Here is a 65,573-nt window from a genome sequence, read left to right as displayed (position 1 = left end):
GTCCAACTCTCACATCCATACATGACCACAGGAAAAACCATAGCCTTGACTAGACGGAACTTTGTTGGCAAAGTAATGTCTCTGCTTTTCAATAAGTTATCTAGGTTGGTCATAACTTTCCTTCCAAGGAGTAAGCGTCTTTTAATTTCATGGCTGCAGTCACCATCTGCAGTGATTTTGGAGCCCCCAAAAATAAAGTCTGACACTGTTTCCCCATCTATTTCCCATGAAGTGATGGGACCAGATGCCATGATCTTCGTTTTCTGAATGTTGAGCTTTAAACCCACTTTTTCACTCTCCTCTTTCACTTTCATCAAGAGGCTTTTGAGTTCCTCTTCACTTTCTGCCATAAGGGTGGTGTCATCTGCATACCTGAGGTGATTGATATTTCTCCCGGCAGTCTTGATTCCAGCTTGTGTTTCTTCCAGCCCAGCGTTTCTCATGATGTACTCTGCATAGAAGTTAAATAAGCAGGGTGACAATATACAGCCTTGACATACTCCTTTTCCTATTTGGAACCAGTCCGTTGTTTCATGTCCAGTTCTAACTGTTGCTTTCTGACCTGCATACAGATTTCTGAAGAGGCAGATCAGGTGGTCTGGTATTCCCATCTCTTTCAGAATTTCCCACAGTTTATTGTGATCCACACAGTCAAAGGCTTTGGCATAGTCAATAAAGCAGAAATAGATGTTTTTCTGGAACTCTCTTACTTTTTCTATGATCCAGCGGATGTTGGCAATTTGATCTCTGGTTTCTCTGCCTTTTCTAAAACCAGCTTGAACATCAGGAAGTTCATGGTTCACATATTGCTGAAGCCTGGCTTGGAGAATTTTGAGCATTACTTTACTAGAGTGTGAGATGAGTGCAATTATGCAGTAGTTTGAGCATTCTTTGGCATTGCCTTGCTTTGGGATTGGAATGAAAACTGACCTTTTCCAGTCCTGTGGCCACTGCTGAGTTTTCCAAATTTGCTGGCATTTTGAGTGCAGCATTTTCACAGCATCATCTTTCAGGATTTGAAATAGCTCAACTGGAATTCTATCACCTCCACTAGCTTTGTTCGTAGTGATGCTTTCTAAGGCCCAGTTGACTTCACATTCCAAGATGTCTGGCTCTAGGCCAGTGATCACACCATCGTGATTATCTGGGTCGTGAAGATCTTTTTTGTACTGTTCTTCTGTGTATTCTTGCCATCTCTTCTTAATATCTTCTGCTTCTGTTAGGTCCATACCATTTCTGTCCTTTATTGAGCCCATCTTTGCCTGAAATGTTCCTTTGGTATCTCTGATTTTCTTGAAGCGATCTCTAGTCTTTCCCATTCTGATGTTTTCCTCTATTTCTTTGCATTGATCGCTGAAGAAGGCTTTCTTATCTCTTCTTGCTATTCTTTGGAACTCTGCATTCAGATGTTTATATCTTTCCTTTTCTCCTTTGCTTTTTGCTTCTCTTCTTTTCACAGCTATTTGTAAGGCCTCCCAAGACAGCCATTTTGCTTTTTTGCATTTCTTTTCCAAGAGGATGGTCTTGATCTCTATCTCCTGTACAATGTCACGAACCTTATTCCATAGTTCATCAGGCACTCTATCTATCAGATCTAGTCCCTTAAATCTATTTCTCACTTCCACTGTATAATCATAAGGGATTTGATTTAGGGTCATACCTGAATGGTCTAGTGGTTTTCCCTACTTTATTCAATTTAAGTCTGAATTTGGCAATAAGGAGTTCATGGTCCTAGCCACAGTCAGCTCCTGGTCTTTGTTTTTGCTGACTGTATAGAGCTTCTCCATCTTTGGCTGCAAAGAATATAATCAGTCTGATTTCGGTGTTGACCATCTGGTGATGTCCATGTAGAGAGTCTTCTCTTGTGTTGTTGGAAGAGGGTGTTTGTTATGACCAGTGCATTTTCTTGGCAAAACTCTATTAGTCTTTGCCCTGCTTCATTGCGTATTCCAAGGCCAAATTTGCCTGTTACTCCAGGTGTCTCTTGACTTCCTACTTTTGCATTCCAGTCCCCTATAATGAAAAGGACATCTTTTTTGGGTGTTAGTTCTAAAAGGTCTTATAGGTCTTCATAGAACCATTCAACTTCAGCTTCTCAGCGTTACTGGTTGGGGCATAGACTTGGATTACTGTGATATTGAATGGTTTGCCTAGGAAACGAACAGAGATCATTCTGTCGTTTTTGAGATTGCATCCAAGTACTGCATTTCAGACTCTTTTGTTGACCATGATGGCTACTCCATTTCTTCTGAGGGATTCCTGCCCACATAGTAGATATAATGGTCATCTGAATTAAATTCACCCATTCCAGTCCATTTCAGTTCGCTGATTCCTAGAATGTCGACATTCACTCTTGCCGTCTCTTGTTTGACCACTTCCAATTTGCCTTGATTCAAGACCACATATAAAATTAGACATTACTTTGTGGACAAAAGTCCATATAGTCAAAGCTATGGTTTTTCCAGTAGTCATGTATGAATGTGAGAGCTGACCATAAAGAAGGCTGAGTGCCAAAGAATTGACACTTTCAAACTGAAGTTTGGAGAAGACTGTTAAGAATCCCTTGGTCAATCCTAAAGGAAATCAACCCTGAATATTCATTGAAAGGACTGATGCTGAAGCTGAAGCTCCAATACTTTGGGCACCTGATGATAAGAGCCAACTCACTGGAAAAGATCCTGAATCTGGGACAGATAGAAAGCAGGAGAAGGGGACGACAGAGGATGAGGTTGTTGTATGGCATCACCGACTCAATGGAGGTGAGTTTGAGCAAGATCTGGGAGATGGTGAAGGACAGGGAAGCCTGGCATGCTGCAGTTCATGGGGTCACAAAGAGTCGGACATGACTGAGTGACTGAACAACAGCAACAATGAACATATAACTCCCCTGAGTGCCAGCCATCGTGCAAGGTACTGAGCAAATGAAGGTGACTAATACACACTAACCCACTCTTTCTTTTTGAGTCCAGAGTCAGGCCAAGACACATTGATGAGTAGAGGAGGGGACTGCAGGCTCAGGAACCAGGATGCCTAGACTAATCCCCTCTCACTGCGAGAGGGCTTCCGAACTTCGAGACCTTGGGCTTCAGCTCTCTGTGCTGAATTTTCTCATCTGGAAAGTTGACCTAATGTTAATACCCACCTAATGGAGTTGTTGCCAGGATTAAAAGAGTTGATGTCAGCAAAGCAGTCAGACATACATAGCAAACATTCATAAACCTTGGCAATTATTAAATGCCTTTGAGAAGAGGAGTCACAGGTACCCCACCATCACTCCCACCACCACCAACACCACATATACACATACACACACAAACAATCTGAGGAAAAAATTATGCACCAACCCACAATCCACAGTCCATGGTTCAGAACTTCTGGTTTTAGGAGCCTGAAATTGTTTGCTAAGCAGTGTGTGTGCTGAGAACCGGCTTGCTTCCCTGTTTCTCATCCCTGTCTCCAACAAACACACATAATGAGATAAGTTTGAATTGTAGACAGGTCGCATAAAAATTAGCTCCATTTCAGAAGACACTGACTTGTGTCCAAAAATCCAGCATCCCTGATGCCTGCTCTTCAGACACTGCCTAAATATCCGATCTTTCTAATTGTTTCTTGCCTGCTACCGACTCATTTGGACTTGGGATTCCATCAGCCTGCCAGATGGGTCCAGCTAACTGTAGCCAGTCAGCTGCTGGATGGCACTGGCTTCTGCTTTTTCTACCCTAAAAGGCAGATCTTGCAGGACTCAGTCTGCATTCTCAGCTAGAATTCTTTAAGAAGATTTTTAATGAAGGAGCAAGGGTTAAGGGAACCAAGAAGGGGTGCTGAGGCACCCAAGGACTAGCAACAGCAGAAAGCCCTTTGTACCCTAAGGCCTAAAAGGGAGTAGAGCCTGATTAAAGGCCAGAGCCATTAAGTCGTACTGTTGTGACGGGATCTGCATTTGCAGCCACTGCCAGGACCATGGTCTAGTAGTGCATGCGTGCATGCTAAGTCGCTTCCGTCACGTCCAACTCTGTGCAACCCTATGGACTGTAGCCTGCCAGGATTCTCTGTCCCTGGGATTCTTTAGGCAAAAATACTGGAGTGGATTGCCATGCCCTTCTCCAGGGTATCTTTCCAACCCAGGGATGGAACCTGAGCCTCTTACATCTCTTGCATTGGCAGGTGGGTTTTTTGTTTTGTTTTGTTTTGTTTTACCACCAGTGCCACCTGGGAAGCTATATGGTCCAACAAGAAGAAAAAATACTCTGATTTTCTCCCCAACTGCCAGGAGCCTGCCTGTAACTCCCACTGGAAACTGGTGATGGAGGATGGGGGTCAGCCTCCCAGGCTCAGAGCAGAGAATGAATCAGAAGTACAAAGAGAGAGGAACCCGCTCGTATACCTTTCCCTGCAATAACCAACTTCCAGTTTATCTTCTCAGACATTCAGTAGTTAGTAGATTCCTCTAGCCTAACCACATTCCTCTTCCTGGTTGGCTCTCACCCTCCCCCATTCTGTTGCTTCCCCTACTTCTTTGTGAATGGTGTTCCCTCTGCTTGAAATGTTTTTTCTTCCACTCCAGCCCATTTCTGTATGGAGAACTTCCATATGTCTTTAAATCTTAGCTGAAACACACTTTTTCCCACTAAACTTTCTCTGATTCCCCTCCTCACCAAGTTATCCACACTGTTCTCTGCTACCAATACGTGTAGTTCCTGGGCTAACTATGTCACATATCCAGTCTAATTTAATTCAACCGGTAGTACCAAGTGATTGCTATGTTTCAGGCATTCTTCTGGGTGCTTGAGATGTGTCTGAAGAGATAGCTGAATAAAACAAACTCATTGCCATTGTGAGGCTAATTTTTATTGATGGGAAGCATATATAAACAATATTTCTAGAATATTCGAAGGTGATGTGTGCTGTGGAAAAGACAAGCAGAGTAAGGGAGGCTGGAGAGCTGAGTGGTGGAGGTTGGGAGCTATGATTATAAATTGGGTGGCCAACTAAGGCTTCATTAAGAAAATGAAATTTGAGCAAAGAGTTAAAGATGATAAGGGAATTAGCTGTACAGATTTCTGAAAAAAAGAAGGAACTCCAGGACAAAGGACCTGAGGCTGGAGGCTGTTTGACATTTACTGAGAGCCACTAATGATGCCAGAATGGCTGAAATGGAGTATGAGCAGCAATATTCTTTTCCTTGTCTGTCTCCTCCATTTGTTTAAACTCCTGGAATCTATCCAGCACAGGGCCCTCTATAAGTGTTGATTAACTGGACTAGTCTCCGAAATGATAATTTGCTAGACCCCCAACTAGAACCATTGTTGTATTGTTGTTTAGTTGCTAAGTCATGTCCAACACTTTTGTTACCCCAGGGATTCCCTGATGGCTCAGTAGTAAAGAATCTACCTGCAATGCAAGAGATGCAGGAGATGGAGTTTCAGTCCCTGGGTCAGGAAGATACCCTGGAGAAGAAAATGGCAACCCTCTCCAATATTCTTGCCTATTGGAGAAGGAACTAGGCAACCCACTCCAGTATTCTTGCCTGGAGAATCCCAGGGACGGTGGAGCCTAGTGGGCTGCTGTCTATGGGGTCACACAGAGTCGGACACGACTGAAGTGACTTAGCAGCAGTAGCAGCAGTAAATTACATGGACAGAGGAGCCTAGTGGGCTACAGTCCATAAGGTCTCAAAAAGTAAGGCACAACTGAGCTCACACAAACACTGAACTATTGCCCACCAGCTCCTCGGTCCGTGGGATTTTTCAGGCAAGAATACTGGAGTGGGTATGTCCTTCTCCAAAGGATCTTACTGACCCAAGGATCAAACGCTCATCTCCTGCATTGGCAGGTGGATTCTTTCGACTGAGCCACCAAGGAAGCCCTGATTAGAACCATTAAAACCTTTCAAACCCCAACTCCTATTCTTACCCAGCCCCAGGGAACTTTTCCCATAAAAGCTCAGTCTCAGTGAGAGATTCCCTCTGCCGTGTCAAATGGATTGTAGCTATCTTCCAAGCCTGGTTTCTCCATGAGCAGATGTCTAAAAATCTCCTTCACTCTTCCAGAGAATCAAAAAGCTACTGTTTCCTGTCACATGCACAGTCTACACCAGATTTCCCAATGTCTTCTGAGTACAATGAAGTGAGGTTTGTATATTTTCTTACCTAGACTCTAATGCATTTCCAGAATTTCATAAACCTAGCCCTTGTACACGGCTGACATCCCTATGGCAGTATAGGTTTTGAAGAAGAGTTAGGATCAAATTTAAACCCTCGCTATCTGTGTGTTCTTGGACTACTTGTTTAAAGTCTATGAGCTTCTCTCCTCCTTATAAAATGCTTCCTATCCAGTAGAATTAGGAGGATTAAATGAGGCAATTAAAGAATGCATTTATCCCTGTGCCTGACAAAAGCAGAATCTCAGTAAATATTCCCAATGTTCCTTCCTTTTCCATGACTATGAGTATCTCTGTAACTAAAACCTGCCCACCCCAAATTTGTTGCCCCCAGAAATAACCTTTGTATACTGAATATATTTTCTTTTGATATTGACTTGTGTTCCTGTCCCATCATATTTTCTGGATTACTGACACTTGCTGACACGTCACAGTATACTCACAATGAACTACTTAAATTCTTATTTGTAACTTGTTCTGATTTCTGATAACTGCAAATTTCTTCATCTCCAGCCAGCTGACCTAGAATGTATATGGATGTTGCCATTTCTATTTGAGGACTTTTTTCACTCTGCCAGTCTGACTCTAAACTAAGGATTCGGAAGGAGTTAGAAAGAAGTGCTTCTCCCTGGAGGTAGAACCAAATTTAGATTAAATAATTCTTGAAGGTTTAGGATTTGTGAATGAGGAACCGAATTCTATCTAGATTTGTTTTTGCATTTTTTTCAAAACTTCTATAGGGGTGGCTTTTTAAAGGATATTGTCCTTTCATAAACACCTCTTTAAATGTGCTTTCAAAAAGTGCAGTGTTCTTGCACAAATAGTTCTTTTTAATATAATCTAAAAATTATTATTGACTCAATTACTTTAGTTCGTTCAAGTTGTCAAATGTAAATAACATTAAAAAATTAAAACATGCTCCTTGCCAAGACTTGCTGACCTGTATAAAATGTTCAATTTTGCTTTTCTTGTCATAATACTTGTTCTTCTTTCCTCATCTCTGGTAAGAGCAATTTCCCAAACGGTTATCATATAAAACAAAAAGTAACACCGTTAAAGTGACATCAGTAAAGCATCTCATTAGCTTCAAATAGATTTACGCCTTTTCAAAACACCACAATTCGTACCCCTATGTTGTCAGATGGCAAGCAGTACTATGCTGAACATCAGCAGTTGGCTCAGCCATGCAGAATAATCAAGCAGAACACAACTGAGAAATAGTCGGTTGGCTTGTAGTGTTTCATTTTGCAGTTATCGAGGCATTGTGAAGGAGGCCAGGAGTCCCTACAAATTCTCCTCAGTAGTCTGACACATGAAAATGCTCCAGTCTTTATTTTTGGAGCCCATTCCCCACTGCTAAATAAACCAATCTTGGAATTTGCCTCTACTCACACTTTTGCAAGAATGAAGTAAATATTTCCACACTGTTCGGGTTATAAAGGCATCTTGGCATGAAATAGCCAAGTAAGTTAGGCTAGGGTTTCTCAACCTTTCCTCCATCTCTGCACTGATGAGGAACATTATCACCAGCTAGTGCTTAGAATGGTACCAAGTATGTGTGGTTTGAAAACTCTCTCTGATGAATCTGAAAGATCATGCCAGCCATCCTTCATTTCCTAACTGAGATCATAAACTTTATATAAAGTTGTGAAATATTCTGTTGAATAACAAATTTCCTTAGAAATGGTCATAAATAAAAAGTACAATTCACCATGTACCTAGCTCACAGCATTATGAGGCAAAACAAACCTTGGTTTTAAGAACTGTCAGCCTAATTTGCTCTTCTCTGCAGTGGATTCAGTAGCTTAGTTCCCATTTGTGGATTAAGTGGTGACTTGGCCCTCTGAATTGTACTATGCCACTTTCATGCATTGGAGAAGGAAATGGCAACCCACTCCAGTGTTCTTGCCTGGAGAATCTCAGGGACGGGGGAGCCTGGTGGGCTGCCGTCTTTGGGGTCGCACAGAGTCGGACACGACTGAAGTGACTTAGCATAGCATAGCATACAGCCAGATAATGAATCCAGAAAGATCTATTCAGAGGGTATCATTAAAATCGATATTTTAAAATGGATATCAGAATGGATATTTCTGAAGGAAATAGTCTTTTAGTAAATCAAAATATGTTTTGCAAACTGGAAACTATTCACTATCTCAGGGAAATCATATTCAGAGTTCAGTCTTACTATCTGATCCTGGTTATGACACCTTTTGCTCTCTCTTCTTCTGCTGTTACATTAAGATTTTCTGAAGTCCTATGAAAACCAGTTCCACTATTTTGAGCCCTACCAAAAAAATAGCATTGCTATTACTTTTTTGACTTAGTCCCAGGGAAAAAAATAATATCATTCTTCTTTCTGCTTTTTTTATCTATTTGGTGATATTGTTAAGTCTGGCCTCTTTTAATGAAAAGTTTATTCTGAGATAAAGTGTGAAACACACTAAATCAGGACAAAATAAATCAATAACTGTGATGTACTGAGCATGTACTATAGATTTACAACTATGCTAGATATTATAAGGCTCTGAAAATAAAAGAAAATCTTGGCCATTTGAGTTTTATAAAAGGATCAGAAGTTAGATGATTTCTGAAAATTTTCCCTTTCAAAACAATCATCCAAAAACTCTTTTGTCTTTCAATTGTTGGCCAGCCTTGCCACAATTTTTTAAAATCCCATGTAAATATTTTCAATCCTCCTACCACAATGCTTCATTCTATCATTTTAATGAAAAGTACTAATTGTTAGTTTTGTTAGCTGTTTGATGGTTTCTCTGCACACAATACTACCGTGTTATTGCTGAAAAAATGTCCCCATGATATGGTTAGACCAAATATTGGAAAATGACAATATAGGTATTTCCTCTGCCAGTAACAGAGTTTGCCTTTGTTTGCATTTGTGAAGGAGTCATTTTTATACATTCCATTAGAACACCAAAGATCAGGTGTGGCTTTTTTTATGGAACTTATTTCAATAAATCATTTTTACCTAGACCTTTATAAATATCTGCCCTTGAATAGGAATATAAATTAAGGTGTGGATTCCTGAACATCTCACCGACTTATCATTTTAGAGGCTTGGTTCATGACATTACTTTGGTTTTCTTCCATTCCTGAATCAAGGGCCCTTTGATCCTTAAGAATGAATACAGCTGTATCTTAGATGCAATTTTTCTTGAAATAAAATACATCTTAATCTTTCTATCTTTCAATCAATACCAAATGTATGCAATCTGAAATTTCCAGAAGAAAAAAATTATCTCATTTTATTGACAATTACTGCATTCCTTTTAAAAGAATCTATCACATAAAACACAGTCAAAAATCAAACTTGCACAATTACAAAAGGGAAGGGACATATTTATGAATCCAGGGAACAAAGTTTGACACCCTTGTGTAAACACCAGGAAAGTTTGGTCTTCCACATCCATGACCCCAGCTAACAATGCCAGTCAAAATCCATTTTCCATCACTCTTTCTTCGACAGGATAAAGGTCCACCTGAATCTCCCTATAGAAGAAGATAACGTTAAGTAAAAAGCATTTTTGTTCCATGGTTGTCAATTTTGTTATTAAAGTGCCTAATGAATTGTGTTCAAACTCCCAGTCTGACAGGGTTCTTAGCTAATTCCTATGCAGTTTGGGGAAGTATCAAGAAATAATGTGAAACTTCTAATGTCATTTTAGAATTATTTTTCCTGTAATCAAAAAGGTGCATTCATCATAAGAAACTTGATTCTTTAGGCCAGGAGTAACACTTGAAGATTCTTGCAAAGGAATCAACTTTCACATACCTCCAAACAAATAGAAAATCTCAATAATAAAAATAGTAGTAGTAGTAATAGTAATAATAATAGCTAACATTTATTTAGTGCTAGGATGTGCTAAGCACTATTTTGGGTCATTGAATCCTCATAATAACCTTTTGCCTCTTCCTGGTTCACAGCCTTGTCATGGTGAAAGGGCTTGCATAACTCAATGAAGCTATGAGCCATGCTGTGCAGGGCCACCCAAGATGGCCAGGTCATAGTGGAGAGTTCTGACAAAACATGGTCCACTGCAAGAGGGGATGGCAGATCACTCCAATATTCCTGCCATGAAAACCCCATGAACAGTCTGAAAACATTAAAAGATATGACACCAGATGAGCCCCCCAGCTTGGAAGGTGTTCAGTATACTACAAGGGAGGGGTCAAGAAGACTTGTACACGATTGAGTGAGTTTCACTTTCATTTAGTGGTAGTATGTGCTAAGCACTGTTTTGGGTCATTTAATCTTCATAATAACCTTTTGAGGCATGGTTATCCTAGAGGATTGGTTGACTTCTACCTCTATGCCATGCAACTTCAGTGTTGGCTCATGGCTGTGAGGAAAAAAGGAAAGGAGACCCTCTTTAGTTGGCAAAGTCCAATGACACAGCCCTAAGGATCACTGGCTGATAGCTGTTACAGAGAAATCACTCTCACTTGAGAGCCCTTTCTAGTATCTTAATTCCAAAAACAAAGGCTGAAATAATTCAATGTTTAAATAGAATTTCTACAGTGTTCATTATTTAAAGTATAATACCTGAAATTTTATTTTCAGCTAAAGGTGTTTGTGAGTGCTTAGTCATGTTTGACTCTTTGCAACCTCATGGACTGTAGTCCACTGACTCTTCTGTCCCTGGGATTCTCCAGGCAAGAACACTGGAAGTGGGTAGCCATTCCCTTCTCCAGGCGATCTTCCTGACCCAGGGATTGAACTTGGGTCTACCTGCATCGCAAGCTGATTGTTTACCATCTGAGCCACCAGATCAGATCAGTCACTCAGTCGTGTCCGACTCTTTGCAACCCCATGAATCGCAGCACGCCAGGCCTCCCTGTCCATCACCAACTCCCAGAGTTCACTGAGACTCACGTCCATCGAGTCAGTGATGCCATCCAGCCATCTCATCCTCTGTCGTCCCCTTCTCCTCCTGCCCACAATCCCTCCCAGCATCAGAGTCTTTTCCAATGAGTCAATTCTTCGCATGAGGTGGCCAAAGTACTGGAGTTTCAGCTTCAGCATCATTCCTTCCAAAGAAATCCCAGGGCTGATCTCCTTCAGAATGGACTGGTTGGATCTCCTTGCAGTCCAAGGGACTCTCAAGAGTCTTCTCCAACACCACAGTTCAAAAGCATCAATTCTTCAGCGCTCAGCCTTCTTCACAGTCCAACTCTCACATCCATACATGACCACAGGAAAAACCATAGCCTTGACTAGATGGACCTTTGTTGGCAAAGTAATGTCTCTGCTTTTGAATATGCTATCTAGGTTGGTCATAACTTTCCTTCTAAGGAGTAAGCGTCTTTTAATTTCATGGCCGCAGTCACCATCTGCAGTGATTTTGGAGCCCTGAAAAATAAAGTCTGACACTGTTTCCACTGTTTCCCCATCTATTTCCCATGAAGTGATGGGACCAGATGCCATGATCTTCATTTTCTGAATGTTGAGCTTCAAGCCAACTTTTTCACTCTCCACTTTCACTTTCATCAAGAGGCTTTTTAGTTCCTCTTCACTTTATGCCATAAGTGCTGCTCAATATGCCAGCAAATTTGGAAAACTCAGCAGTGGCCACAGGACTGGAAAAGGTCAGTTTTCATTCCAATCCCAAAGAAAGGCAATGACAAAGAATGCCCAAACTACTGCACAATTGCACTCATCTCACACACTAGTAAAGTAATGCTCAAAATTCTCCAAGCCAGGCTTCAGCAATATGTGAACCATGAACTTCCTGATGTTCAAGCTGGTTTTAGAAAAGGCAGAGGAACCAGAGATCAAATTGCCAACATCTGCTGGATCATGGAAAAAGCAAGAGTTCCAGAAAAACATCTATTTCTGCTTTATTGACTATGCCAAAGCTTTTGACTATGTGGATCACAATCAACTGTGGAAAATTCTGAAAGAGATGGGAATACCAGACCACCTGATCTGCCTCTTCAGAAATCTGTATGCAGGTCAGGAAGCGACAGTTAGAACTGGACATGGAACAACAGACTGGTTCCAAATAGGAAAAGGAGTATGTCAAGGCTGTATATTGTCACCCTGTTTATTTAACTTCTATGCAGAGTACATCATGAGAAACGCTGGACTGGAAGAAACACAAGCTGGAATCAAGATTGCCGGGAGAAATATCTGAGCCACCAGGGAAGCCCTAAAGCTGCCTACTCAAAGGCAAAGTTAAAAAAAGCATTCCAGATTTGTCCTTGGATGCCACCCTCACAATTCTAAACCTGATTAGGTAAATTCTAAGTAGTAGAGAGACTGGAATCTTTTTATTTTAACTGTTCACACACCAACTCTCTGAAGCCTCATTTAACCTCTAAACCTTGGTAGCTATGGAGAACAGGACTATATAACCAACTACCTGCAGGTAGCACCCAAAATACAGTAGCTTTCAGAGATAAGAGTTCAAATCTCAGCTCAACTAGCTGACTTAGGCTCTCTGTGCCCCAGTTTCCTCTTGTATAAGATATGGATGAAAGAATAATTTGAATGAATTTGTGTAAAGATCCTAGCACAGTCCTTGCCACAAAATAGGAATTCAGAAGATAGAAGTCATTTTTATAATTGAGGTTTTGTAGCACAGTGTCTAAGCTTATGGAAAGATGTGGGAACAACTCCTCTGCCTGCACGTGTGCTCAGTTATGTCTGACTCTTCACAACCCCAGGGATTGTAGCCCACCAGGCTCCTCTGTCCATGGGATTCTCCAGGCAACAATACTGGAGTAGGTTGCCATGCTGCCCTCAAAGGGATGTTCCTGACCCAGGGATGGAACCTGAGTCTCCTGCACTGGCTCATCCTCTAAAACATCTGCTCACTTTTTGGGAATCATATAGGTATCTGCATAGATTGGAATCTGAGACTCAGAGAAATATCCCCCCAAAGGTGACCTTCAACTTCACCCCTGTCAGGAGGTCTCCAGTCACCTTTCCCACTCCTCTTTTCTTTCCCCCAGCCTGTGTGTCAAAGGAGTAAGTGAATAAAATACTTGTTATTTTAGAAGGTACACAGCCTCTGCTAGGGAAATGGGTAGCAATCCTAAAACACTGTGTGTGCACGTTTTGCTATGTTTTTTAGTTTCTGGTATAAGACAATCATGCTGCTACTGCTGCTAAGTCGCTTCAGTCGTGTCCAACTCTGTGCAACCTCATAGACGGCAGCCCACCAGGCTCCGTCATCCTTGGGATTCTCCAGGCAAGAACACTGGAGTGGGTTGCCATTTCCTTCTCCATGGCAGAATGATAAATGCTGACCCCATTCTAATTGTTGGAGAAAAATACATGGGACTAGAAAATGAGTTTTACAGATCCAATCAGTATTTAATCACCTTTCCCTCATCTCAGACAAGTGGATTATAATTAGTATCTGAATTAAGGCAATCACCTGCCCGAGTTATTGCCATTATTATTATTACCATTATTATTATTACCCAGTATGGTGTAGATTAAACATGAAAGCATTTATGGAAAGTACAACATGTTAGGCAAAGAAAATATAAGATGACTTACTCTGCAAGCATCTTTCTTGCCTGACATGACACCTGCACAGAGCATCCTCGAAGTGATGATGCCATAGGTGGAAACACAGAGGGTTTGGTCAATGAGTTCTACCTCTGCTTGCTGCAAAACGGGGGAGCCTTTATTGTCTGGAAAATACACAGAAGTGGAAATCAAGGCAACGGTTACATTTACTTTATTAGACAATTTATTCATTTTCTACTTTTACTCTATAACAATTATTTTTAGGTAAATTCTATTATGATCCTCATTTTTTCAAATGAAGACATGGAGGCTTAGGAGGATAAAGGACTTATCTAGTGGCACACAAATAGCAAAAAATAGAGCAGGATTCAGACCCAAGGTCTAACTCGACCATCTGAGCCATCTGATGGTGCCAAGGTCAGACTCGACCATCTGAGCCATGGGGCCATGGTCCTTCTCCACATACCTCCTGCCTTCAAGACTGTGAGTCAGCAACAGCCGTTACCAACACTCCCTGGTCAAGAGGGCCCCTTAAGTGGAACATGATAACTGACATTTGGGAGTATCCTAGGAACCATAAAAACATAACAGTTCGGATACAGCCCTTTCACTTCCTTTTTAACCTAGATGGCTAAGATAATTCATTGACGCACTCATGCTTGTAAAGAAAATACCCATCCGCAGTGCCAGGCTGCCCAGGCTCCCGGAAAGGTGTGGGAGTGACCTGCACCTGCTCACAGCTGCGCGGCAGCTGCAGTGGTGGTCACGTCCACCTCTGGGGTTGGGGAACACAGCAGCGTCGTGCAGTTTTGTACTTTGCACGAATGTTAAAAATGTTCTTTGTGTGTAGTAAATATTCAATAATACTATCAGAAACATTAAAGTCAGCAGAATGATTTTTTAAAAAAAGAAAAGAAAACGCCCCATGATAAAGTGGTTGAAGAAACTCTTTCCTCTAAAGATATACAATGATGTAATGAAAGCCCTGAGCACAGTCCTAATGGTTTATAGATGTTTGAGCAGTGATCTGCCTTCTTCCAGAAGGCCCAGACAGGTGGTGAATTTCGTGAGTTCAATAGCTAAATGTAGGTAGTTAGCACTGGAGAAGCTGCCCATAGTGAATCTTTAGAGAGTGTCAAAGCAAGGCCAAGATACGGTTCATAATTTAAAGATAATGTACCTGTTCTAAACAGTTAGAAATGACTATAAGGGAATCCAAGATAAAGACTAGGAGATCAAGGGAAAGCATCAGCTCTCACCTCTGGGGAGATGTTCACAAAGTTTTGGATTATTCTCTTTACTGTGTATTTAGAATACTAAGCCATAAAACCTTGGCAGGGCAGATGTAAAGACTTCCCTGCCATATAATCTGACCTTTGTGCATATGATAAAGATGCCCCCTCTGGGTGGGGTAATTGTAAAATGGCATTCTTTCTTGGTGGACCATTCCTAGACTGATGTGACCACCCCCCATGCCTGAATCTGCAGTCTGGGGAACTGAGGACAATCTGGGTTTCAGCCTTCACTCTCATCCACTTGCCCAGTTGCCCTCATGAAGGACATACTTGCATAATCCTCCAGACAATTGTCTATGAGTTGACATAGTAAATTGTGTATGGGCAACCTTCTCTTTTTTATGAAAATGAGTCTTTTTTTTTTTTTTTTTTTGCATGAAAGGGAACCTAAAAATACGAAGGAAATGTTCTTCTATAGCAGAAAACATAGCAAACTCCTCCGAGATTGAAAAGGGCCTGTACTATACTATCCTGCCTTGCTCATAGGCCTTCCCTTAAGAAGAGGTTCTCATTTCTTTGGGGGACAAGGGGAGAATATCATAAAACCGGAATTCTAATACTCTCCTCCAGCCTATCTATCAGAGTTGTCAGAAGGCTCAGATGAGATCATATATGAAAACCCTCTCCATGAACTCCAAAGCACCACATCAACATGAGTAACTGTGATCTGGAGGGGAGGGGAGGGCATTCACTGACACACACCTGCTTCGTTCCTGCGCCCCCAGCCGGTCACCCAGCACTTCTCTCCACTGCGCACTTTCTGGCCGGCAGGAGGAATGCATATTGGCTGGATGAGCTGCTTCAGGGTCTCAGGCCAGGCGACACTGAGCTGTAGCAAGGCAATATCATAATCAAAGGTCTGGCTGTTATAGTATTCATGGACCACAATTCTTCTCACTGGGGAGATGAACTTGGCATTCCCCTGCACATTCATGCCAAGGTGCGCAGTCCACGGTGTGGGATCAGACAGCCTGGTACAAAAGGAATGAAGCAAGAAGTCAGAGGCTTGTAGAACCATATATGGCTTGGAAAGAGCACTCCACAGAGAGAGAGGGGCTGCAGGAAGGGAGGTCTGACTTTCACTCCCTATTGTAGTAACTGACTCTGCCTCTGAGCCTCCCTTGTCTCCTTAGTAAAACCAAAGATGAAGTAAGGTACAGCAGGGCTGGCAAATGAGAGCTGGGTTCCAGAACATTTCCTCAGTGAATTCTAAGGACATGCTGGAAATTTTCTTGCCATCGGTATTTCAGGAACCACCCACAAGTCAAGATTGTTAGTGACTGGAATTTATTTGGTACCTTCTCCCTCTTCATGCTGGCAGTGGTATTTGACGGAGACAGACAGGGCCAGTAAGACAGTGATCTGGGGATCCTTTTACCAAATTCAAATGATACCAAGACACATTAGAAATCAAAGTGTTCCAAGCAGGAATTTAAGGAGATTTCTCTTTGCAAACTACCAGAAGCCTTAAAGATTGCTGCTCTAACTTCTCAAGCTTGACTATTCACAGGGCCCCACTCCCTATGAGCCCCACAGTGGACTGGCATGAAGTCATGAGGGCTTTGTAATCTCCATCTGGGGTTTCTTATCTCCAGCAAAGAGATAGCAGCCTTGCTCTGATGGGGTGAAGAGATTGTGGACGCTTTGGAAGAAAAGTAAGGACAGATCCCAAAGTGCTTGGCCCCTAATCCCACCTGCAGTACAGGGACCCAGGGGAGTATTAAGGGTCATATATTACATAAAAGACTAGTGATGGAACAGAAGCATAGCCATTTCAGTCATTAACATGAATCCTGTAATTTCCAGGAGAAACAAATACTCTAATTGTATAAATTCATTGAAATAGTTTTAAAAATTCTAAGTGAGAAATAATTTATACATTTTTGTACCTAGGATTCAACTGGTTCCAATTAAGGTTACATTTTAAGTGAAGTTGTTTTCTGAGCTTTCCTTTCACCCTTAGCGGGGAGAACGTCTGGCCCACGATAATCCCATCGGTAAGGGCAGACACAGCCCTCCCGACAATTACCCTAAAGGACTTGTTTGTGATCCTCCTCTGTGATATTGTGATTTATAATAAAAAACATACATTTGGTCATCCTTCTATTCCTGGCACAGAGCTCCTAAAACTCGTAGAATTTCCTAAGTGATGAGAGGGACCAAGATGTCTTTTGTTATATTACTGAGGTTACTTTGGGACTGCAACGAGGGCTGAAGGGGCTAGAGGTTGAATCTGCATCCAGTGACCAATGATTCAGTGAATCGTGCCTGTGTCAGGAAGCCTCCATAAAAGCCCAGAAGGTGTGGAGAGCTTCCAGGTTGGTAGACACGTGAAGATTGGGAGTGAAACTGTCCGTGCATGGAAAGCTGCACTCTTTCTCATACCTCACCCTATGTATGTCTTCCATCAGGCTGTTCCCAAATTGCATCTTGTTATAATAAACTGGCAAGCCAGCAAGTAAAGTGTTTCTCTGAGTGCTGTGAGCTGCTGTAGCAAATTAGTAAAATCCAAGGAGGGGGTCACTGGAACCTACACTCTATAGCCGGTCAGTCAAAAGTGCAGGTGACAACCTGGACTTTCTACTGGTGTCTGAATTCGGGGGAGGGGAGTAGATTTGTTAGACTGAGCCCCTAAAGTGCTTAATCTGTCTATCTGGGTAGACAAAGTCAGAACTGAGTTGAATTACAGGACACCTAGCTGGTGTCAGACAATTGCTCGGGGGTGTGGGAACACTCCCCACCACCACACTGGAAACTGGATACAGAATCGTTGCCTTCACACCCTGAATAGGGATCTCCATACTCGGTCACCAACTGAATTGATTGATTGAATGGATCCAAATGCGAGCTTCTTCCCACAATGTCAGAGCAGCTATGTGGTCTGTGGTCACTTAAGAATTGAGATGCTCTACCTGCTTCCATGGAAACAGTGGGCAGCAGAGAGGAGCCACTCCCTGGAGATGACTGAGGCGCCACAGTAGGCAGATCCAACGAAGTGGAGGCTGACTTGCCACGGCCAACCCCCCTCCTGGGTGTCGGTGCCCCCGATGATGCGCTGGAGGGTGGGGGAACTGCTGCTGCAGCCTTTAGGAGAGGAGGGGTCCCATGAGTTAAAGGCAGACTCGGAAGAAAAACCAAGCATTCAGTCAAATTTTGAGCTGGGTTGGGAAGTAACTAACCAGGTAAGCAACTAGAAATGCCCTGCTTATCTAGAGAGGCAATACGTGGGTCTGTCTGAAACCAGCACCAACAAACCACTACCTCCCTCCTGAAAACAGGCCTTGATGCAGAGTCTCTGTACAGTAACACACATGTAGGGAGGAAGGGATCTATTAGTAACAGCTGTACCTATAAAAACAGCAGCTGTGGAGTTCAGGTTGTTAGGTAGAGAAAAAAGATTAATGGCAAAAGCAACCGAATTGAGAGTGTCCTTGAAATTGTGTTGATTCGGGAGAGAATTTGTACATCCAAAACAAATGAAAACCTAGTTAAGAAAAACTAGGTATCAAAGCAATTATTTTCCAGTGTAAATAGTATTGAGAAGGATATATAATTAATATGTCAGCACATGGCCAATTAGAGATCCTGTGGTTAATAATAACACATGGCAGACTACAGTTCTCAGGTCATAGCTAAAGAAAAACCAGTTCTTGACATTGATCACAACATAAGGCATAATTAATAAAATCATCCACAGTATTCCAGTACCTATTTCTTTTCTCATAGGTTTTTTTTTTAAGAGCTAGTGCCTTGATTAGGGTTATTAGAAAGTGGGAGCTCTCTATGTAAACACCTAGTGTGTGAATACTTATTATCAAGAAAGAAGGCAGAAAATAAAGAATAAGTAATTTTTAATTATTTCTTATTCTTAAGAATTAAGAAAGAATTAAAAGAATTCACTCTAGGATTTTTAATTCTGAGAAACCATTTCAGATTCAGTTCACCAGTATCTACTCTTCTTCCCTGGCCTGTGGCAACTTCTGCCAGGGGAATTATACCAAGAAGGAAATGAAAATGAAAAACAGGCCGAGGGAGAAATACAAAAGATCCGAAGGAACGTGTTTCTACTCACGACAGCCTTCTTCATCGGTTCCATCTGGACAGTCCACGTTGCCATCACATTTTGCATTCTGTTTCCTAATGCAAACATCATTGCCACACTTAAAAGTTCTGTCATTGCATGGAATAGCTAAAAACGAACAAAAGAAGAGACTGATTTGAGTGAATGACACTGAGCTCTGTCCACCAAGGATGGCTTAGCCACAGGGTCAGTATTTGCTGCACACGGCAGAGGGAACTGAAGCAAGCCCACAGTGTCCTGTCCCTGCGTCTCAGCAGAGCCACAGAAAGGCAGGCAAGCACTAGCTGAGAATCAGTCCAACAGCCTCTCCTTTCTTCCACGGTAGGGGAGATGCCAAGCAGTCGGCTGGATCAGTGGCTTAAGCTATGCCCTCTTCACCATTACTTTGTCTTGTTCTCCAAGAAAATTTTAAAGCAAAAACCATACTCAGTCCTTTTGTACCATTGTGGGTGGTGGGGGGAAATGGACAGATTTTGTGAATATACAGCACATTTGTTCACAACTCTGGCTGTGTGTGTTTTTGTAGGGGCTAAATAGACTATACCCGATCACGGTATCTGGCACATCCATCTATATCAGATCCACAGTATACTTTAGTCAAGAGCAACATTAAAATTATGTCAGCAAGGAAAATCTTCCAGTATTCTCTCTCGCTCTTTCCCTCTCTCTCTCTCCACACACGTACGTGCACAGACTCCACCCCAGTTAGTGAACAATTCATCCATTTTATCTGGGCCCAGGAGGATTCCTGGGACCTGAGACTTTCAGTGGGGAAACTAGGACAAGTCGATTGATCGCCCTAGCTCAACAGAGATATTTTGATTTTGGCTTAGAAGAGTGTGCTAGGCGTATGCTCCCATGCCTGATTCATGTGAATGTATGGCAGAAACCACCACGATGTTGTAAAATAATTAGCCTCCAATTAAAGTAAATAAATTAATTTTAAATAAATAAATAAATAATAGAATAGGAAAGTTGAAAAAAAAAAAAAAAAGAAGAGTGTGCTAGGGAGACCAGCAGAGTGCAGAGCACTCCTGCTCACTGTGAGTGCAGTTGTGCTCGTCCTGGCCGTCCTCACAGTCCTGGAAGCCGTCACAGATCAGAGGGCTGTGCTGCCCGGAGGAGCTGGCATTGCAGGCAGGCTTTAGAGTCACTGGAAGGAGAACAGGCAGAAGCTGGTGAGCCTGAGACATCAGCGGGACCCCTGACGACCAGCAGTGCCCCTGGAAACACGCAAGTGGTTAAGATGACTTAAACAAAACAAAATGTGTGTTTGCTCAAAACTGACGGCTCCAAGAGGAAAAGTAGATGTTTAAGCTTTGGTGTAATTCTTTGTACTTTGAGTTTGTCAGATCTGACTTTTGCTGTGTGTAAATATATTACATTTTGGTGGTTTATTTCATTATAATTAAATGTATCATAAGATTTTAAGGAAAATAAAAATCGTAAGCTGTTAGCTAAATTGAACTTGTTTACCTTCCTAAACAAGATGGAGGGTCCTGAGATTGGGGATTTTGTCTTACTCATCTCTGTACTTCAAGTGCTTGATCGAGTAGTTGTTATTGTTTAGTTGCTAAGTCATGTCTGACTTTTTTGTGACCCCAAGGACTGTAGCCCACCAGGTTTCTCTGTCCATGGGGTTTCCCAGGCAAGAATACTGGAGTGGGTTGCCATTTCTTTCTCCAGGGCATCTTCCTGACACAGGGATCAATCTCCTGCATTGGCAGGCGCGTTCTTTACCACTGAGCCACCAGGGAAGCCCGATCAAACAGTAGGTGCTCACTAAAATTTATTGAATAGATTAACGAATGTGAGATCTTAGAAAACAACAGACTTGTAGTCTATTGGTAAGGAAAACTCTCTTTAAAATTATTTTACCCTGGAGACATTCACTTCCTGAATTAGGAAATACCAGTATAAATCTATTACAATTTTTCTTCTTTGAAATATTTTCAGGAATTTCCTTTAAACCAGTGACAGATACAACATATTGGCAAGTACTCTTAGAAGGTATAATTTCTTAGACATTTCTGGTTTTTTGAGGAGTCATTATTTGTGTTATCTGCTCTTGTTTTTCCAGAGGTATATCTTGAGGGGAGCAGAAAGGAGGACATTGCTGCTCTGGAATAGTTCATTTATCTACTCTGAGAGTACCTAGTAACCTAGTCAACTCCTAGAGAACAGCTGACAACATGGCATGATGAGAAATGATAATTACTAAAACACTGTTCTCGTTACAAAGTAATAACAATCACTTTCACTTGGAGCATCAAGTGATGCATTAATAGGAAATAATAACAAAAAACAAAAGCAACCTCAATCCCTATATAATAGTATATATTTTCTTAAGAAATAGAAGATCCTATAGATTTAAATTCTTAATGAAGCCTAAGTTAAGAGAGTTTTATTTTGTTTTGCCAATAAAAAAAGGTGTAGAGTCACAGGTTATAAGTTTTCAATTATTTATGTTTCTCTAAAATATGAAATAGATTAAATAGCTTCACCATAGCAATTGTACTGGAGTTCATCTCTGGGTCTTTATTTATTTTTAATATTTATTTATTTGGGCTGCACCAAGTCCTATTTGCAGCACACAGGATCTTTAGTTGCAGCATTCGAACTCTTAGTTGCAACATGTGGGATCTAGTTCCCTGACCAGGGATCGAACCAAGGTCCCCTGCATTGGGAGCATGGAGTCTTAGCCACTGGACCCCCAGGGAAGTCCCAAACTCTGGATCTTTAGGAGAAAGCATTGCCAGTGGCGTCATATGGTCTGGTGAACTATTCTCCCCATATTGCTCCATGAAACTGGAGATAGATTCAGAAATGATGTGCAAATAGTAATGAAAAGCCAAATCAGAGATTCTCTGCCCCAAAATAATAATATCCAATACCCTACCATTTAATTATCACCATTGTAATATTGATGCAAACTATACAGGTTAAAAAAAAAAAACTCTTTTTATTTTCAACACCTGTACTCTATAAACGAGCATTCTGAAATTGTTTACTTCTCCACAGATTCTGAACTTCTTTCTAGAAGAAAAATCTGTGCTTTAAAATGAGATCATGTTTAACAGTATGGTAGATTGAATTATTAGCCACAGGTCTTCACTCCCTATAATAGTATTATGCACCTCCACTTTTGCCATGGTCCCAAAGTGTAAAGAATAAACTCTCCTGCCCTTAACTATGGCCTCACTATTTAACTGATGGAATATGATACAAGTAATACCGTTCCAGCTCCAAGCCCAGGACTTGAGAGGAAACTTGTATTTTTGGTCACCTCTCCTTTGTTTCTACCACTGCTGTGGCCAGTCCACTAGTTCAATGAGGAAAAGAACCATGAGAAGTAGACCGGACTCCAGCCTGAGAAGAACCAAGCTCAGGAGGACCCACAGCTTAGGTAATGACACCCAGCTGAGTCCAGCCTAGATCAATCATACCTCAGACAACCCACAGAGGGATAATCTAGAGCAAATGATTGTCATAAGTCACTGAGTTTGGGTGTGTGTGTGTGGGGTGTGGGGGTAGTTTGTTATGTGGCAATAGATAACAGTTACAAAGACCAGGATATGTATCAGCACCAACAATGGTCCTGGCAAGCTACTTATTTCTAAGAAAAGTCATAATAAAAGCTTGAATACCTACCACAGAAGAGTTCATCGCTTTCATCAAAGCAGTCATTTACTCCATCACATCGCTGGGCCTGAGGGACACACACACCGGAGGAGCATCTAAAAGATCCAACAGGACAGGCTAGAGACAATAAAAAATAGGAAATCTTGTGTGGGTCCCTAAAGTGCACCAGACCACATTAACAAAGAAATGTGAGTTGCTAAGTGACGGGGGTAGCAATGTGGCAATAGTAATAATATAATTTCTCCATCAAAGCAAAGCTATAGCTGATATTTGAAAGAGCAAAAGGGAGAATTTAAGAGAGCAAAGAAAGCAAACGAATCCGCGAGAAGCTGAGTCAACACTGCACCCAGGTCACCATGTACAGTCAAACTCCTACACCTCCATCCTTGACTCAGCAAGGATGTGAGTCTTGGCTTTATCCCAGACTCGAAGAAAGAGAAAACTGGAGCATGACTTCGAATCTAGTGGGCTCAGAGTTCAGTCTTTAGAGTTTCTGGGGAATTTAAATGGCTTTCTGATGTCTCTGAATCCTCTATGATCAGATATATTATTCTGAGTCTGTGCATTTAATTACATTTTCAAGTGGTCTCTACCATAAAATGTATTAGTAACCACTGATCTTAAAGGTTGGACCTAGAGAGATTAACAACTGTTCTCAAAACTCAGGACTCCTAAGGCACTTCAACCAGCCTATTCATCAAAGATTCATTGCCTGCCTGGCCCAGAATCTTCACTCCTGGGCTTGTAGCTAAACACGATAGTAATAATGAATGTTTTCTCTCTGCCATGGTCTAAAGGACTATGTTCTTCACCGCCCCCAAATTTTTATGTTGAAATCCTAATGCCCAAGGTGATGGTAGGAGGAAATGGGGGCTTTAGGAGGTGATAAATGATGAACACAGAGCCCTCATGAATGAGATGAGTGCCTTTATGTCAATAATAGGCCCACAAAGCATCCTCAGTCCTTCCATCACTCTAGGACATAATGAGAAATCTGAGGCCAGAAGATGGCCATCCTTCAACCAAGCTGGAACATGATCTTGGACGCCCAGCCTCTAGAACCGTGAGAAGTAAATTTCTGTTCTTTATAAGCTACCTAGTCTATGCTTTGTGCAGATGAATAGGAATAGTGTGTGGTCAGGTCAACCACTGTCTCAATAGCACACAATGGAGCAGATGAGTTCCTAGAAAATATTCACTGTTTGAAAAAATAGTTAAAAATAAGATAGCTTACTATTTACCTCTATCCTCACTGGTGACTGTAGTATTCTGATATTCAGAAGTGTAACATTCTGAATCCAGAAGGAGATATATTAGTATTGGCAGAGACAGAAGGGTCTAACTGAGCTTTCTCTCAAGTCTTAACCTCATGGATTCCTACGTGGCTAACCCTTACTTTCCCTGCTTTTAAAACAGGTCGTGAATTTCCTGAGTCAGTGTCTACTCTCTCCAGCACTAATGACTTCCCTCAGACATTGCCTTTTCTGCTGACTGCTTTCTGGCCGTGTTTCCAGTAGCTCTCAGTGTGAAGTTCAACATTCTGAAGATGGACATTTGGACTGTCCTTGGACTCACAGCTCTCCCTGTGTATCAGAGGCCACAGTGAGTTGCGCCTATTGCCCTTCAATCCACCAAATGATGGTGTAAGCCTCATATTTACAAAAAATTATGGATAGCAAGGAGAACAATGAGTCAGGAAACTGATATTTCAGGAATAATGTAAGACACTATTTTTCAATTATAACAAGCAATTATATTATTTCTTCTGTAATTTAAACTTCAGCAGAATAAATACATAATTGTATGTATTATTTATCATATATTTTGTTTCTACTATATATTTAAATATTTAATTAGAGGTCCAAATATTATTATAAAAGTATGCTAGTCAATAGCAAAAGTAAAGAGGCAGTTTTCATTCCTTAACTTCTCAAAGTTTAGAGTCATAAAATGTTGGCCTCTGTTTAACCTTTTGTTACGGTTTCTTAAGGGACTGATCTCCATCTTACGTTGACTGATGTTGTAACTGCCATATTCCACCAAAAGCGGCTTGTCCGAAAGCCTTGAACTGCACTGCAGCTGAATGTGAACCAGAGGACTGGGCACTCGGAAAATCGTCTGGTGATCCATGTAGGAGCCGCAGTACCTGCCAGCAAGGGTTGGGGGCACACAGCATGAGACTGTGTTAACTGCTTGTTGACCAAACTCACTGATACTTTGGTCATTTGAGCTTCATAAACAGAGATGCTTATAGTAACGCTGATGGTAGTCATCCATCCTATGCTAAGTGATTGTGACTGAGTCACTTCTGTCCCCTCAATTTTCTCCCCTGCTAAATAAAACAATAACAGTGCTCTAAACATTATTACCTGTTACTTTCCTCACCAATACTTAAAATTGGAAGAAATATGGGTTTATATCTCTTAGTCTTCTCTCTTCTTTCAGCATATATATAACTGCCTAACAAAAAAAGAATTACCTACTTTTTTTGGCTACAGACCTTTCTACAGAACAGAGTGTAATCCATCAACTACAATTAAAAGCATGCAAAAAATTCCAGCAACACTTTAAACAAAAGACAACAATATTTCAGTCTAAATTGAATTCTGGTGAACTTCAGGGCTTGTCCTTGGCAAAATTTCAAAATAGTGATATCTATCTGCAATATTTCCCTACTTCAATTTCTTACTTCTCATCAGCTAGGAGAAAATGTCCCTCCTATTAGTAATTTTTATTATATGAGCATTATGGTTAGTGGAACATGAAGTATAATCATTAATACACTGGGTACCCATGGTACGTTAGGCTCTGCCCTGTGTGGTCAAGACTTTTCCAGATGAACTATGTAAGTTTCCAAAGGGAACCAATAAACACTAGGCTTGAGGGGGGGAGGGGGTCATTCTCCTTTGGAATCTGTGAATGGCAATCACTCCAGGTCCCCAAAGCATTTGGGAACCACACATGTTCCATGGATCAGATGCTGCTGTTCAGTGGGAAGAGCCTATCATTTCACAATTCAAAGTGAAGTGAAAGTCTCTCAGTCGTCTCCAACTCTTTGCAACCCCAAGAACTATACAGTCCATGGAATTCTCCAGGCCAGAATACTGGAGTGGGTAACCCTTCCCTTCTCCAGGGGATCTTCACAACCCAGGGATCGAACCCAGGTCTCCTGCATTGCAGGTGGATTCTTTACCAACTGAGCTATCAGGGAAGCCGCACAGTTCAAAGCATTCATGTATATTTCAGGAAGAATCTTTTGCATTTGGCTGAAGTTCAGGAGCTGATGGGTGAATATACCAGCTCTGGAGATATGAGGAGCTGCAAGGGCCCAACTGGCTAAGTGGGAGCCAGCATTCAAGAGGCACCTAAAAGCTGAGTCAAGCTCTTGGGTCCAGAGTCTACTCTAGGTGTTCATCTTGGAATCAGAATCCTGCTTTCTAATATCATGATGATTGTATCAGTATCTCATAGTGATTTTAACATTTACTAGAGTTTTCTTGCAAAGATGAGCCTCACTATGATGTTAAGGAGAAGTCAAGGGGAAAGGGACCTTTGAAACCTTGCTTGGGCTAGACTTTACAGGGGACAGTATGGAAGGAGGCATACTGGTAGTTCTGATGCAAAGAACTGACTCTTTTGAAAAGACTCTGATACTGGGAAAAATTGAAGGCAGGAGGAGAAGGGGATGACAGAGGATGAGATGGTTGGATGGCATCCCTGATTCAAGGGACATGAGTTTGAGTGAACTCCGGGAGTTGGTGATGGACAGGGAGGCCTGGCGTGCTGCAGTCCATGGGGTCCCAAAGAGTTGGACACGACTGAGCGACTGAACTGATAGCGGTAGTTTATGAAACGAACGTAAAATAAAGTGAGAGACTGAGAAGCTCAGCAAGTGTTAGTTTACACGGACAGACGGTAAGAAAACTGAGATGTAAGAGGTGAAGTAATTTGTTAAAAGTTCAAATAACAAATAAGAAGAGACAGGATTAGGATAGAGTTCAACAGATACTAAACGTTTACACTTTCTAACAAACCAACTGCCTTCCTCTCAGGAACTTGGTTGTACAAAAGCTGTGAGGGAGGGCTGTTTCTTTTTCAGGTTTGTATACTGCATTCTACTTGCCCTGAGCACTCGTACCCTACCCCGTGTTCTCTAAATTTAGGATCACCAGGCTTCCTGGTATCAGCGTTACTTTTTCTTCCTTCCCTACTATAGATCCAAAGCCTTTAGGCTACATAGCAGCAAAGTGTGAGAAATTAATTCAATTAGAGCCTTTCTGATGAAAAGAACTGATAATGAAAAGGGCTGGCATTTAAAATCCTTTGGGTACCGCCAGTATCAAAAGAATCTGATAGGATTTCGGCCAACCCACAAGATGAGGGGAAGAACTGGCCCTTCAGGAAAAGTATTTAGGGCAGAGAGCTTTCCCGGTATTTGTGGGAGGAAACTGTCCATACTTTGGCAGCAATACATCGTGAGTGGTAGCGGTTGTTATTTAGGTGGGGAAAGTATCCCATTTTCAAAGGACTGCTTTAAGCATATAAGCTTACAAAAGATTTGTAAAGATTTGTGTTCTGGACCTCTAATTAAATACCAAAATGCAGTATCTTTAAAGCCTTGGGGCATATTCCACAGTATTTATGCATCTGATGTCATTTCCTTAGCAATCTTAACATATTAATCATAGCTAATATATTTTGATGTATGATAAGCATCATTTCACTGAATGCTTACCGAAAAAACTCCACCTTATTACCTCATTTTACAGACTGACAATCAAAGCAATTAAATAATTTGTCCTAGTTAATATAGCTACTAAATAACAGGGCTGCAACTTGAACCTAGGTCTTCTGCCTCCTACATAATAGACTCTTGATTCAAAAATACTTTCCAAAGGAGCACAGGCCACATATTAATAATGGATCCAGGAAAGCCTTTAAAACAAGCAGAAAATGAAAGAAAAGTGTTAGTCGCTCAGTAGTGTCTGACTCTATGTGACTCCACGGCCTTAAGTCCACCAGGCCTTTCTGCCCATAGAATTCTCCGGGGGATCTTCCTGACCCAGATATCAAATCTGCATCTCCTGGAAAGCCATCTAAGAGTCTAAAGAAAATAGAAGACGTTTGCTCAGGAAAATCATTTAGAAAGGGAAGGCTTCCTTCATGGAAGAGCAAGGAGCAAAGAGTCAGCAGACAGATTTCTCAGGCTAACTTCACAAGGATCCTTGAAACTGACAAGCTAATTGGCAAAAACTGGGCATCCTGTAATTTTTTTTAATATGAGAACTATTTTAACTTTAGAAGCAAATAAACAGTAGGAACAACCAAAGAATGAATTAAGGGAAAGAGTGACGACCTACAAGGTCAATTCAGGAAGCCCAGACAGCTAGATTTCTCTCAGTTTCTTTCTCCTACTGCACAGAATTGGCTAACGATTTCTAGCTTTTATAATCACCAAGGCTTCTCTTTACTATTTTCCTTCAGGACTGCAATGGTTTATCTACCAATTATTTTTGCGAAGTACGGAATGTGTATATCCATAGCTCTGCAGCACGGAGCAGCGGTGAAAACAGGGATTTATGAATCCTGGCTTAATCTTTTATGAACTGAGCAACCTAGAGAAAATTACTTAACTCCTGTATTTTCAGTTCCCCTGTCTGTAAATAGCAAAGTGCAAACTCTTTGGAGAAAAGGCAGCCAAGGCTTTGAACTTCTGGGCAAGGCTTTTCACTAACTTCTTCACATATGGTAAACACTTACGTGTGCTCATTAATTTCCCACCATCCATGGTCACAGCCTTTCATACTCTTCTTGGTTATTGAATAGTTATGGAATTTCAGTGCTATGCCAAGAGTTGACAGGGGAGACTATGAAAAACAAAGGTAAGTCAGTGTCCGAAAAATGATTCAATTGAAGAATATGTTTCAGACGAAGATTCTGTTACTCAGAACTCACTCCCTGGGCCTGCTGTTTTAAAGGCAGTTTATTCTTTGTGCCCTGTGGCACTTGGTGAAGTAGACCAGTTCCCCTGAACACGCCGACCTAAGGAGAACGTGAGAGAGATGGAAGTGAACCACTCGGTGCTTAGGGAGCAGCTGTGAGACACCAGAGTGACGAACCAGGTGACCTGGGATAGATGAACTAGTTCATCTCTACATTTCTGTTTCCTCCTAGTGAATGAGCTCAACTTTGAAAACACCCACTTGTTAGCAAGTGTGCACACTTTCCTCCCTAGATACAATAATGACATAGTTTATTTAAGACACTATTCTGATTCTTTAGAAAAAGGAAGAATGAATCAATATCCTCTTTATATTAAACCTTGGTATTCTGCAAGGCAGTAAATGAGTCATCCCTATTATCAGAAAAGATCAAACAAGAGAAGTAGTTACCTGTTTGGTACATGCACAAGTGAATACACACACACACACACACACACACAGTGCAACTGGCCTCGTTGTGGCATTGTATGCTATGCACATACATCACATCTGATATGCACAATACTTGTTTTATGTTCTCTTTGATCCAGGGATTAAGAGAGAGTTCTCACATTTTAGGGAGTAGAATTTTGATTTCCTTATTTTCAAGTTTTAATTCTATCCAAGTTAGATAAGAGATTATTTATTGCAGTGTAGCTTTTAACTTTTTAATTTACCAAGACTTTTGTTGTGATCAAATGCATGAAGTCACCAAGGTCATTTTGAAAAGGAGGGTAATTTCTGTTTATACATATATTACCAAACTTATTGTTTGTATGATTTAATACTCTTCCTAGCCTTATTTATTGACCCCTACCCCCACTGTCTCTGTCATGAGCCAAGAAAAAGGAAAATCTCTTATTGAAGCACTCTCCACTTCTCTGTGTACTTCCTATAAGTTTTACAAGCAATAATACTATGTCCTTTGGTGTATAAATACTTGTAGTACTTAGATCCTTATGTGGATTGCTCTCTTTATCACTGTGGATCGCCTTCCTTTTCTCACCGCATGCCCTGATTTAAGCATTGTCTGGCGTTAAGGTTGAGATCCCTGCTTTCTTATTGATTATGTGGTCTGGTATAATTGCCTATTTTTATTTTCAGCTTTATTAAATCACTTTTTAAATTCATTTTGTCTTTTAAAAACAGCATATAGTTAAGTTTTAGGTAATATTTTGTGATTCAATCTTACTGTCTTGTTCTTTTAACATATGAATTTTCTCCATTGGCTGTTATTTCTCTGACGGACATTTGGTTTTTCAGTTATGTCATCATATTTCATGCTACAGTTTCTTTGCTGTGTGGTGTGCTTCTTTCTAACGTGTGTTTAAATATAGTAGATTTCCCCCCTTAGGCTACCTTTAAGAGGAAATGGGTTGGGTACTTTATGACTCTGATTTAAATGTCACAACATCACCGTTAGGCAGGTAGTTATGATACCCATCCTACAGAAGAAGTCTAGGCTAACCAAAGACAAGGAGCCTTCCCAAGGTTAAGAAATGAACTACTCCTGCATGTCCAAAGCAGTCCTGCATGTCTCTGAAGACCTCCTTTTTCTTAGTCCCAAGTAGAGATCCACGTTAGGAACTCAACAGGATTGGTTTTTATTCACCATAAGACTCATGAGAACACATATCACATTTTTTCCACTCGTCATCTGACTATTTCTTTACACTAAAAAAAAAAAAAGATGCAAACTAAGAGATAGTAAACTCTTCAAGGAATAAATTAAACTGTACCGCATAAGAACATATTCCAGTTGTAATCCTCCACCAAGAAACTCGCTTAGGCATTTTCACTGAGTTCCAGGGCACCGAAACAAAATGGATTTATAGGCACCACCACCTCCCTCCCCAGCACAAAGCCTGTCTACAGTGAAAGGAAATATGTCCCCTTGCACGCTGATTCCACTGACACAGAATGGCACACTTTCTACTTTCATACTCAGATTAACCAGGAGGAGCTGTTGATATGACTGTGATGATAAATGGAGGGGCAAAGTGCAGTTTCACAAAGCGCTGCAAGTTATTTTGACAAATGAACAAGAAACATGAACACTCTACTAAGTACGCTATCTCCTTCTATGTTCTGTACTCTCTATTCCCACTGCCCAGCCCCTGCCTTTTCTTTGTGAACTTTAGCCAAGTAAGGGGAGGCATTCTCCTGATCTGGACCTGCTGTATTTAAATATTTCTCTAGTCAGCGATGATGACAGAATGCAGGACATGCCTTATCTTCAATCACCCCTAGCTCGCCAGTGGTTGTGTACACACAGCTCAGATGAACTTCAGATGAACACTAGAGAATTCTGCAGCAAAGATACTTGTCACAGAAGCATGGAAGAGAGACTTCCTTCTGGGAATCCCATCTGATATGAGGAGGTGAACGCCCATGGCCCACGGTGATCCCTGCTTATGTCTGGCTGCTGCTGCTGTTAAGTCGCTTCAGTCGTGTCCGACTCTGTGCAACCCCATAGACAGAAGCCCACCAGGCTCCCCCGGCCTGGGATTCTCCAGGCAAGAGCATTGGAGTGGGTTGCCATTTCCTTCTCCAATGCATGAAAGTGAAAAGTGAAAGGGAAGTCGCTCAGTCGTGTCCGACTCTTAGCGACCCCATGGACTGCAGCCTACCAGGCTCCTCCGTCCATGGGATTTTCCAGGCAAGAGTACTGGAGTGGGGTGCCATTGCAGAACATACCTAATTGTATAGGGTGTTGGGCTGATAACATCTGTGATAAAACAACTCAAAAGACAGCTTCTTTCTTTGCTTCTGAGACTCTAAAGCAAAACTGATCATTTGGCGGGGGGGTGGGGAGGGTGTGCGGGAAAGGAAGAGACAGGGAGGTGAATGTTCAGTGAAGTGATTATTATGACACACAGGGGAGCTGAACATCTCTGTTGTTGTTGTTCAGTTGCCCAGTTGTGTCCTACTCTTTGTGACCCCATGGACTGCAGCACGTCCCTTACCATCTCCCAGAGTTTGCCCAAGTTCATGTTCTTTGCATCAGTGATGCCATCTAGCCGTCCCATCGCCTGACACCCTCTTCTCCTTCTGCCCTTGATCTTTCCCAGCATCAAGGACTTTTCCAATGAGTTGTCTATTTGCATCAGATGACCAAAATATTGGAGCTTCAGCTTTAGCATCAGTCATTCAGTGAATATTCAGGGTTGCTCTCCCTTAAGATTGAATAGTTTGATCTCCTTGCTGTCCAAGGGACTTTTAGGAGTCTTCTTCAGCAGCACAGTTTGAGGGTGTCTGTTCTTTGGCTTTCTGCCTTCTTTAGGGTCTGAACATCTTTAGAAGCCCAGAAAAGAAGGGGCTGCTGAATTTATTTATGGGGGAGGCATGATTCCTTCTAATTCCACGTGGATTGCTCACTATTGGAGTAGCTTCTAGCAAATGATTTGCCCCCATTTCTGTTTTATTATATATAAACCATAACTAGAGTATCTATCCTACCTCAGAGCTATATTTTGAAGAGCAAATTGTATGTGTGCTGAAAGCACTAAAGTACTAGACAAAAGCGGGGCTTTCAGGTGGCACTAGTGAGACGTAAGAGACTTGGTTATATCCCTGGGTTGGGAAGATCCCCTGGAGAAGGACATGGCAACCCACTCCAGTATTCTTGCCTGGAAAATCCCATGGACAGAGAGACTAGTGGGCTACAATCCGTGGGGTCACAAAGAGTCGATGCCACTGAGCACAGTAAACAAAAGTAGACAACATATTATAACCCCAAAGTCCTTTTTTGGTTTTTCTGATTTAATATCTCCCTTCTCTGTAGTCTGCAAGCTCTGCCAAGGACTTTGGTCACCTTGCTACTAGGCAACCCTGTACAGGTACAATGCCTGACATGTAGCAGACATCCTACAAATGTTCCTTGAGTTAACAGGAGAGCTTGGGAGAAGAATCGGATGGGCTCTAAGTTGGAGCAAGAGTTAAACTTTCTCAGATAAATAAGACCTTAAAAACTCAGCTGAAAGTGAGTTGGCAAAGGGAATTGATTGTTCTTTGGTAGATTTGGAAATTGGACCAGGCTCTAAGAAGGACTGCGGATGACATAATCAACTCTTGCATAAAAAAGGTTTATCGTGACTCGAGTCAGTATTTTTGTTGCTTAAGTCATCTGGTTCTTAATCATTTTTAATAAATGCAAAGTTATTTTGCAGGTGACAAATTATTTTTTACATGATTTCCATTCAGAAACATGCTCTCACACAGCTATCGGTGGCTGCTCAAAACTTTTTAAGGAAGGAACAGCTTTATTTAACCTTCACACTGAGAAGGACTGACCTTGATCTCTGGGAAATGGTGTCATCCTGTAAGCCTGGCCCCAGTATTTCCTGTCTCTCATTTCCCATTTCCCACCCCCAGGCTCTTTTCCTTATAAAGATTTCCTTTTATTCAGCATTTCTAACCCTTGATTCAGTGAAACAGAAAGTGATTTGATATTTTTATTTGTACCTTAAACTAAAACTTAATCACAGCAATGTTTAGGAACTTTTAAGTTATACATGGGATCAATAGCTGTTTTATCTCAAAAGGAATTTCAAAATCATCTGGAGGTTTTAGGAATGGAGTCTTTCTTGTTCTGTGTGTTTAGTCACGCAGTCATGTCTGACCCTTTGCAGTTCCAGGGACTATAGCCCTCCCAGCTCCTCTGTCTATGGGATTTCCCAGGCAAGAATACTGGAGTGGGTTGCCATTTCCTACTCCAGGGAATCTTCTCTACCCAAGGATGGAACTTGAGTCTCTTGTGTCTCCTGCGTCTCCTACATTGACAGGCAGATTCTTTACCACTAGCACCACCTGGGAAGCCCCTTTCTTTTTCTAGATATTATAAAGAAGATAACTGTTCATTGAAGAGATTAAAGAGACATATTTGATGTCTTTCCCTTCTCTGTCCCCAACTCTTCTCATCTTCTCTTTCCCTCTTCCCGCCTCCCCCACCTTCATACTAGCTAGCCACCTGAGGCTCTGAGCTTCTGCTTCCTGAGGCACCAAGAATCTGGCAGTGAGCCAGAGTTCAGCACCTTTATGTCTTAAATATATTTTAAATGTTTATGATAATGATCAAAAAAATAATTTAAGGATGCATGCTGGCAGGACATTGACATCAAGTACAGATTTGGGTATAATGAAATTGTTTCAGTATTTAAAGGTTATGACCTTGCATAAATCCTACATGTGCAGTAAGCAGCCTCCTGCCTGGGAGGCTTTGCCTCAGCTTTTCCCTTTGCCTGCAAACTGTTGTCCTCGACACACACCAGGTTAGTTCCCTTGTGTCTCAGGGTTCTGTGCAAATGTCCCCTTGTCAGTGAGGCTTTCCCTGATCATCCTGTTTGAGACAACAAATCCCTGACTTCCTACCTTTCACACCCCCACTCCAACTCCGCTACAAAGCCCCTCCCCAGTTTCATTCTCCACAGCATTCTACCATCATGGAATGTGCTATAAACATTTTTGTTGCTGTTGTTCAGGTGCTTGGTCATGTCTGATTCTTTGCAAGTCCATGGACTGCAGCATACCAGGCCTCCCTGTCCTTCACCATCTCCTAGCAAACATGAGTTTGCTCAGACTCATGTCCACTGAGTTGGTGATGCCATCCAACCATCTTATACTCTGCCACCCTCTTTTCCTTTTGCCTTCAATCTTTCCCAGCATCAGGGTCTTTTCAAATGAGTCAGTTCTTCACATCAGGTGGCCAAAGTATTGGAGCTTCAGCATCAGTCCTTAAAATGAATATTTAGGGTTAATTTCTTTTAGGATTGACTGGTTTGATCTCCTTGCAGTCCAAGGGACTCTTAAGAGTCTTCTCCAGCACCACAATTCCAAAGCATCAATTCTTAAGCGCCAGCCTTCTTTATGTCCAACTCTCACATTTGCACATGACTACTGGAAAAGCCATAGCTTTGACTATATGGACCTTTAAACATTTTATTTGTTTATTTGTTGGTCACCAGGAGTACGTCAAGGCTGTATATTGTCACCCTGCTTATTTAACTTATATGCAGAGTACATCGTGAAAAACGCTGGACTGGAAGAAACACAAGCTGGAATCAAGATTGCCAGGAGAAATATCAATAACCTCAGATATGCAGATGACACCACCCTTATGGCAGAAAGTGAAGAGGAACTAAAAAGCTTCTTGATGAAAGTGAAAGAAGAGAGTGAAAAAGTTGGCTTAAAGCTCAACATTCAGAAAACGAAGATCATGGCATCCAGTCCCATCACTTCATGGGAAATAGATGGGGAAACAGTGTCAGATTTTATTTTTTTGGGCTCCAAAATCACTGCAGATGGTGACTGCAGCCATGAAATTAAAAGATGCTTACTCCTTGGAAGGAAAGTTATGACCAACCTAGATAGCATATTCAAAAGCAGAGACATTACTTTGCCAACAAAGGTCCGTCTAGTCAAGGCTATGGTTTTTCCTGTGGTCATGTATGGATGTGAGAGTTGGACTGTGAAGAAAGCTGAGCGCTGAAGAATTGATGCTTTTGAACTGTGGTGTTGGAGAAGACTCTTGAGAGTCCCTTGGACTGCAAGGAGATCCAACCAGTCCATTCTGAAGATCAGCCCTGGGATTTCTTTGGAAGGAATGATGCTAAAGCTGAAACTCCAGTACTTGGGCCACCTCATGCGAAGAGTTGACTCATTGGAAAAGACTCTGATGCTGGGAGGGATTGTGGGCAGGAGGAGAAGGGGACGACAGAGGATGAGATGGCTGGATGGCATCACTGACTTGATGGACATGAGTCTGAGTGAACTCCGGGAGTTGGTGATGGACAGGGAGGCCTGGCGTGCTGCGATTCATGGGGTCGCAAAGAGTCAGACACAACTGAGTGACTGAACTGAACTGACTCCCTCTACTTTATAGTGAATTCCATGAGAGCAGAGCTTGTGTGTGTGTGTGTGTGTGTGTGTGAGACTTCATGGATCCTAGTGTCTAGAATACTGCCTGACACATAGCAGGCATTTAATAACAACATGCTGAATGAATACAAACTAGACAGTTCTTGCTGCTTACATCCAATATCTACATCTCATAGATATTGCATGGTCTCACAAAAATTACTTCATATGCATATGCTGCAAGAGCAAAGGTGACACCTTGCCCTATCTCCCTCTACATGAATATTAAGTTGAAGAAGGAAAAATAGGTAACAGACTGAGATTTTAAAAACAAACAGGGAAACAAACAAAAACCAGGAACTCCCTGTCTAGCACTAGAAGAAGTTGTATGTATTTCATATAAATTTGCACTGATTTGTTTATACAATGATATATATGTTTTTTGTTTGTTTTAATCACTAAACCGTGCCTGACTTTTTGCAACTCCATGGACTGTAGCCTTCCAGGCTCCTCTGTCCATTGGATTCCCCAGGCAACAATACTGGAGTGGGTTGCCATTTCTTGCTTAATCCAATTTTTATTTTTTAAATTATCTTTCTGATGAAGTAATTAAAAGTTAATAATAAATGAGGTCTATCATAATAAAATAAGTTGTTTGATCCTGTAATAATGTCTTTGCATTTTTTAATCTGAGCCATCAGCAAAGCCCCTGGAATACTCGAGTGGGTAGTCATTCCCTTTTGCAGGGAATCTTCCCAATCCAGGGTCTCCCACATTGCAGGCAGATTCTTTACCATCTGAGCCACCAGAGAAACCTTTATTTTTTAATACAAACAAAATAAGAAACTGGTTAAGTAAGCTCCAGGTTGCAAATGGCAGTTAATTTGTGGGAAACAAGTTGAAATTACAACAAACTTGCAGGTTGTAGGTAAAATATTTTAATAAAGCTTAAATATTATAAAACTAACATTCTTTTCAATTATTTAAATAATCAGTATAATTAAATTCAGAGATAAATTGTTACTAAGAATAAGATAGCAATATTTTTTCTAAGATAGTGGTAAAAATAGGCTACCTGAAATTTCCAGGTACACTTGCATTTCGGAGGATAGTAGCTTGGGTAATATGGACTTGAAATTTTCCCTTCAAAACCAGCGATTTCTTTGACCAACACTGTGTTTTCACATTCTGAAAAAAATATCCAGTAACACACAGTGATTGGCAGTTGTGAAATTATGAGAAATAGATAGCATACATTTCTTTAACTATAAATACACATTTTCTTGATCAATAAATACTTATCTTTGAAATCTAAGCTACTTTTTAAAAAGAAATAGTACCCTAGGATATATAGCTATTATACTATTCAAAGTCTACACTTGTTTTCAAATAATTTATTTTGGTTACAGATCTATAGGATGCTATTCCTTTCTTTAAAAAACATGGTTTAAATATATTTTTTCTTCCAATTTTATTGAGCTATAATTAAAATATTAACCCTGTATATATATATATATATATATATATATATATATATATATATTTTGACATACAGCACTATAAATATGTATTTCTAAAGCTCTGAGTTAATTTTGTTCAAATTAGTGTGTATTTGTTGTCAAGGGTATATCCAGTTTACATAACATGTTATGCTCTTTAAGACAATCTAAATGTCTATTCTTACTGATATGGTCATCCCTCTGCTGGAATATAAGCTGTCTGAGAGCACTGATTTTCTTATCTATTTCGCTTATTATTTTCCTAACACCTAAATAGTTCCTGGCATACAACAGACATTCAATAAGTATATTTTGAGTTAACAGACAAATTCCAGTACCATATTTCTGTTATAATTCTTTTTTTGAACCATTGGAGTTACAGGTAACTTTCAAAGCAACAACATCTCAAATATCGAGTTCAATTTTGTTCAATAAATTAATTTTACATTGGGTTTTGTAAAAATTTATCAAAATGAGCCACTGCCCTAAAATATTGATGAATCTGTAGCTCTCACCATCTATTTAAGCCAAATTCTCTTCCCTCCTTACCCTCATCTCCCATTCTGATCTTTCTGTTGATGTTCATAAAAAAGTCAGCAAAACATGACCTGTAAGATTTGAGCAGTTTCCAAGGCAACAAATGTTATAAAAGCATGAGAGTTTCAGTGAGGGTTCTTTTCATTCTGTTCTGTTTGACTATTTCAACCCAAGTCAAAAAAAGAAGAATGAAGGGAAAGGTCACTTTTTGCTCACTAGAAAACCTCTGGGTTTTACATCACAAGCACTTTCTAGGATGGCACTCATGTGCACGCATGCTAAGTCGCTTCAGTTGTGTCCGACTCTTTGCGACCCTATGGACTGTAGCCTGCCAAGCTCCTCTGTTCATGGGATTCTACAGGCAAGAACACTGGAATGGGTTGTGACGTCCTCCTGCAGGGGACGTTCTTGATCCAGGGATCAAACCCACATCTCTTATGTCTCCTGCATTGGCAGGCTGGTTCTTTAGCACTAGCACCACCTAGGAAGCCTGGCACTCATGTGCATTACTGTAAATGGGAATTCACAAAAGAATGTGCTAAAAGAATGTGCTCTACTGAGCCATTGTCCCTCAGCTCCAAACCCATCCCTCTCTGCTCTGCAAGGCTGGTCTGGCACTCTGCAAACTTCTCTCTTTTACCCCTTGATAGACTCTGCCAGAGGGCTTCCCAGGTGGCACTAGTGGTAAAGAATCCACTTGCCAGTGCAGGAGACGTGAGAGATGAGGGTTCGATCCCTGGGTTGGGAAGATCCCCTAGAGAGGGCATGGCAACCCACTCCAGTATTCTTGCCTGGAGAATCCCATGGACATAAGAGACTAGAGGGCTACAGCCCATAGGGTTGCAAAGAGTCGGACACGACTGAAGCAATTTAGCAGGCATGTACACAGGCTCTGCCAGTAAGGGGTGGTAAAGAGAGGCTAGAAATCTGGAGATGAGAACAAGACTTGTGCCTGTTTCTTATTTCTGGGAGTGTCACCCCAACAATGCCGCTTCACCCCCGCAGGCTCTCTTCCTTCTTGTAGCAGACTTGAATACTGCTAGCAGTTTTCCCACTCCCACTTTATTGTGTCTTCCTCAAAGATACCAGCTCAGCTGTCTGGCACCCTCCCCTCAAAGGCCTGGGTCCCAAGTTAATTAACTTCTGAAATCATAGACATGAACACCAGCTAGGCAGGACCCCCTCCTCAGAGGCCTGACTTTCATTCCACAGACCCCCTCCTCCAAGTCCTCAACTGTAATCACTCCAATTGCTTTTATTTGTTCCTCCAAATCTACCAATAGTAGTTGCTTCCTACCATGTGTTATATCTGTGATAACTTACAGTCTTTTTGTTTTCATGTTTTTATGGGATTTTTTTGTTTTTTGCCTTTTGAGATACCCATTTTCACACCTTTACACTGAGCTAACAGTTCATTATATTAAATCCTCTCTGTTAGAATAACTAGTAAGATCTCCCTCTTCTGACCAGACCCTGACTCAGGATCCCGACTTAATGCAACTAGTATTACAACATAGCCTCAGGAGAGATATGACTGGAGTATCTTATCAAAACAAGTATTTCTCATAACTTATTTCAACTGGGAAAGACTTACTTTGCTCTGGGATGACTTCAAAATATGCCCGAATTCCTGATAGCCTCCATACCTGAGGAGACTTAAATGTCACCAACATGAGATTATTTGTGGAAACAAATGATTTTAATGTTCTTGCAGGTTCACAAATTCTGAAACCAGATAACAAAACAAAAGCACATAAATAATAGGTTGTTGAGGGTTGGACCTTCATCCGCCACGAATTCTGCACATTTCTTGGGCCCTCTGCACGATCCTCATGTCACGAATTCTGCACATTTCTTGGGCCCTCTGCACGATCCTCATGTCATGAATTCTGCACATTTCTTGGGCCCTCTGCACGATCCTCATGTCATGAATTCTGCACATCTCTTGGGCCCTCTGCACGATCCTCATGTCTTGGACTTTGCCAGCCAGGTCTTCATCAGTTACTTGCCACAGGGCACTACAGATGGAGGGGAGCTGATATAGGTACAGAAATTTTTGTCCAGTGACTATGGAAGAATTCTCCTGGATGGCTGTCCCTGGACCCTCCTTGAGAGCAAACAAGGTATACCTGAAGGGTATTTAACAGCAAAATTCATCAGCTCTTCACCAGGGAAAACTGGGCTCGAAACTTAGCTCCATCACTTAACTGAGCAATGAAGTAACTAATTCTTCATAAATGACAGTTTCACAACTCTGAAATGGTAGTAATAATAATAGTATACTCCTGATAGCATTGTGATGGGGATTAAATGAGATAATAACTAACTGTGTCTGGGAATAGTGAAAAGAAGCCAATAACGATGATTGAGGGATGAGAATTAGTCACAAGTACTTTTCATTACAAATTTTTAGACACTGAATTTTTAACATGTTCATTCACCACCAAAATATGAAGAAATAACACTTACAAAAATATTATTCTATACATGCATAAACATTATTAAAAATGATAAGATAATTTGTATGTCTTTTAGCACAATGAGTAAAAATAACAAATTCTTAATAAAGCCTAACTGACATTACTATGTTATCAAACTATTAAGCAATCACAAAAAGATGTCTACTAGTAAGTAGAAAATACTAAGATATGTATATGTATATATGTGTAGAATAATGTACATGTGTGAATGAAAGAATGTATGCAAAAATATAACATTTATTTTTTCTGGGTAATGGAAATGCAAAATAATTGACATTGTTTTCTCTGATTGACCTCACTTTCACATTGAACATTGTGTTATCTTTATAATAAGGAAAAAATTTATTTTTCTATAGCTATGTAATCATAATAGAATATTTATTCAAACGGGCTTCCCAGGTGGCTCAAGTGATAAAGAACCCACCTGCCAATGCAGGAGACATAGAGTTGTGGGTTGAATCCCTGGGTCAGGAAGATCCCCTGGAGGAGAGCATATTTAAACATTCTATTGAAACAATGGTCTTCATTGTAATGAAGTAAAATTAAGGTTCCCCACCCCCCAGAAATCTGTTATATATCAAAACTATTGACCGAAGTTCCCACTGTACTGATCTTGACTGTTGTATGCTATACGTGAAAAGAAACAGAGTCTGATAGGCTCTGGCTAATCCATGGGGCGCTAACTAAGGCATGGGTCAACCTCTGACCTCATGAACATACACAAAAATGGTTAAAAAAAAAAATCCAAGGGCAACCCAGACATTGTAAAAATTGTATAAAGAGTTATAAAAACTCTTTTCACTTGCCAACTAGAGTGCCGGCATCATACCTGTATAAGATGGTGCTCCGGATTGGCAAGAGAGAGTCATAAATGGTCAGGGAGTCAGTGACACAGTTGTCGGCTTCAATCTGGACAGACTCTATCGAGAGTCGGATCAGATGGCCCACTATGGCCACCAGCTTGAAGTGGCACATCAGCCTCCCTGAGGTTGTTGAAATCTCCAGAGGGTAGTGGAGAGACAGATGATCTGCGTAGAAGTCCTGGGAGCAGCCTTTGTCTGCGGAGACAGCACTGGGTTTTGCTTTGTTTTGTTTTAGGAATGATTTTTCTAGAAATCTTTATAAAAAATAAACAACAAAAGAGCTCACATGGAGAATATCTGCTGCTTTTGCCAGCCTAGAATCCACTCTCATATCTTCTGTGCCTAGTTTTTACTTTGAGAAACCATCCTCTACATGGCTTCGTTGGGGTTAAACTCACCCCTAGATCCAGAGGTGAGCACACAATCCAGACTGACCAATCAGAGCCAAAGAAGCAAAGAGGCGGCATATCAGCCAGTTTGAGACAATGAGACTCAGTGCCAGGACTTCTGCAGGAACTATCATGAAATATAGATGAGGTTTTCTTTTTTTTCCATCATGGTTGCTAAACTGATAAATTATAAGCTTGGATCTGCTGGTGGCCATTTATGCCACCACACTGGAAGAAACATTTGATGAAGCCTCAAGAGAAGAAAGCAAAAATGCAGAGTCCTGATGATATTTTATCTTAGAACCTGGACCCAACCGTGCCTGCAGCCAACATACTCCATGTATGTCCCAGTTATATGAGTCAATCAAGTTTCTTTCATGCTTAACCTAGTTTGAATATCCATCTGTCACTTGCAACTGAAAGAACACTAACAAATACCATTGAACAGGAAAGCTACAGCCAGAAAGGATGTAGATTTGTAGGCAGGGACATGGGTGGGAAGAGGAAGGGCAGGGAAGAAACCACAGATAGAACTTACTAGATCCTATGGTTGAAGAGTAATCTGACCGAAGACCAGCTGCAATGAAAAAGTACATAGAAAAAAAACCTGTCAGTCCCAGAAATCAGTTTGTCAGAATTTTGCTTAGTAAAAACATTTTCAGTCATTTAAAAGCAATCAGTGTATCTGAGATTTGCTTTAAAATAATCCTGTAAGGTAAAGGAGGTCATGTAGATATTTAGAGATCAAATAGAACAGTTATGAGTTGATAGTTTTTGAAGCTGAATAAAGGGTGTAAGAGTTCATTAAACTATCCTCTTTACTTTTATACTTCAAATCATCTGTGGTAACAAGTTTTAAGCACTTTTTATGACAAAAACCCAACAAAATACGCAAATAACTGATTTTGCATCTGAAATAGTATATGTGATACAGAATTTTCCACTAGACATTTTCTTTTTCTTTCTTTCTTAATATTTTCCATTCATTCATTACTTATTCCAAATACTTTTCATCTACCTACTACATGCCCACATATCTATCTATCTAGTTTAAATCAAAATAGAAAAGTGCATAAATTTGGGGTTAAACAATAATTAAACCACTTTTCTGTTAAGACAAGTGATGGAGTTTGCATTTTGACTGTGCTATGGAGCAGGCCATTTTGGAGCATTGGAACACACTATAGAACATAGACACAGTTCTGTCTGAATGAAGGAAGAAACAAGGAAAGTAAATCGCAGAAAAACTTTCCTTCTTCAGGACTTTGTCCCTTGGAGCCTTGGTTTGAAGATGCCTGAAGCCAAATTAAGTATAGAGAAGGGTTTGTTGTTTAGTCTCTCAGTCCTATCCGACTCTTTTGCAACTCCATGGACTTTAGCCTGCCAGGCTCCTCTATCCTTGGGATATTCCAGGCAAGAATAGTGGAGCGGGTTGCCATTTCCTTCTCCAGGGGATCTTCCAGACCCAGGGATTGAATCCATGTCTCCTGCATTGGCAGGCAAGTTCTTTACTACTGGGCCACTAGGGAAGCCCCATAGGGAAGGGTATACTTTAATAAATTTAATTTCATAAATATATTTGACCCCAATTCTACTGTCTAATCATTGTATATAACATTTAGCAACTCTCTTTATCAATGTAGCTCCAGAGTCTTTAGCTAATCCTGTTCCACTGAGATTGTGGAAAAGAATACAGTCATTCCTCAGTATCCACCAGGAACTGGATCCAAGACTACCCATCCCCATCCCCATCCCCAAGGATGCCAAAATCCAAGGACACTCAAGTCCTTTGTATAAAGTGGAATAGTATTTGCATTAAAATCCATGCACATCCTCCGGTATACTTCAGATCATCTCAAGATTACTTATAGTAGCTAATTCAACATAAATGCTGTGTAAATTTGCCAGCTAGCAGCAAATTCAAGTTTCGCTTTTTGGAACTTTCTAGATTTTTTTTTTCTGAATATTTTCAACCCATGGGTGGTTGAATCCATGAATGCAGAGTCTGTGGATACAGAGGGAAGACTGTACTTCGTGACAACATTGATTACAATAGAACAGTGTCAAGAGTACTGCTGGAAGGAGAGCTTGAAGGAGAATTACCCAATAATCACCATTTAATACCACAGAGTCCATGTCCACAGCCAGACCCTGCAGGCTCCCCACAGAGGTCCGGTTTATGATGCTCGTCTGGATGGAGTCCTTCAAGATGGCAGCCACACAGTCCTCACAGAAGATGTGGCCCTTGGCATGAGGCATAACAAATACAAGCCAAAAGTGGACAAGGAGGCCACCTTTGTTGTTACTGCTACAGTGAAAAGAGAAAGAAGTTCAGGGATATGCCTCTTAGGAAGCAGACATTCACAAGGATCCAGTGACCCAGCTGATAAATTCAAGGTGAAGCCAATGAGCACACCTTTCAATAAACATAACTTCCTTCTTTAGGAAGCCATTGACCACTTTTATGGGAATTTAGAAAGAAAAGCATCTTGATCTGTGTATTCTTGCGCTGGGTTCAAATCTAGAACCATTAGTAAATTTTGCATCTCCATGGAGAACACACTGTTTCTATGGGTATCAATCAATGTTCACTGCCATTACAAATAACAGTTAGAATGCTTGATACCTCAGGATCTTTAGACACAGTGCTAAACCTGCTTCATCCCATTAATCCTGTGAGGAAGGTCCTATTACTCTTCCAACTTTACACATGAAGAAATGAGGGTCAACTCAAAATCATACAGCTGCTCAGTAACAAATCTAGAATTCAAGCCTAATTTGGTTTTCAGGTAGCTGCTCCTGCTTCAGTTTGCTCTTGGAGCAGAATCTCCTAAGACCTAAATATTGTCATGTTTTACGAAAAAAACATAAGACAGTGTTCTACCGCACATATTTTGGGAAATGGAAAGTGAAGGAAAGGAAACAAATTGCTTTACTACAAGACTTTCTTAGTGCCTTTAATCTGCCAAAATGAATTGTGAATCTCTGCAGATATAGCGGAGGTGGGGGAAGGCAAGATACAATACACAGCACACAAATTTTCCTAAAAACCATTTGAACATGGGATGCTTTTTTCTCAGATGATTTCTAGCAACTAGTTTTTTTACTGAACGTATTTTGAAATACATCCATCAGTGTTTTATTTTTGCCTTCACCTAATAATAGTGGACATGTTTATGGCCATTTTGCCTAGAAGCATTAGTACAGAGGTCCAGGTTAATTCCTGGTGTTTGTATGTGTTCAGTCTCTCAGTCATGTTCGACTGTTTGTGACTCCATGGGCTTTAGCCCATCAGACTCCTCTGTCCATGGGATTTTCCCAGCAAAAATACTGTAATGGGTTGCCATTTCCTTCTCCAGGGGAGTTCCTGGTGAGCTTTGGTAAATGAAGAGAAAAACTCAGCATGACAAAGGTCTGGGTCACAATTGTGCTAAAAGGGTATTAACCCACAACTATCCCCAAGAAGTTACTTGAAAATGATGTTATTACAGCCCTTCCACACCATTGTGAGGAATTTACAGCAGTGAATGCAGAAGTCCCAAAGCAAGGGACTTTCCGTACCTGATATCTGCAACTACAGACTGCTTGTAAAATTTGGAGAAGGCAGATGTTGTATAAACCAGGTTTATCTGCAAAAGAAGAACAAAGGTATCTGAAGTCTTTCAAACTTGGCTTCCATGCACAGTACCCAGCATTCTATAGGTCCAAGATTTGACAGTTAGCAAGGAGAAAAGCCAGGCTCAAACTAAAGGCTTCTAATGCCAAACTCAGGCATTATTCTTTGAATTAAAATAATTTATTACTTCCTGTATCAGAGTTACTGTCATCCTGCTGTTGGTGAAAATTAATCAGTTACCTTTATTCATTTATTGCTGTCTTTAGATACCCTGTATCAAGCTTAACTTCAGAATTATGTTACTCCAATAGTAAATTTTCCCCGCAATAAGTAAAATTCCTTTAAGCACATTTTCAAAGTAGTTGACCCAATCTCTTCTATGATGGACAGGGAGGCCTGGTGTGCTGCAATTCATGGGGTCGCAAAGAGTCGGACATGACTAAGCGACTGAACTGAACTGAACTGAACTTCTATCAATGTACACCATGGAAAAGGTATATTCTCAAGGACACATTCCTAAATTAGCCACTAGAGGGCGAGTAATACTTACGGTAGGGTCTTATATCTCCCTTCAGAAATCTCCTGTCTCCAGGAATTATTTTTTTAACACCATAAATGGATCTCAAAAAGAGAGCTACTTCAATCAACTGACATGGTGTGCCCTTACTTAGCATTTCTAAAACCAGTTTCTTCTACCAAGTCTTCCCCTGTATTCCCCTTCCTGCTGCTGCTGCTGCTAAGTTGCTTCAGTCATGTCCGGCTCTGTGCGACCTCAGAGACGGCAGCCCACCAGGCTCCCCTGTCCCTGGGATTCTCCAGGCAAGAACACTGGAGTGGGTTGCCATTTCCTCCTCCAATGCATCAAAGTGAAAAGTGAAAGTGAAGTTGCTCAGTTATGTCTGACTCGTAGCGACCCCATGGACTGCAGCCCACCAGGCTCCTCCATCCATGGGATTTTCCAGGCAAGAGTACTGGAGTAGGGTGCCATTGTCCGACTCTGTGCAACCCCATAGAAGGTAGTACCCCAGGCTCCTCCATCCCTGGGATTCTCCAGGCAAGAACACTGGAGTGCATTCCCCTTCTTCAGTTAAGTTCAGTCGCTCAGTCGTGTCCGACCCTTTGCAACCCCATGAATCACAGCACCCCAGGCCTCCCTGTCCTTCACCAACTCCCAGAGTTCACTCAAACTCATGTCCATCGAGTTGGTGGTGCCATCCAGCCATCTCATCCTCTGTTGTCCCCTTCTCCTCCTGCCCCCAATCCCTCCCAGCATCAGGGTCTTTTCCAATGAGTCAACTCTTCGCATGATGTGGCCAAAGTATTGGAGTTTCAGCTTCAGCATCAGTGCTTCCAATGAACACCCAGGACTGATCTCCTTTAGGATGGACTGGTTGGATCTCCGGCAGTCCAAGGGACTCTCAAGAGTCTTCTCCAATACCACAGTTCAAAAACATCAATTCTTCAGCACTCAGCTTTCTTCACAGTCCAACTCTCACATCTATACATGACCACTGGAAAAACCATAGCCTTGACTAGATGGACCTTTGTTGGCAAAGTAAGGTCTCTGCTTTTCAATATACTATCCAGGTTGATCATAACTTTCCTTCTAAGGAGTAAGCGTCTTTTAATTTCATGGCTGCAATCACCATCTGCAGTGATTTTGAAGCCCCCAAAAATAAACTCTCTCACTGTTTCCACTGTTTCCCCATCTCTTTGCCATGAAGTGATGGGACCAGATGCCATGATCTTCGTTTTCTGAATGTTGAGCTTTAAGCCAATTTTTTCACTCTCTTCTTTCAATTTCATCAAGAGGCTTTTTAGTTCCTCTTCACTTTCTGCCATAAGGGTGGTGTCATCCCGGCAATCTTGATTCCAGCTTGTGTTTCTTCCAGCCCAGCGTTTCTCATGATGTACTCTGCATAGAAGTTAAATAAGCAGGGTGACAATATACAGCCTTGACATACTTCTTTTCCTATTTGGAACCAGTCTGTTGTTCCATGTCCAGTTCTAACTGTTGCTTCCTGACCTGCATACAGATTTCTCAAGAGGCAGGTCAGGTGCTCTGGTATTCCCATTTCTTTCAGAATTTTCCACAGTTTATTGTGATCCATATAGTCAAAGACTTTGGCATAGTCAATAAAGCAGAAATAAATGTTTTTCTGGAAATCTCCTGCTTTTTTGATGATCCAGTGGATGTTGGCAAATTGATTTCTGGTTCCTCTGCCTTTTCTAAAACCAGCTTGAACATCTGGAAGTTCACGGTTCATGTACTGCTGAAGCCTGGCTTGGAGAATTTTGAGCATTACTTTACTAGCATATGAGATGAGTGCAATTGTCCGGTAGTTTGAGCATTCTTACATAGTAGCTACATAGTAGCAAAATCACCTACCTAACCTACCAGAGCTTCTTGATGAAGGAAAAGCTGGCTTAAAACTCAACATTTAAAAAACTAAGATCATGGCATCCGGTCCCATTACTTCATGGCAAGTGGATGGGGAAACAATGGAAACAGTAATGGACTTCATTTTCTTGGGCTCTAAAATTACTGCAGATGGTGACTGCAGCCATGAAATTAAAAGATACTTGTTCCTTGGAAGAAAAGCTATGACCAACCTAGACAGCATATTAAAAAGCAGAGACATTACTTTGCCAGCAAAGGTCCATCTAGTCAATGTTATGGTTTTTCCAGTAGTCATGTATGGATATAAGAGTTGGACCATAAAGAAGGCTGAATGCTGAAGAATTGATGCTTTTGAACTGTGATGTTGGAGAAGACTCTTGAGAGTCCCTTGAACTGCAAGGAGATCCAATCAGTCCACCCTAAAGGAGATCAGTCCTGGGTGTTCACTGGAAGGACTGATGTTGAAACTGAAGCTCCAATACTTTGGTTACCTAATGTGAAGAGCCAATTCATTAGAAAAGACCCTGATGCTGGGAAAGGTTGAAGGCAGTAGGAGAAGGGGACAACAGAGGACAAAATGGTTGGATGGCATGACCCAGCCAATGGATGTGAGTTTGAACAAGCTCTGGAAGATGGTGATGGATAGGGAAGCCTGGAGTGCTGCAGTCCATGGGGTTGCAAAGAGTCAGACATGACTGAACAACAAATGGCCCATGAGAAAATCACAAAACTCCCAAAACCTTAGAAATAATACAGCATCATGGAAAAATATGATCCATGGAGTTTAAATTCACTATGCAACACAGAACATATTACCTTGGCCTACTGAGCTTCCTTTCCCCTGCTGCCTTCTCTCTTTTTAATTCTGTAAAGAGGTGATAAAAATGCCTACTTCTTTGGGTGGGATGATAAATAGTTATAGTTAAATGGGTTGAGCACAGTACTAACTATACAAACAGGGTCTACACAAAGCCAGCATTGAGTTTGCAGGAGGCCAGGGAAGGTTGCTTTGAGAAAGAGGTTTTTTGGATGGGTCATGAATGACGGGTGGAATTTCATTACCTAGAGGTTGGACAGAAAGGTTTAGGTCCAAAATGAGTAACACAAGAAATCAGAGCCACCAGACATGTAAGTGCAACGATTATTCATAACCTGCAACGATTATTCATACCAAGCAAAGATTGCCTTATTTCACAAAGTTTCTGTGGGAGAAAGTGGTGAAAAATGAGACTGGGATGATCAGGGGACAGATTTAGAAAACCGTTTGCCTGCCATTCTTCAGAATCAGTATGTTATCCTTATGCCAAAGGAGAAATGTTATTGTTGAAGGATCACTCCAGCGGTAGAGAGGAATGATTTTGGGTGGGGATAGAGGAATACTGCCTGGAATTGGAAAAAATGTTAAGGAGATTTAAAAAGAATGCCTCCCTCTTTGGGCTAATTGGAGAGATTATTGATGTTTAGGAAAGGCCATGATAGATATTTTTCTGTTCAACCAGTTATACTTTTAGGAACTCAGCTAAGGAAGTAATCAGAGACACACAGCTTACCTGATGGTTTTGTTATAACATTGTCTGTACAGCAAAACTTGGAAACAACTTAAATATCTAATAAAAAGGGACTTGCCAAATTCAAAGCAATCAAAATTTATGTTTTTTTTCCCCCAAAGACTATGTACTCACATAGAAACATGCAATATTAAGAAGAAAAAGTCAGATTGTAAAACTGAATATCTACTAATACTCCAGTTCTGTGCTATATCCTATGTCGTTGTGGTCGAAAGTCAAAAGAGGCTGTATCTCTGGAGATTGTATTAAAAGAGGTTTTATTTTTTAAATACTTTTCATAAATTTTATAAATGTTTATAATAATACAAATTAGTTCTATAATAGGAAAAGTGGGTTTTTTTAAGTGAAGAGATGCCAGTGTATCAGTGTTGAAATAAATGTGTATGGATCACAGAATTAATCAATATGCATGTAATTTCTGTACTAGAAGGCATTTTAAAGTTCACCTGATCCAATTACTTTATTTTATGGGTAAGAAAAACTGAAGCTCAGGACGTCATTTCTTTTTATTTTCAATAGAAAAAAAAATTTTTATAGCATTTTATCTTACAACCATGATGAGCTAAATCCCATGTTTTCCTGAGTTCTTCCTTCAGCTCCATCCCTCCGCCACTGACCTCACCTTTCCCAGCCCCTCCCAGCTCCCGCCATCACCTCACCACTTGCTGCACAGTCCGCGCCACTGACAGAAATTCCCTGGACTCCTTCTGTCGGTATTCAGGAAGAAACTCAATGTTGGTGATGCGAAACATCCCAGCAAAGTAAAAAGCATCTCTGCTTTCTGTCTTACCTGTAAGACAGGAGGGAAGGTGGTCAGAGGGCTTTCCCATCTGTGTGGTGGTAAGGCATGATCTATGTCTGTATCACCGTTCTAAAATGCTTTTATTTTAGACAGTTTTGCATTTTACTGGTTGTAGCCTGAGAAGCTCTAAGTGTAGTTTACAACATCTCTTCCATCAGCAGTAATCATCATAGCCCTTATATTCTAATCTTTCTATCATCTTTTGGCAAATGCTTAAGAATAAGAATTTAAGGTCACAGACTTCTTTGACTTTACATCTGTCCTGGAGTCACTAAATAAGGATTTTTTATAGCTCAGTTGGTAGAGTCCGCTTGCAATACAGGAGACCCTGATTCAATTCCTGGGTAGGGAGGATCCACTGGAGAAGGGATAGGCTACCCACTCCAGTATTCTTGGGTTTCCCTTGTGGCTCAGCTGGTAAAGAATCCATCTGCAATGCAGGAGACCTGGGTTCGATCCTTGGGTTGGGGAGATCCCCTGGAGAAGGGAAAAGCTACCCCCTCCAGTATTCTGGTCTGGAAAATTACATAGACTATTTAGTCCATGGGGTCACAAAGAGCCCAACAGGACTGAGCCACTCTCACTTTCAGAGTCACTAAGGGGCCAAAAACATAGAGCATAAACAATGTTCACATGTCTCGCATCTGTGGCAGGTTAGGAGGTAAGAAATGTACACTGCCAAGCTCTGGAGTGTCATGAGCACAGTGGGTGAAGAGGGAAGGGCTCCCCCAGCTGACCTCCACTCAGCCCCAAGTCTCTCATCCCCTTTCTGACTTTTGTGGATGATGCCCCGGGTGCTGGGCCGATCTTTAGCTCTGAGAAATGCATGGAGAGCTTATTCACAAAGTGTGGTCCTCAGTCCAGTGTCAGATAACTCCTGCTCAAAAATTCTGTCCAAGGAGGACCATGGGACTGGGTATCATTTGGGCCAGAAACTGCTGCCAAGACAGACAAGGATATTGCCATGTTTGAGATGCCTTCAGGTCCCTGAGAATAGCCTAGGGAGATGAGGGACTCTCTTTTCAAATGTTCCTTTTTGTTACAAGGTTTTATTGCTATGAGGCATCACCCCCAGGCTCTCACGGCCATGGTATATTTCTTTCCTGAGACACATGTCCCATGGTATCAGAACTTCTGTCTGCATTTCTGCCTTTCTAAATGAACAGTAAATTTTTTTGTCCCTCAGCCCCTAACATAGGGTAGTGAGTGCCTGACTTAGATTTCAAGCCCAATAAATGTCGGTGGGAAGGAAGGGGAGAGGAAAAGAAATAGTCTCTCTTAGTACAATGCTCAGCACCTGGAAATGCTAAATAAGTGATGGCTGAATTAAAACAAGGTGCAACCAGGATTTCCTTGGTGGTCCAGTGGTTAAGAATCTGCCTTGCAATGCAGAGGACACAGGTTCAATCCCTGGTCAGGGAACTAGGATTCCACATGCCCATGTGCCACAACTACTGAGCCAGCATACCACAACTAGAGAGTCTGTGTGCCACAGCGGAAGGTCTTGAATGATGCAACAAAGATCACCATGCATGCCACAACTGAGACCAGACACAGCGGAACAAATATTAAAAGAAAAAAATAAAAGAAGGTGCAACCTGTGTGAAGGTGGGGGAGCCACCTCCCTGTGTGATCCATTCAGGGGTCACGTTAGCCGTGTAGTGAGGCTGTGGAGGGTGGGGGAGGGGCCAGAGACCTGAGCTCCTGTCCTAAATTTATTCTTTCAAGTTATGAGATTGAAACAGATTGAACCAGAAGGTTGAGATTTCTCACATGCCATCCTGTTATCTCACCACCAACCATCAGAAGAAAGTCACACACCCCTCAGCCCACATTCACAAAATTTTCCTTTAAAAACTCTTCCTTGAAGACCATCAGGGAGTTAGCATCTTTTGAGCATGAGCTGCCCATTCTCTTTGCTTGGCTCATAAAATAAACCTTTCTTGCTCCAAATTCTGACATTGCAATTTGCTTGGCTTCACTGTGAGTTGGGCACATGAACTTGGGTTCAACAACAGTTATGTAACCTTGGACACACCGCTTTGCCTCATTAAGCCTCTTGTATAAAGAAACATTTGTTTCTGTTTCTGATTTTACCAAGAAAGTCATTCTTAGGTGTTTCTTTTTTTTTTTTCTGTTGCAGATTCTTAAAATTTAAATGAAAGCTCTGACCACCTGGAAGCTCACACACATCCTTCTTCTATCCATAGGTATTTGAGGGATAAACAATGCAAGAGAGTTCAGTTTAGCCAGCTTACATTTATCTAACTCTTCTGCTCAGGTCAACATACAATCCCTGCTTGTGAAACTGAGCAGGACCCTGTGGGGCCCTCCTAGGCACAAAAGCCTTTCTGTGTTCCCTGTTTTCTTATTCATAAAAAATCAAGGAAGTAAAGGAATGCAGAAACAAAGGAACGATCAAGAAACTATAGTCCAGGATCCTGGTTCTTCTGCAGGAGCCACCCATACAGATGGAGGATGGTAACTTCAGGCTAAGCACAATAATCCTTAAATACCACCCTGTTAGCTAACCAACCATTTAGAGGATGGTTGTATACCCCGCAGTCCTCACTCCAGATTTTACCTGTAATAACTTCTCCCTGCAAACCATCAGGGAGTTTAGAGCGTAAGTCACCCATTCTCCTTGCTGAGCCCTGCAATAAACCTTTCTTTGCTCCAACCTCCAATATTATGGTTTATTTGGCCTCACGGTGCATTGAGCAAGCTTGCATTCAACAACAAATGGTCTTCCAGATGAGCTGTCTACCTCATTTCTGTTAAAAAAAAAAATCACATGGAAATTTCCTGTTGTTCCAGTGGTTAGGACTACATGCTCTCACTGCTAATGGACAGAGTTTGGACTCTGGAAATAAAATCTCACAAGCCTCAAGGTGCATCCAAAAAAAAAAACAAAAAAACAAATCACAAGCCCCAAATGGAGTCTTTTGGCCCCATGATTGCAAATTAAGACCTAATTGCAGAACTTCTCTAGTGGTGCAGTGGATAAGAATCTGACTGACAGTGCAGGGGACACAGGCTTGATCCCTGGTCTGGGAAGATGCCACATGCCCTGCCCATGCACCACAACTACTAAAGCCCATGCACCCTAGAGCCTGTGCTCTGCAGCGATGAGAAACCACCACAATGAGAAGTCCCCTTCCCCCACGCACAAGAGAAAGCCTGCACAAAGAAACAAAGACCCAGCACAACCAAAAAATAAATTAAAAAATAATAAATAAATAAAATTCTAAAGAAAAAGGCTTAATTGCAGTTTCACTCTCTCCCGGGAATGTGACCTTTAAACAGACAATTTGAAATTTCCTGATCAACACTAGAGAGGCAAACTTTATGATAAAGACCCCTGCTCCCCCAAGATCTGAGGGCCTACCCAGAAACAATCCTGTCTTTTCTTCTGCTAATAGCTTCCTTGCCCCACCCTCCTTCTACCTATAAAAGCTTCCATTTTGTTCATCAGCTTCAAGGGTTTTATTTACTATTAAATAAAATAGTATTTATTGATTTATTTGCTATTATTTATTTTTTCTTGCTGCTGCTGCTGCTAAGTCGCTTCAGTCATGTCCGACTCTGTGCGACCCCATAGACGGCAGCCCACCAGGCTCCCCCGTCCCTGGGATTCTCCAGGCAAGAACACTGGAGTGGGTTGCCATTTCCTTCTCCAGTGCATGAAAGTGAAAAGTGAAAGTGAAGTCGCTCAGTTGTGTCCAACTCTTCGCGACCTCATGGACTGCAGCCTACCAGGCTCCTCCGTCCATAGGATTTCTTGCTAGTATTTACCATTTACTATTTTATTAACTATTAATAGATGGGATGCTGTGATTCATGAGCGACTGCATAAAGCCAGTTATATCACTAGATTTACTTGGTTGAATTTTTGTTTTCTAATATTTTTCAAGGCCACCCTCCATGCTCAGATTTCATGTATCAAAACTAACCTCTGTTGTTTGTGAAACAGTTCTCTTATTCATACCTGTTTTCCTTTCCTCATACTAGCCTTTCTTTCTGAAATACCCTTCTCTGATGTTTAGACAACCAACAAATTACCTCATCATAGTGACATCCCAAAACTTTATATGAATGTGCTGCTGCTGCTGCTAAGTCACTTCAGTCGTGTCCGACTCTGTGCGACCCCATAGACGGCAGCCCACCAGGCTCCCCCGTCCCTGGGATGCTCCAGGCAAGAACACCGGAGTGGGTTGCCATTGCCTTCTCCAATGCATGAAAGTGAAAAGTGAAAGTGAAGTCGCTCGGTTGTGTCCGACTCTTAGGCAATGCAAATACATCAGTTTAGGGCTGGCAGAGAACTGATGGGAAATAAGTTGGTTTGCTCTGGGATGGGGCTGTGTGTCTTTTGTGTTTGTCTTAACTGCTCATTGACTTGACTGCCTCAGCTAGTCTGTAAAGACAGATTCTTTCCTGTCTACCACTCTGTTCCATGCCTTTTACAGGGTCCAGCTCATAGTGGGCACTCCCAAGTTGTGTCAAATGAATTTTCAGAAGCCAGTTCATGAAGCCTTATCTAGACTCGATCCCTGAACAGGTTGTTCAATGCCTCCCTTCTGTGACAGAAAGTAATTGCTTAAGGAAAAAAAAAAATCAATCCTCACTCCCTCTCCAGCACTGAGCTGTGAGTTTTTTGAAAGTAGAAAATGCATCTCTGAGCTTTTTAAAAGTAGGAGATGCATCTTGGTGTGCCTGATATCTTACATTGTGCCACAAAAATCATAGGTGATCAATTTCTATATATAATTGACCTGAACTTCTCAAGAATATTCATTAATTCTTTGCCTATAATCTAGTTTTCCAATCAAATTTTAATATCCTTGAGAGTATCTTGCATTAAATATAATAATGTGTAGGGTGGGAAGTCCAGCATAAATCAATAAATGCTATAGTTACTGAGCTGCTTGGGTAACTACTCTCTAAGGAAGAACTTAGTTATTACTCCCATCCAAAACCATCAGTAAGATTGACAAAAACATAATCAATTGGATAAAAAACATAAAAACAAAGAAGAGAAAGGTGCATTAGTAAACTGAAGTGCAGGGAGCTGGAAGCATGAGGTTGCCTAGCAACAGGCCTGAGTGGGTAGATGAGGAAATAAAACAGCTTAGCATTCCATTCATTTTTCACAGCTAAAGATGCGTTACATTTCCGAACCAGTCAAAAGCTCCCAAGCATTTTCCTCAGTTTTCTCATTCTGGCATCTCTGCTCCTCTGGGAAGAAAGCAGTGGTGGTAAAATAAGAAAGGGGAAAGACAATTCTGGCTTCTTCCTTAAAACCTCAACAGTTTTGAAAAGGGCTTTCAGTCTGAGAAGAGAATTCTATGAGAAACACCCGGGGCAGATGGGACCTGCATTGCCAATAGAACCCTCAGGGCAAGCCCTAACACCAAAGGTACCAGGGATTTCAACTCACTGATGTAGAGCCACAGCAGTGTCCAGGCTATGACCGCTAGGATGAATAAAAATACTGTGAAGAGAATGATTTTGTTTTGGACGTTCCAAAAGGGAGCTTTCTTCTTGAGATATTTCTTGGGTTTGGCTCTGGTGATGGGTTTTCTTGGTGGTCGTCTCCCTGGCAACTTCCCTGGGGCGCTGACCACCTGAACTGAGATATTGGATATCTTAAAAAGAATGAAAGATGTGTTAACAATTAGAAGTAGTCTAGGGCTTAAATACACCCACTCAGTCAGGAGAAAATTAGTGCTAAAAGGCCTGCATAAATCAAATGATTTACACAGGTAACTACTTGCACTGAATCACACAATTAAGACCAATCAGAAAAAAACAAAAAAAAAAAAACAAAAAAAAACAGACAGTCTATGAAATCCAGTGAAATTGTATCCAGGTTCTCCCCTCAACTCTCCAACTCTGCTAAATAGATGTTAGAGAGGATAGACCTGAATTTTATGTAGTGAAGACTGGAGGACCTAAAGGGCAGACAGTTAGGATTCTATGTGGGTTGATTCATGAGTCCACATCTCTGGGGATGTGTGTGTTTGCAATATATATAGCTTTCCTCCCACAATCAGTGTCTTCTAGGCTGAGGCAGGATTGACAGTAAGAATAGAAGTGAGTTCCTCAGAGAAACGAATTGATTTCCTAATTATGGCTTCATGAACCGGTGGTCATGAAACCAAGCAGGACCCTATGGGGTTCCTGGACACAAAAGCTGTTCTGTGTCCCCAGTTTCTTGATTACAGGAAATGGGCTTCCTTCAGCCTCCATTACCTTTCCTGAGTTCCAACAAGCAGGTTCAAACTGTTGCTAACTAGAGAAGGGTGGATGCAGAGACAAGGGAGGAACAATAGTCCAGCCTTGGGTCAGAGTCTTGGTTCTCCATCAAGGGATACACATAACAATATTTTTGAGCCATTTTGCAGATACTGAAATCCCTACCAGGTAGGAGAAATTAATGGTATGCTGCCCACAAGCATGTAAATCCCAGACTGGTTGGAACCAGAAGGTTAATGATCCTGACTCCCACTTACCTCACCACCAACCAATCAGAAGGTGGTCCACAAACTGATCATAACCTCTCTGAACCATTACTATAAAATTTCTCACTATCCCCTCCAGGTTGGGACACACACAATTCTGAGGACATTAGCCCAGTGTGGCTCCTTTTGACTAACAAAGCAATAAAGCTATTTTTTCCTGCTTCACCACAAACTGTCACTGAAAATCAATTCTTTGTCCAAGTACAGAGGCTGGGTTTGGCTTCAGTAAAGAGAAAAGTTCAGAATGATTCTCTTGTTTTGTTGTAGCCAAACGCTCTGGGAAGCAAACTCACTCAGAAGGACAGAGTGGATAGTGGAGTGCAGTGTATTACACTGGCGGGTCCAAGGCAGCGTGTCCTCTTTAGCCAGGGACCCTGACCGACTTTTGTGAAAACCTTATAGACCTTAAGTGTGTGTGCTCAAGCCCCCACCCCAAAATTCCTTAAACCTAGCCTGGAAAATGTTAAAGGGAGATACAATCAGGCTGACTCCCACTTACCTCACCACCAACCATGATTCATAATCAGAAGGTTACAGCCATGTTTCATAATCAGAAGGGTCAGCTGTTTATACATTGTAGCCTACACCAGTGGGTGCCATAAAGATTACAAAGGTGATTGACTACATAGGGGATTATTGCATTCTTTCTGACTATGGGAAATCTTGGTATGGAATCTGGTGTTTATCTGTCCGGGCGGCCTGTTCTGCTGTAGGTTATGTTATCTCCATGGCTACCAGGCACATAGTCCAAAGTTCACTGAAAATCCAAAGTTCACTGGGAATGTAAGATGGAGCTTCCTTCTTTTTCAAGATGGAGTCAGCTCGGCCTGTTCCTTTCCTCCTTCGTTTGTGTAGCGATGAAGGACAGGGGTCAAATGCTTGTTTCCCCATCACCTCACAGGCATGCTCTAGAAGTCACTGACTGGACTGAACAATAATTCAGTTTCTCAATCACAAATGAAAAAATGATCAAAAAATAAAGAATGAAATAGGAGACTCATGTTAGATTAGAAAATTACCAGTTTTAGCACATTGACATACAAAGTATTGTGTGCAACAGGGAAAAAAAGTATATTATTTACCTCCTTGCCCTCCTCTTTTTTTTTCTCCTCTACCCTCTGTCATTTGATGCTGTGAATTCTTAAATAATGTAAGTGAGAGTTCAGCTTCTTTGAAGGAGAGATTTATACATGTCAAGGTAACTAAACATCAATGATGAAATAACTTTTAACCACACATTCTTTTAAAGGCAAGAATGTGGAACACCAATGTTAAAGAAATAATTCCTCTTTCGAGCTCTCCTCTAAGAGTGTTCTCATTCTCTCTTACTCTCTCTCACTGTTCCCTACAAAGTACATGTCTTCCAGTCTTTAATGCTACCAATTAATGGGATAATGTGTGGCCAAGAACATTCTAAATTATTCATGGCTCCCTCATTCTTTGTGCCAAACACTCTTGTCAACCCCTGGAGTGAAATGTAGCTTGCATGCCTCCCAGTGAAATTGAACTAGACCAGAGTTCATCTAATGTGATGTTCTGTAGGACTGAGGATGGCGTTTCTAAAAACATTCTCTTATAGGATGAGTTGACTACGGTGTCAAGCTACTTTAAAATACACCCCCCAAGAAGTAAAAAAGGAAAACATAGAGAAGTGCTAGGCCATGACGAACTAACAAGGCCAAAGTTGGGTCTTTAAGTGCGGGAACACATTACAGGCAGTCTCAGTTAGCCCTGATTAAATTTTAAAATGGAATTTGTATAGAGATCAGTACAATTTCCCTGGAGTTTTAGAAAAACAGCTGCAAATCAATTACCAAGTATAGCACTTTAAAACAAGCTCATATTTGTAAAGTCCATTAAGTACCAAAGGAAGGTTAAGTATTTTTATTATTGTTTCCTTCACTTTTGTAAAGTGACTCAGTCTCATTTTACTAACAAGGTCAACAATAAATGGCATTCAAGTAACAGAGAAGGTTTCTCACAATGTACTTACATTCACATCAACAGGTTTGGATGAAATATGACTGTTTTCTTTGTCCATTTTTAGGTGTTCTGCAGGTGAACATCCAGAGGTGCCTCAAAGCCAGCTTTTCAGCCCCTTACATTCCTGCTTGAGAAGAACTGGTTGCCATATTCAAGCTAGCTAGAGGGACGGAATCAATTTACCTCCACCGGGTCCAGTTCGGAAATTGAAGCTGCCTCATTGCTATATAGTGAATGTTAAAGGGACCTAGCAGAGAGCTTCGCAAATCCAAACTAAAGGCTTCTTCATGTTACTCTGAATCAGGCCTCCTAGAGCCCAGCCTCAAGGCAAGTTTGCCTCAGGAGGATACAGGCCAACAACCCCCAGATATTTACAAGTCTTTAAAATGTTTCCCTGCATCTACAAAGGAATATTAAGAAATCTAACTTCTAACCCTCAGCATTGCTTCTTAGAAATCCCCACACTGCCCAGAGGAGGGTGAAATGCATAAAGGAGGTCAGTTGTATGGTGATGGGTCGTGATTAAACTTAGGAGGACGACCCCTTTTGTAATATATATAAATATCAATTTATAATGTTGTACACCTGAAATTATATAATGTTTCATGCCAGTTTTGCCTCAATTAAAAAAAAAAAAAAGACAGAGAGACTTCCGTGGTGGTCCAGTGGCTAAGACTTACCCTCCCAATGCAGGGGGCTCAGGAACTAGATCCCACATGCCACAACTTAAAATTTATTTTGCATACAGCAACTAAAGATTCCAAGTGCCCCAACTAAGATCCAGCGCAGCCAAATAAATAAATATTTTTTAAAAATTCTTCCCCACCCACACATGGGTGCCATGGGTGCCAACTCCAGAAGCCTCACTTTCTAATTCTGCTCTCAGCTTTCTAGCTACACTCTCTAAAAATCCCTGTTCAAGAGGTTTTTTGGTTTCCTTTTTTACTCCCTCTCCTCTTGCAGTCCTCAGAAAACCCAGGCCCCTGCTGATGAAAGTCCCCTGTTTCCATTTCTCCTATTCTTCCCCAGGTCAACCTGAATTAGATTCAAGGTAAAGCTGCAATTTTGAGGGTTGAATAGGGCTCACACATTGCTCCCCTTGTCCCTGTGAGACAGGCATGCTTCCCTCTGGGCACTGGGCATCAGTGGAAAGTTGATCAATCACCCTTTAAAGGGGAAGCACTGCTCTGCTGATCTGGACACAACTCTGCATCATTCAGGGGACAGTCATCAGAAAGCGAGTGAGAAACTGCCTGCTGAAAGGGGTGGAAGATAGCTAAGTAAAGCCTGACAAACGAATTATGTCATGTTGCACACATTTGCTTCCTGGCTTTTTTATTTATTACTAGCAGTGATAAAATGACTAATAATGCTTTAGGCTTTATAATGGTAAGACAAGGAAATTTTAAATTGAAGTCTTTTTTAATTGCCTGTCCTTTTTGTATTTATTTCCTATATTTTTAGAACTACTCATTTCACAAATATAAGTAAAATATATGTCCTGGGCAGTGGCCACTGAAAAGACCCTCTCCTTGAGAATCAAACTTTAGACAGTCTCTTCTGGGCCCTCTTTATGGCCAGGCCTCATTCTGGGATCCTTATCTCATCTGCCTGCCCAAATGTAGAAAGAATCCTGCTGTCAACATGGAGAAAATCCCACTACCTTGATATCTGATTACCCTTGATAGCTGATTAAGTTCCTCAATCTGTACCTTTGATGTAGAGAATCTCAGTCTTTGGCCTGCCTTTAGCAAGAATCCCTTGACATTTGAGGTTTCTTCTTAGTAATTTTCTATCCATTGATACCCTTACCCTGTACATTTGCTATCTTTGGTGCTTCTCTGGTGTCTCAGAGGTAAAGAATCCACCTGCCAATGCTGGAAACTCAAGTTCTATCCCTGGGTCAGGAAGATTCCCTGGAGAAGGAAATGGCAATGCACTCCAGTATTCTTGCCTGAAAAATCTCAAGAACAGAAGAGCCTGACAGGCTACCATCTATGGCATTGCAAAGAGTCCAACATGACAGAAATAAACAGCAACAACAACCAGCTGTCTTTATTCAATCTGGAATTGAGCTAAGTTCTATTCTGAAGTCTGTTCCCCCTATAACACCATTCTCTTTGAATAGAATTCTTTCAACTATGTGTTTGAAACACCAAGAGTGGGAAGGGGCAGCAAATCATAGGAGGTTGCACTATATGTACAGAATTTTAAAACAATCATAATACCAACTACAGGCTCATTTCTTAAATCTCTATTTGCCAACAGTTCTAAATAATGTCAGCGATAAAATATTCTTCTCTGAAAAATAAAATCTTTGTTGTAAATTCTAAACAATTGCTTCCATTACAATTAAGTTTTAATACTATATATATAAGCTTCAAATGGCACATTTTTATTATGCATTATTTCATAAATAAGGAATGTTATGTAGAAGTTAATTGGAAGAACTCCCATTTGTGTGAAAGTGAATGTGTTAGTCGCTCAGTCGTGTCCCACTCTTTGCAACCCCACGGACGATAACCCTCCAGGCTCCACTGTCCACGAGACTCTCCAGACGAGAATACTGGAGTGAGTTGCTATTTCCTTCTCTAGGGGATCTTCCTGACCCAGGAATCAATGGGTCTCCACTGCAGGCAAATTCTCTACCCATGTGTATAGTTGACCTCAAACACAAAAGGACTCTATTGAACATGTTCATTTTGAAAGTAAGTTTCTTACAGTTTGGAATCACTTGAACTCACCTGGCGCAGAATTTTTGCATTTCAGCATTTCAGTCCTGAATATTCATTGGAAGGACTGATGTTGAAGCTGAAACTCCAGTACTTTGGCCACCTTATGGGAAGAACTGACTCACTGGAAAAGACCCTGATGCTGGGAAAGATGGAAGGCAGGAGGAAAAGGAGACAAAGGAAGATGAGATGGTTGGATGGCATCACCACTCGATGGACATAAGTTTGAGCAAGCTCTGGGAGTTGGTGATGGACAGGGAAGCCTGGCATGCTGCAGTCCATGGGGTCACAAAGAGTCAGACACTACTGAGCGACTGAACTGACTGACTGACTAGGGCAGAATTCTTGCTTCCAAAAACCTCTGTGGGACTACGAATTCCTGCACTTAGAATATTCAAATAAGCAATAATAGAATGATGATTGTAAAGATGAAGAAACAGAACTGCAACTATTTCACATCTGTTACTTTCATGTGACCATTCAAAATTAATTTATATTTAAAATGTAAAGCAAGAGTGGGAGCTAAATGTGAGCTGCAAGGTATAATATTTTATATATAATACTTCGTATGCAATATTTATTTTGTTAATTTTATTTTTGCTAGCAAAATTACACAAAATCCAATAAACCTTTTCACTCTGTTTTCTAGATATTATTATTGATTTTATTTCATGACTATTACAGAAAATGTGTTCATTGTATTAAGACAGGGCTTGTTTAAAAGCAATTCCCTCCAAGTGGACAGATAAATGATAAAGCAAGTATAAAAAATACTAATGTTGGAATCTAGATGTGGTTATATGCATTTACACTACAGATTTCTTTCAACTATATTCTGAAATTTTTCTTGATTAAATATTGGAGAGAAAATTATCATCTCCAGGAGTCAAAACACTAGATAAACCATTGGTTTTGAGAGGTAATAGCAAAGGCAGCTGGGGTACAGGGTAACATCTTGGTGAATGAGTTTTCATTCATCTCCTTTTGCTTTTATTGGGATGGAAGTTCTGGTGCAAAAATCCCTTCAACTGCCAGAACACATGGCCAAAGACAATCACAATGGCCAGATGTAGGCTGGTGCTTGAAACAGCTTCCAAGAGAGTGAAGAGATGTCTTTTCTTTCCCCGGAACAAGGATCCTTTTGCTGAGGGAAGTGAGGCAGGTGTCTGCCCACTGGCTGGTGAGCAGATAGTGTGCAGTGACCTCATGGGAGGAGAGACATCTCCCCACTGGATTCTGTAGTGATTGTGGGCAGCACACAACTCAACACACCAAGGCACCACATGAAAATACTTGCAGTGCTTCAGACTTTGGCTGCAAGATGAGCTTAGCATGTCAGAGGTGGGGTCAAGTCATCCACCTAACATGAGCAAGATTCTAAACCCCTGGCACGGAGGGCTCTTACCAGGGAGTAGGGGTGGGCCTGTGGCACTTCCATCCTTGCCTAACCAGAGGAGAGGCCAGTTGTCCCGAAACCAACAAAGTTCATTTCTGTGACTCTGATAAAACGTGGTCCACTGGAGAAGGGAATGGCAAGCCACTTCAGCATTCTTGCCTTGAGAACCTCATGAACAGCATGAAAAGGCAAAAAGATAGGACACTGAAAGATGAACTCCCCAGGTCAGTAGGTGTCCAATATGCTACTGGAGGTCAGTGGAGAAATAACTCCAGAAAGAATGAAGAGACGGAGCCAAAGCAAAAACACCAAGTTGTGAATGTGACTGATGATGGAAGTAAAGTCCGATGCTGTAAAGAGCAATATTGCATAGGAAACTAGAATGTTAGGTACATGAATCAAGGCAAATTGGAAGTGGTCAAACAGGAGATGGCAAGAGTGAACATTGACATTTTAGGAATCATTGAACTAAAATGGAATGGAATGGGTGAATTTAACTCAGATGACTGTTATACCCACTACTGTGGGCAAGAATCCCTTAGAAGAAATGGAGTAGCCATCATGGTCAATAAAAGAGTCCGAAATGCAGTACTTGGATGCAATCTCAAAAATGACAGAATGATGTCTGTTCATTTCCAGGGCAAACCATTCAATATCACAGTAATCCAAGTCTATGCTCTGACCAGCAATGCTGAAGAAGCTGAAGTTGAATGGTTCTATGAAGACCTATAAGACTTTATAGAACTAACACTCAAAAAAGATGTCCTTTTCATTATAGGGGGCTGGAATGAAAAAGTAGGAAGTCAAGAACTACCTGGAATAACAGGCAAGTTTGGCCTTGGAGTACGGAATTAAGCAGGGCAAAGGCTAATAGAGTTTTGTCAAAATTTCACAATTTGTATGGAAATACAAAAAACCTCGAATAGCCAAAGCGATCTTGAGAAAGAAGAATGGAACTGGACGAATCAACCTGCCTGACTTCAGGCTCTACTACAAAGCCACAGTCATCAAGACAGTATGGTACTGGCACAAAGACAGAAATATAGATCAATGGAACAAAATAGAAAGCCCAGAGATAAATCCACGCACATATGGACACCTTATCTTTGACAAAGGAGGCAAGAATATACAATGGATTAAAGACAATCTCTTTAACAAGTGGTGCTGGGAAATCTAGTCAACCACTTGTAAAAGAATGAAACTAGAACACTTTCTAACACCATACACAAAAATAAACTCAAAATGGATTAAAGGTCTCAACGTAAGACCAGAAACTATAAAACTCCTAGAGGAGAACATAGGCAAAACACTCTCTGACATACATCACAGCAGGATCCTCTATGACCCACCTCCCAGAATATTGGAAATAAAAGCAAAAATAAACAAATGGGACCTAATTAACTTTAAAAGCTTCTGCACATCAAAGGAAACTATTAGCAAGGTGAAAAGACAGCCTTCAGAATGGGAGAAGATAATAGCAAATGAAGCAACTGACAAACAACTAATCTCGAGAATATACAAGCAACTCCTACAGCTCAACTCCAGAAAAATAAATGACCCAATCAAAAAGTGGGCCAAAGAACTAAATAGACATTTCTCCAAAGAAGACATACAGATGGCTAACAAACACATGAAAAGATGCTCAACATCACTCATTATCAGAGAAATGCAAATCAAAACCACTATGAGGTGCCATTTCACGCCAGTCAGAATGGCTGCAATCCAAAAGTCTACAAGTAATAAATGTTGGAGAGGGTGTGGAGAAAAGGGAACCCTCTTACAGAACAGTGTGGAGATTCCTTAAAAAACTGGAAATAGAACTGCCTTATGATCCAGCAATCCCACTGCTGGGCATACACACTGAGGAAACCAGAAGGGAAAGAGACACGTGTACCCCAATGTTCATCGCAGCACTGTTTATAATAGCCAGGACATGGAAGCAACCTAGATGTCCATCAGCAGATGAATGGATAAGAAAGCTGTGGTACATATACATAATGGAGTATTACTCAGCTATTAAAAAGAATACATTTGAATCAGTTCTAATGAGGTGGATGAAACTGGAGCCTTTTATACAGAGTGAAGTAAGCCAGAAAGAAAAACACCAATACAGTATACTAACGCATATATATGGAATTTAGAAAGATGGTAACAATAACCCTGTATATGAGACAGCAAAAGAGACACTGATGTATAGAACAATCTTATGGACTCTGTGAGAGAGGGAGAGGGTGGGAAGATTTGGGAGAATGGCATTGAAACATGTAAAATATCATGTATGAAACGAGTTGCCAGCCCAGGTTCGATGCACGATACTGGATGCTTGGGGCTGGTGCACTGGGACGACCCAGAGGGATGGAATGGAGAGGGAGGAGGGAGGAGGGTTCAGGATGGGGAACACATGTATACCTGTGGCAGATTCATTTTGATATTTGGCAAAACTAATACAATTATGTAAAGTTTAAAAATAAAATAAAATTTAAAAAAAAATAGAGTTTTGCCAAGAGGAAACACTGGTCATAGCAAACACCCTCTTCCAACAACACAAGAGAAGACTCTACACATGAACATCACCAGATGGTCAATAATCCAATTGATTCTATGCTTTGCAGCCTAAGATGGAGAAGCTCTATACAGTAACAAGACCAGGAGCTGACTGTGACTCAGATCATGAATTCCTTATTGCCAAATTCAGACTTATATTGAAGAAAGTAGGGAAAACCACTAGACCATTCAGGTATGACCTAAATCAAATCCCTTATGATCATACAGTGGAAGTGAGAAATAGATTCAAGGGATTAGTACTGATAGAGTGCCTGAAGAACTATGGACAGAGGTTTGTGACATTGTACAGGAGGCAGGGATCAAGACCATCCCCAAGAAAAAGAAATGCAAAAAGGCAAATGGTTGTCTGAGGAGACCTTACAAATAGCTGTGAAAAGAAGAGAAGCAAAAGGCAAAGGAGAAAAAGAAAGATATACTCATTTGAATGCAGAGTTCCAAAGAATAGCAAGGAGAGATAAGAAAGCCTTCCTCAGGGATCAATGCAAAGAAATAGAGGGAAACAATAGAATGAGAGAGACTAGAGATCTCTTCAAGAAAATCAGAGATACCAAGGGAATATTTCATGCAAGCTGCTAAATCGCTTCAGTCGTGTCCGACTCTGTGCGACCCCATAGACGGCAGCCCACCAGGCTCCCCCGTCCCTGGGATTCTCCAGGCAAGAACACTGGAGTGGGTTGCCATTTCCTTCCCCAATGCATGAAAGTGA

The 65,573-nt window shown here is 41.2% G+C and overlaps 1 protein-coding gene across 2 annotated transcripts; it reads right to left on the bottom strand.

Moving 5' to 3' along the window:
• Nucleotides 1–9,212: 9,212 nt before the first annotated feature.
• TMPRSS7 (transmembrane serine protease 7) lies at nucleotides 9,213–58,232 on the bottom strand. Of its 2 annotated transcripts, XM_044941732.2 has the most exons (18): nucleotides 58,185–58,232; nucleotides 55,108–55,315; nucleotides 49,528–49,658; nucleotides 44,845–44,912; nucleotides 43,398–43,591; nucleotides 41,822–41,860; nucleotides 40,861–41,089; nucleotides 39,146–39,276; nucleotides 36,591–36,703; nucleotides 28,440–28,546; nucleotides 24,689–24,825; nucleotides 22,689–22,796; nucleotides 20,080–20,190; nucleotides 19,029–19,145; nucleotides 17,869–18,040; nucleotides 15,659–15,927; nucleotides 13,689–13,825; nucleotides 9,213–9,670 (listed from the first exon to the last, which is right to left on the bottom strand). In XM_044941732.2, the coding sequence occupies exons 1-18, from the start codon at nucleotides 58,230–58,232 to the stop codon at nucleotides 9,500–9,502; spliced, it is 2,490 nt and encodes an 829-aa protein (XP_044797667.2). In that variant the 3' UTR covers nucleotides 9,213–9,499. The 2 variants fall into 2 exon arrangements, with proteins under 2 accessions (XP_044797667.2, XP_044797669.1); XM_044941734.1 differs by lacking the exons at nucleotides 41,822–41,860; nucleotides 55,108–55,315; nucleotides 58,185–58,232 and having other exon boundaries at nucleotides 43,398–43,588; nucleotides 49,528–49,620.
• Between the last annotated feature and the right edge of the window lie 7,341 nt (nucleotides 58,233–65,573).

This window comes from Bubalus bubalis, chromosome 1 (assembly GCF_019923935.1).
Source record: "Bubalus bubalis isolate 160015118507 breed Murrah chromosome 1, NDDB_SH_1, whole genome shotgun sequence".
In the NCBI taxonomy this organism is placed as follows: domain Eukaryota; kingdom Metazoa; phylum Chordata; class Mammalia; order Artiodactyla; family Bovidae; genus Bubalus; species Bubalus bubalis.
This window is presented reverse-complemented; position numbering and strand designations above follow the sequence as displayed.

Coding starts and splice junctions, on each gene's coding strand:
- TMPRSS7 (XM_044941732.2), bottom strand. CDS start 58,232: ATGGACAAAGAAAACAGTCATATTTCATCCAAACCTGTTGATGTGAAT. Junction 39,277..40,860: donor CGGAGCACCATCTTATACAG/GTATGATGCCGG, acceptor ATCTGGTTTCAG/AATTTGTGAACCTGCAAGAA. Junction 13,826..15,658: donor GGGGCGCAGGAACGAAGCAG/GTGTGTGTCAGT, acceptor TGTATTTTCCAG/ACAATAAAGGCTCCCCCGTT.